Here is a 72,089-nt window from a genome sequence, read left to right as displayed (position 1 = left end):
CTAAATTTTTCCGCTTTATGTTGTGTACTAGCTTTGTACGTGTGTAACAACTACTGATCCAGGGATTGGTACAGGAATACACATAAGATTTCCGGTATTCAAAACCGGGGGCCGATAGCTGTTTGCATTGGTAGATTAGGGCATCGCTTTAGATGTTCTAATCTATCTTCTACAGCCGCTGGTTATCATATATTTTAGTTAATCTAGCTTAGAATTTTAATTTGATCATATCTGCTAAGATTCATTTTAGGGTTTATGCGGGCATCGACTAAATTATCTTGCTAGATTAGATTAACTAAGGTATCCACCACCTTGAAAATCAGTCAAAGGCTTGATTGTCTACATATTATGTTTCTTTTCATACTTTGCGTTGCATCAGCCCTAGTCATGTTTAGAACCATAATCTCTAGCCTGCTTTTTGATTGCCAATAAGGGTTTCATCGGGGTTTCAGCCGATGACTTATCTGGATGTTGCATCGGCTTACGAGGAGTACATACAAGTTGGATTTAGCTGATCGCAAGGTTTTATTGTTTATCTAATCGTTTGGATTTATTAACATCGGACCTTCAGCCAATATATGCTTTAACCATCGGATTACTTATTCTATCATAATTATTATTAGCCGATTGGTTTTTACTGGATTATATTATCATTTATTCAAGTATCAGAATACATATTGGATATATAGTCAATTGTTGAAAACCCTATCAGCATTGGCTTAAATTACTTCATCGGCTTGTCAGCCGATGGGCTATTTGATCTTTATTTTATATATATTGTCAGTTGCAAGATCAAACTGACAGACACGCTCGCGTCTCATCAATTTTTGGACCTGCACTGGAGTTAAGCAAATCTCCCAGATCGTTCTGTTGTCGATTTAGTTCACGCCAACACAGATGTGGCACTATCGGCTGAGCACGGCTTTTTCGTGAACGATATTCCTTTTGTTCCCTCTAAGTTTCCACCTTCCGCATAACTTCTTTTAGCTTCCTCTCCAAGCCAAATCCAAGATATCACAGAGAAAAGTTCCCAAAACCATCAGAAGAGCTTGGGTTTATTTTAAGTTATCTCGGAGTCACCGTGCAAATATTCTAAAATCCCCAATCCCATCGATTCCTATTCAAAAATATCCTACCAAAATTCTATAGAAAAATCACTTCAAAAATTCAAATAGATCACTGTGTTTTTTCTCGGCCGAATTCCTTGCAACCCAGCCCAGCCCCTCACCGTTCTGTGTACGCGTATTCAAACTTTGTGTCCCGTTCGTATACAAACTTTATATATGTGTATAAACTTTGTATACGTGATGTATTTTCTTTACACGTATACAAACTTTATATTCTGTACGTATACAAACTTTGTATATATGTATAAAATTTGTATACGTGATGCATTTTCTAGTTTTTTTTAATATGTACATATATAAAATTTGTATACGTCGTGTATAAACTTTGGATATGTATACAGACTTTGTATACGTTGTATATAAACTTTGCATACGTGCATATTTTTTTATGTAAATATATATAAAAATATATTTTTATAGTAGTAGTATATTACTAGTAGTACTAGGCTGCGCCGCGCGTGGGGCTGGATGCGCGCCCAGCCGCCCATTAGCGCCTTGCTCCTGCCTGCTCTGCTCCTCACACCGCCACGCGCACGAAGGAACTTGATCAGACGGTGCAGTCTTTGTTGCGCCAATCTTGAAACCGAGCAAGCAGTACTGCCACCGTCAATCTCCATCTTCACTGCCCAACCATTTAGGGTGTGTTTGGTTCACGGTCATGCATGGATGAGATATGGCCATCCATATTTTATTGGATATGGTGATCCATTTTTGTTTGGTTTGTATAGATATGGTAATCTAATTTTTTGTTTGGTTCGAGGGATATAGTATGGATGGGAAAAATCAAGAGTTAGTGGGACCCATTTGTCATATATATATATATTTTATCAAATATAATCATCAGAGATCATGTTTTAAAGATTTAATTGTAACAAATATAATGGTGTAATCAAATTATAAATTAGATAAATGGTTTATAAGAAAAAATCAGTTGGAGCTTGCTTAACAGAAAATCAAACCAACCACAGCCAATAAGAATATGACACATCACCCAGACCAAAACTAGATGGCTTCATCCAGCATGCACTCATCCAACATATTAAGGGAATATTCCCTATTCTGCGCCGTCCCATCCACCCTGTCCTCCAACCAAACACTACAAAGATGGAGTGGCATCTCCCATTGAGACCCATTCATCCAACCAAACACACCCCTATCTCCATAGCACCCCTATCTCCAATTTGTTCAAGCCACGCTGCTGTGGACGTGTGCTGATCCGCTGCCGCTAGCCACCAGCCTCTTCCAGAGCCGGTGAGGCCATCTCCTCATTTTTTTTCCCCTCTTCTCCATGCTTGTACTGAGCTCCTCGCATGCTCCTGTCCGCCACCATGGCCGCCACCGTGGTCGGCATGGCCAGCGCCTCATCTCTATCAACTAACCATAAAAATGAAATCTCCTCGTCCGTGAACGCGTTTTGACTCGCTCACCCATCTGCATTCGCTTCCATGCCCAAGGTCAACATAGCTCCAGATCTGGAACTCGTGTTCCGGCTATCTCTGTTGTCTTCCAGCCCAGCGTCCACGTCCTGCGGGGGGTATCAGGCTGTGGAACACGTCATTCTACCATCTCTGTCGCTGTTTCCTCACTGGAGTTCCGGCGTCCTTCCCTCCTCCTCTGTTGCTCACGTGAGAGCTAGGGGAAGAAGACGAACCGGCACTGTTTCCTATTGAACACAACCAACTTCATCAAAACCCACTTAAATAGTACCTAAGCACAATTAAACCAGTCCAAACTATTATATTAGAGTTTTTGTTCGGTTTACCTCCGATTCGAGCCTAAAAAACCAAATCAATTTCGGTTTTCACCTCTGTTATCTATAGCTTTAATCCCAAAGTGCAACCACTACTTCACAGACCATGAATCATAACCCTAGGATAAATCTTTTGCCATCCAAATCAAGTCAACTCTCGATTATCGTTTTCTTTTGTTCAGGCTCCAATTCACAATATTTATTTTATAGTATATTTGTAGTATTTTTATTATAGGATTATTTGGTCGTTTATTCGTATGTGTATGTTAGATCGCGCTGAAGATCCCACCCGACTTTGCAGGAACTGAAGTGGACCTAGAAGGCTACGTTGAAGCTTCAGAAGGCCACATTCCACAAGGCAAGCCACAGTTCCAATCTTTGATCATATTGAAACCTAGTAGAGAACCACTTAGTTATTTTTTGCATTGAGTATTTATAAAATTATTTTGCGTATGATTTATTTTTGAATAAATTTGTTAGTATAGTTATTACCCATTATTACGTTGTTATTATTGGCCAAATCCACGAATTGCTGTATCGTGTCCTTTGATAACGTGTAGATTTATATACTTCACAATAACATTGTAGTGGATAAGACCACCAAATATTTATAATCATATACTTATTTTACCCGTCGTCGCATGGTGGCATGCCGAGTGACATAAAATTGGTTATTTGATATAAGTCACTTCCCTGGAGTGATATGGAAGATTAATACCGTGTGAAGATGGATGTTGTGGTTTGTGAGGCTGTGTATATTGTTATAATTATTTTGTGGAATGTGTATATTTACACTTGGAGTATGCATGGGCCTGTGCTAGCTTTGGTGGCTTTCCACGAATATAAGGACTACCCTCTTATGTCATGGAAAATGATGTAATTTTGCGCCCATCCACAGGACTGAGTAATCAGACTTAGCCTAGTACATTGTCCCACTGTGTGAAAGACTGCAGGGTTACTCTATGAGCAGGTTTGGGGTGGACTTGTGGAAGGGGCTTCCGCCAGGTTGACATAATCCATAACCGTACGAACCCGTGAAAGCAACTACCATCTAGCATTGCTTAGGCCCAGCAAATGCCCGACTACTAGGACAGATCAATATTCCGCTGGGCAGTAACTAGTAGTAAGTGGGACTCTCAAATAGCTATGTTGTCCTCAGACTTGCGAACTATTGACATCATGCGGGTAAAGCTAGGCAGTCTCTATAGAGATGAGTCTTGAATCATTCGTATGTGTCGTGCTTCCGGTTAAGAAGCTATGTCATTGGGTGATTCCTATTTATCATGGTATGAGTAGCTTTTAAATTAAAACATATGAAATATGCAGAAGATAAGGATGAATGGTGATTAATATTGCTACCATTTTTTAAATGACGTTTTACAACTATTTGCAAATGAAATGTTTTATAAGGTAGGGAAATACTATTTTATGATAGGCTTGTTATGAAACCTCCTTGATAAACTATATTCCTTGTAAGCCCAGTGTATGTCTCTGTGTGTGTGTATAAGGATGCGCTAAACCGCACCTGGGATGCGTTATAACTAGAACGCTCCCCTGACATACACCCCTACCCCCACCCAATCCCCCCCCCCCCAATCCCCCACCACCTTTTCTAGCCCAGCCGCCCCCACTGGCACCCTCACCCCGGACCTTTTGAAAATAACGTACAGTAACGTAATTACTGAAGCAATATTTGTGGCACAATATAATATAAGTAACATATTTCCTATGCGTAGATATAGTAACTGTGTTACTAACACTTCCACACTAACACACTTCCACACTCCCAATTGATTCCTTTTCTCAGTAAATGGATTACTCACAGGTTATTTCAGGCCCTTCTCAATTAGTTCTCTCTCAGTAAATAAATTACACTCAAAATTGTTCTTACTCCTCTTAGTAAATAAATTACTCCCAATTGGTTCTCATACCTTTGCAGTAAATAAGTTACTTACAATTAACGTATTGGCATCGTAACACGATTTGTCTTAGTAAATAAATTACTATCACACATATGGTTCTCACATGGCATATTAATCTTGCCACAAAATTTGGTTCTCAACATCACATATTGAGCTTGCTGCAAAATTTCTCTTAGTAACCAACTTACTATTACATCGATAGTTCTCACCATATACTCTTAATAACTAAATTACTATTACATGGATGGTTGTCAACATATTGATCTTGCCTGTATCATCATCACTGGACAAATTTACATAAGCCAAGAGAAGTCCTTATATTGGCCTAAGATGGACACACATGTATTGGCACAAAAACAATCTTCTCATCGAGAAAAAACTGTAGAGAATGTGTGAAATAATCTTGCTCCAATCTTCTCACGTTAAAATAAATTACTCCCTGAGTATAGAGAATCCTATCTACTAACAAATCCATCATCCGCCAAGATTCTTCCCATGCTTTGCCACCGGAGCTGGTTGTCAGACGCGGCGTGCTTGTCGCGAGTCGACATCTCTGCGTCTCCCTTGCCTTTCATGTTGGCCCAGCATCGATGAGTTGACACCAAGCAGCATTAGCACTGCAATCAGCCATGGTAGCCAGCTGAGGTGCAGAAAACTACACAAATTCAGAGCATTCCTGCAGACTACAGATGGAAAATTGAGTAGAGCAAAATTGAGAACTCTGTTGAACAAAAAAAACAATTTAGAACATGAACTACATCTACAGCAGAAAAAAAACTCATAGGGGACTCCAACTACTTTGTTCAACCAAAAAATTCAGAACTTTTAGTCTGAATTTTGTTGTTTTAAAATATTCATAGAAAAACTATGTTCGAAATGATCAATTTAGTGAGTAGTTCAGAGAAAATCAATCGATATGCTCTGTTGAACCACAAAATTTCAGAGAACTGCTATTGAATTGAGCTTCTTGAGTTTTCATCTATCAGAAATATCAGAGAAACTAACGATCATGCATGGCGGTTTCCGAATATTGCACACACATATATATCACTGAACAAATGAAATTCACATGGGAGCAGTTTTCTGAATATATTGCAGAAACAATTCATGACTGAACACATGAATATTCAGATGAGAGCATGAAAATTAGGTTCTTCATGCGTTGCAAAAACAAAACTATGGTAACAGGACTATTCACTCATGATGCTTGATCCGGCAAAAGCAGCAATCAAGAAAAAATCAATTAGAAAGGCTTGTTAACCTATCAATTACAGAAACCTGTGGATGTATAGAAGCCTGAAAAATTCAGAATCTCAGTGGATGTTAATGCTACACACACCAAATACAGATCACATAGAAAAAAAAATGGAAGCAGCAAGAAGTTTGATAGAATTATAGATGGAAGTCTCATTAATTCTCTGAGATCTAAATGCTCCCCTGTAGTGTTTCATGACATCAACAGGAAAAAAAACCGCAGTCATACATTCAGATTCACTACATACTAGTACAAAATCAACATCTCTCGGTCTACTTCTACTCTATCATCGACACCATGGAAAACACATCCCAGATCACTGCACACAGCCTTCAAGAAAAAACATAATCGAGAACAGAAAGAATATGAGAGAGAGGATGCCAAGTGATAGAGCAGGTATGTACTGACCTGCATCTTCCTCTGTTGTGCTGCGCTGCCGCTCCTTCTGCTGCGACGCCGCCGCCGGCCTCCTCCCCTCCGGACAGATCTAGGAGGGGAGAGGAGGGGATGGGAGGGCTGGGGCGGCGCCGCCGCTTACTCTGCTTTCTCCGACCATCGCCGCCGGTCACTGCCGCCGCCGTCGCCGGCGGGGAGGGTGGAGAGGGGTGTGTCGTCGGTGGGTGAGGAAGATGGATGCATCGCGGCGGGCGGCGTGCGGATGCGCTGCGCGAGGAGGGAGGAGCATTGGTCTGACCCCACGACGGCTAGCGGCAGTGCGCCTCCACTGTCGGCCGCAACTACGCGTATGCCGCCGCCATCAGCCCCCGGCATGTGGACCCCCGTTTTTATATAAATTGTAGTATGGTACACACGAGTTCATAGCTGAAATACCAAGTGCACATACATGAGAGTTTAGTGCGTATTATTACATCATAGGCCCACAGGCATAGTCTTAGAACATAGGACCGAATGGTCCGGAATACATTCCAAAAGCAGAAGTAGACAAGGCAGCGGAGTTAAGGCAGCGGCACGCCATTGCCACAGGCAACGACCGTAGCTAAGACCTACTAAGCGCCATCGTCTTCATCACCCTCCTGGTAGTAAGCGTAGGGATCCTCCGAAGCTTCATCTCCGACCTCTGATTAAGTTTGTATATTGCAAGGGTGAGTACCAACCGTACTCAGCAAGCCACCACAGCAACAATGCACATGATAGGGGGTATACAAGGGATGGCTATGGTTCCTTTTGCACAAAGCAAGTTTTGTAATTCTTTTCACAAGCCTATACCTAGCATAGACTGATCAAATTTTAGTACCAGTGTTCACATTTAACAACGACGGTTCTATCCACCATCCATTGTGATCCCAAGGATAGCTTCTCGCCATTGAGTCGTCATGGTTTTCTGAGGACGTCCACCTTCCCTCCTCTCGGGAAGTGGCTCCATCAGCATAAAAATCATCATGCAATATTCCATCCCATACAAAGTTAAGAATTTAGAGTCTAGCCAAGTGTAATACATGTCCCGGTGCTCAATAACCGCGAGCACGACTATTCGAATAGATTTGGTTTACTCACACTGCAGTGGATGTACACTTTACCCGCACTCCGCGACTGCCCAACACATGAGCATCGTCCCAACACATGAGACGCGTCACGGCAACGCTTTTCGATAACCTCGTATTGGCAGTACCCGCTCCATGAACTTAAATCCTCATGCACTCTAGGCTTCCAAGTTTCTAGCAGTGAGAGGAGTTCTGGCGCTCCCGGGAAAGAGAAGCCTCACACACAAATTAAATTATGGTTTAAGTTAAGTTCTCTCTCACACACACTCGTGGAAGTCCTACCAATGGCGACATCGATGTAGGAGCACGCCATGCGGCCCTACCTCAACGGCTGCCCCACGGTAGCGCACCTGCCTCACTCAGGGGTGAACCATTTATGCAGAGATACTACCTCCGCTCGGCTATCTAATCCGATAGGTCTATACCCATTCGAGAAGTACGGTTGTACGAGGGTCGTTTCATGCTTAACTTCATGGCTCGGTCCTTAATTGACCGGGGACGGTACTAGCCTTTTCTAGATACCACCCAAATCCTCCGTCCACCCCAGTCGAAAACAATTGTTTAGTTTTATTTCTCCTTTCACAAATCATGTCATCAACATCATGGCAATGTGGCGCTCATGTCTCCACATGCCGCATCTCAATTACCTTCCCAAAGGTAATTGCCCAAGCATATAGCATTTGATAAATATGAGTATGCATGAATCTAGAGTAGCATTTCTAAGTAATTGTCATAGTTGACTAGGGACTCATACGTAATCATGGTTACAAAGATTTAAGGGTAAACAATAATCAAGGCATGGCATAATCACAAGTAGGATGTTCATCATTGCATGCAATTTTATTTGTAAACAAAATAATTTCGCAATTGAGATCAACATGTTCAAGGAATAGTGATGACTTGCCTTGCACGTAGTCCTGCGGGTCTTGATCCTCGCTCGGATCCGCAACTCCCTCGGGGTCTAAAAGTACATGCGAAGAATAGATTTGAATTCCATTAGAATTCAAATAAAATCTAATAAAGACCAAATCAAAAAGTGAGCACGAGAGGCGAATTCTATATCAACTACATTATTCACGAAATAGGACTATCCCTATTTTAATTTACTCAACCTAAGATATTTTGTGTTTTATAAGTACATTCCTAAGAATTCAACACAATTATCTAGCTCTTAAATAAATCTAAATTTCTACCGCGAATTGATTACTTACAGAGATTACCAAAATATTCTATAATTTTCTATAAAATTTTGCAATTCTATAACTACAAATAATATACAATTAAATTCTAATTATTTTAAATTTCTAAACCTCCTTAACTTCTCCCCTAATTTCTTTTTAGTTTTCCTTTTCTTCTTTTCTATTTTCTTTTCTTTCTTTTTCTCTCTTTCTTTTCGCTCATCTGTTCTGTTCTTTCTTTCTTTCTCTCTCTCTCTTTCTCTCTCTGCTCTCTTCCTTCCCAGGCGGCGACGGCGACCGAAACGAGGGGAGGGGTGGCAGCTTACCGACGGCGACGCGGCAACGGCGCGAGGCGGCGGCGCTCCGGCGCGGCACACACCATGGCGCGGCGGCACAGCAGCGACGGCGCGGCGGCACGAAGGCGGCGGCGCGGTGGAGAGGAAGAGGGGAGGAAGAGGGGAATGGGGTGGGATGCTTGGGCCGGAAAGGCGACCGGGGGGGAGGAATTTATAGGGCGCGGGGAGGGGTGGCCGGCCCTAATGGCGACGTGACGGCGGGGCGCGTGGGGCTCGAGGCGACGGCGACAGGCGCGCGGCGTGCGGCGTGACAGGCGGGACGACACGACGCGCACAGCGGCACGGGGCTCGGCGCGATGGGACAGGCGGCGCGGCAGCGGCGCAGGGCGACGGCGACGGGACGGCCGCATGGCGAGGCACAGGTGCGAGGGCGACGGGCGGTGATGCGACGGCGCACGGCGCGCGGGGCTTGGGGCGGCGAGCGCGTGGCAAGGGCGCGGGGCGCGAGGCGGTGGGTGCGGGGCGCGAGGCGGTGACGGCGACGGGCGCGCGGCAATGGGACGTCGACGGTGATGGACGGCGATGGCGGCTCGGGGCGCGAGGCCGGCTAGGGTGGCGCGGCAGCGGCGACGGGACGCGATGGCGATGGTGGCGCGGGGCTCGGGGCGGCTAGGCGCGCACGGCAGAGGAGGGGGCAGGGCTTGGGGACCTCGTCGAGCACCTACTGCGCAATGAACCGTGCTAGCTCCTATTTAACCCTAATTTAGCCTATTCCCTATATAAATTTTATTCTATAAATCCTAATTTTTGCACAAATGAAGTTTACTCAATATTTGTGTTATTTCAACCAACGGATTCACCCTAGATTAATATTACCCATATTTTATTTTTATATAATTTATTTGAATTTTAATTAGGGCTAGTTCTTATTCCATCGCACTTAAATTTAGTTATTACCAATACGGTCGCGATAATATTTTATTTATTTCTATCCTCACCTAATCTTTATTTTAAATTATGTTTCAATTATTTATTTTGCCAATTTATTTTTAGGGTTTATTCCTAATTGATTATTCTTTACTCACGATCAATGAACTCCGAAATCAAATCCAAATAAAATAGGCGAATAAAATCGGCATGATGCAATTTATTTAAAAAGTTTTTTGAAGGTCCGTATTTTAAGGTTTCGATTTTGTCAGTCGAATTTTCAGTGTGTTACACAGCACTATCGGCGCCGGTGGAACTACTAGGCTACTAGCACGCCCCTGCCACTTGAGATCCTTAAAAACCGGAGAAAAAAAATAAAAAGGAAAAGGAATGGAAAACGCTCCTATCCGGACGCCCAATGGTAAGAAAAAAATCGGATGCCCGCGCGCCTCTTCTCAAACCATGTGATGTATGTTTTTTATCCTGCCCGTTGCAACTTGCAACCCCTCCCCTCTCACTTTAACTTCTGCATGCAGCATGCACTGCTCTGACATAAAGTAGTCCACCCGCTCCTTTTTTTAATTTCCTTTCATATGCTTGCTTGTACTCCTTAATGTATAACTTCAAATAATCTTATTTCATAAAGTATTTATCTAATCCGTAATTTGAGTATACCATTGTATTCACCGCAATTAAATCTTCACAACAAGATCTTACTTGACTATATATTTTTTTTATTTTTTAATGGATTTTTTAATTGTAGCAATGGGTATTTAATGATGTTTTCGCTAGGTCATTTTGAAATGTTGCACAGGGTGTTTTTTAATGTTTGAGGAGGTATTTTGTGATTTCTTCGGTTGATGTTTCATGGTATCATTTTTTTAATGTTACACATGGTGTTCTTTGAATGTTTCAGGAGGTATTTTGTGATATTGTAGCTAATGTTTCACTAGGTCATTTTGAAGTGTTGCATTGTATAATTTTGATGTTTTTCTAGGTATTTTGTGATGTTTAACTAGGTACTTTGTGATGTTTCACTATTGCATTTGGAATGTTCCATGTCGTGTTCTTTGGATGTTTCAGAAGGTATTTTTGTGATGTTTCAGAACGTATATTTCACTAGCTCATTCAAAATGTTGCACATGGTGTTATTTGAATGCCTCAGAAGGTATTGTACTAGTTCATTTGAAATGTTGCATATTGTATTATTTGGATGTTTTAGCAGATGTTTCACTAGGTCATTTAGGTTGTTGCACGTGTTGTTCTTTCGATAATTCACGTGTATTTTGTAATGTTTCAGCGATTACAAATCAATGTTCTATTTATAATATAGAAATATTTCAATTAGTAATATAAATATATATGCTTTATTTATACAAAATATAATCATATGAGATCTCTTTGTAAAGATTTAACTGCAACAAATTCAACGGTGCAATCGGATCACAACTTGTATCTAAAATAATTATTCGTTCTTTAATCCGATTACACCATTGTATTCATTACAATTATATCTTTATAACAAGATATCACACGATTATATTTTGATAAAAAAATGTTGTTTCACCCCTTAAAAAAATTTGTTTCAGTTGTATAAAATGTTCTAGAGAAATGTAACATTAAAAAAATATCGACTGCAACACCATTAACCACCTATATATATGAAACATTGTCTCAGAGAGCGAAACAAGAAAAGTCATATAAGATTTACAAAATATTTTAAAAACTTGATATTGTTCAAATATTTTATATGAATAATGAGTATTAAACTGTAACTATGGAAACATTATTAAATACTTAGAGAAACATTTAAGGAAAACAACGTACAAAATTTGAAAATTAACTAATGAAACAACATATGTATACTAGCTTAAACATTTAAATATAACATGTGCAACATTTCAAAGAAAACCATTAAAAAAGTTAAAATATTTTTTTCATAGAAATATATGCATGTGTGGTCTTGTTTTAAAGATTTAATTGCAATGAATTAAATGATATAATCGGATCGTAAATTGGATAAATAATTTAAAAGATAAACTAGTTTAAAAATTGGCAAAAAAGTCTTATACCTACCCTACTAGCTTGTACTACCCTACTAAGCATGCATGTAGCTACTAGTAACTGGCTATGCCATATCTCTTCTACCGGTATAATCGCGCATGTGACAGAGGCTGAGATGGACGCTCTTGCGTGTGACAGATGCTGAGCTGGGCGCGACGTCCGATTATTTGTATTTTGTCGGACGTCCGACACGTAATCGTCTCCAAAAGGAATGGTTGGATGGATGGATGGGGTATATATATTGGATAAGGCCTATAGTAAGATGTTTACTAGGTGGTTGTGCTCGTTTGCAGGGGAAGCTAGAGGTACACCCGTGGGTGGGGGTCGGGGGGTTGGGTGGGTGGGTGGTGCGGCTGGCTGGAGGCCAGGGGTGTGGTTGTGTTTGTAGGGAAAGTCAAACATGAACCAAGGTTCATCTGCACCTAGAATCTTGACCGTTAATTTATTTCAAGATGTGTGCTAGCTAAATGGACTTACTATAGGGACAAAGAAGAGGGATGGTACATGATGGAACTGTGCTTCTGCTCTCTTTTTCAGCCTTCCAACTTTACCCTTAAGCTATAAACATACAGTCAACATTTATTTCTCAGTGTTCGTTTCATGGTCGGCAACCGTGCAGACATTCTTATACACATTCACTAAACTTTTGCCTCTGAAATGAAATTTACAAAATTTATCAAGTTCCACAATCAATGAAGATATAGAGAAACCACGCAAGATATGATAGTCATCCCAGCCCAAAATGACATTCAGATCCAGCTTGATGTACCTGGAAATGACAAGTTTACAAATTAATCTCTAAAATGAAATGTACTAGTGATATATGTCTAAATGACATTTGTAGAATGATTTATTTGTTTTTGATATATACATGGATTTTTGCGAGCGATATAGTCAATGAATTTTATTCAGTTGAATTTGAAAACCAAAAGAACTGGAACTGGCAACCAAATAAAATATCTGAACTGAGATTTTTAATATTCACAACAAATTTGTGCATGAACAGGGGGGAAAACAAATGCACATGAACTGGGATTTTACACATAATCCAACATTTCAACATTTAACAATAAGATCTAGAACCAACGAAAAGTTTCATATGTTCAAAGACAAAAAAAAATGCACATATGGTTGTCATCTCAATCGAAAAGGCAGAGAAACAATTGGATATACAACTCGATCTCTCTCCCAAAAACATCTCTAATTGATTTTTTTTAATGATATATCTCTAAAATCAAAATTGCCATTGACATGTCTCTAAATGACAATCACAAAAAAAAAATGCACATATGATTGTCATATCAATCGAAAAGTCAGAGAAACAATTGGATATACAACTCGATCTCTCTTCCCAAAAACATTTCTAATTGATTTTTTTAGATGATATATCTCTAAAATCAAATTTGCCACTGACATGTCTCTAAATGAAAATCACTGAGATTTTTTTTATTTATAAATTTTTTTATTAAAATATTTACAAAAATAATTTTATGTTTCAAAAATTTACAAATCTAATCGCTTGCTGCCCTTTGGGAGGGCGATTTTTAAAAATCGCCCTTCCAGAGGGCGGCAAGGGACCTAAATGTAAAATTTTTATTTGTGTTCAAACCCTTTCCACTGGTTTTAATTGCTTAAAAACTAATAATGCTTATTCCATACTCCAAATGATTTTAAATGGAAAAGTGATAAACTGCAAAGTTATAGATCTCATCAAGATCTAGAACTTTTATATAAAGTTTTATCTCCATCCAATGTCGTTTGAAATGTAGATCTGAGATTTTTTAAAATGTGTTTTATATTTTGTAACGAATATTTGGATATCTAAAACATCTTAAATGAAAAAGTTGTTAACTACAATGTTGTAGATCTCCTTGAGCTCTACAATTTTGATATAAAGTTTTATTTTATCTAACTTTATATAATATAATTTTAAATTGTAAAATCATATAGCTAACAAGTTGTGCTGGAAAATTTGCATTTAGGTCCCTTGCTGCCCTCTGGAAGGGCGATTTTTAAATATCGCCCTCCCAAAGGGCGGCAGGCGATTAGATTTGTAAATTTTTGAAACAAAATTTTTTTTTGTAAATATTTTAATAAAAAAATGTATAAATAAAAAAATTCCACTGAGGTAGGGAGCTGGCCAAGCTGTATGGATAAAGTGGGAAGACTGATGCTTGAGCTCAGTGGGAGGAAGAGTACTAGTTGGAGGGTATATTAGGAATGGGACACTGCAAAATGTACCTTGCCATCCAAAGTCCATAGGGGTGAAAGCAGGGTAGGTACAAATTGTTACTATCCACCCCAAATAATCACAAGAGCACGAGTAGCTCATAGAATTTGGGTGCATATGAACTCAGGTGCATATTATCTAACTCCTATATACATATATATGTATATATACATATACACACATATATATATATACACACATATATATATATATACATGTATATGTACATATATATATATACACATATATACACACACGCACATATATATATATATATATTGAGTAAATTTGTTTTGTGCTCATATACACACATATACATACACACATATACAAATATATGTATATGTATACATACATACATACATATATGTATATGTATATATATATATATACATATATATGAGAGAGAGACATGGTGGCGCTACGTGAAGCGACACAAACGGTGCGTGCTACGTTACTTTGGTGGCGCGACTCGCAGGAGCGCCCCGTCCGTGTTTTTCGTTTTTCCCATGATCGCTCCCCCTGACCCGGTTTCCTGATTCCAAGCGTATTTCCCCTTTCTATTCTAACGAGTAAAAAAGAAATCATCTGGGTCCTGTTTGGTTCATGTAGTAAAAAGAAAAGTATTCCTTAAGTTAAAAAGTTACTAGGCTATGGCCGCTAGGTCAAACATTTAGTAGTTAAGTTAAAAAATTACTAGGCTATGACCACTAGTTTCTCCACCAGACTTGTGACTTGAGTAAAAAAATTACTATGTCTCTCTGTTCAGTTAATTAGGTTCACCAGATTTGTTTAGTAAAAAATTGACTATCAACCAACTTCTCAAAGTAAAAAAGTTTACTACGTGTCATATCCATTTTTATCTGCTAAGAAAATTTGTCCTCTAAGTAATTACATCGTTTTATTAATCTTTTGTATTTTTTTTCTCCCACATTCATCCGGTAGTAGTTCAGTTAAAAGATTCTTGAGCGAAATCAGGCGTATATCTACACTTAGTAAAAATTATACTCCATGCAAGTTAGAGGTCGATAATACTTGTCAAGGTCAGAAAAAATTCACTCCCTTATACTTTTCACATCACATTCGGTGTGTTTAATAGTAACTTTTTTACTAACTGAAAATATGACATTGTGAAGGGAATAATTTATTTACTGAAATATTCAGGTTGAAAATCTAATTAGTAATATATTTACTCCGTTCTTCGAGACAATATTCAGGGTTAAACTTTTGCACTTAGAAGAATAAAACGATCAGTAGCTTTTTTACAAAATATATTATTACATCGAATTATATGATTGCAAAAAGTTTTAAAAAATAATACAAATGGAACAAGCTATAGCACCGCCTGTCTTGTTGACGGCTGCCGTGGCAATCCAAACCGTCACCATTCTCACATTCTAGAGGACACAGCAAAGCAGCATATATACAAGTACATACATAGCACTGTCGCCAACACAACGAGAACACACGAACCACCATAGAATTAACATGAAAAATAACGCATAGCACTACGCCAAGAAAACATGAAGCTAGCATCGGGAGTTTGGGACGGAGCAGGTCGCCTGGATTATTAGTAGTGCCTGAGAAGGATTGATTTAGAAATCACCATCTGAAATGCATTATTAGTTATTCATTTAGTCCAGCTTTAGATCTTTAGATGGAATGAGAGAGACTGGAGGCATTGGGCGACGCCGGCTCACTTTGGCTCCAGCTTGGACGGCGTTTTCTTCGAAGAAACCTTCCTCCGGTCGTTCTCCGGTTGCGGCCGAGGGATCTACTGAAGAGCGAGACAAGAAAGGTCGTTTTCGGCTACGCCATGTGGCTGAGGTCGCGGCGGCCTTGGCGTTGAGGCCGAAGCCTGTGCATGTCTCAGCTGCTGCTGTTGATCATCAGGAAAATGGAATCGGTGAGTCTTCTGGTTCTCGTTTTTCAGTTTTGCAGGCTTTGCATGGTGAGGAGTCTTGGCCGTTGGTGTCATCTTCTCTGGAGTGCGCATCAAAGCCATAGAGTGGGCCGCTGCCGTCGCCGAGGAAGTCTCCGCCGAGAACTGTTGGTGAGGCTATCTATTCAGCGCTGCAAGGGAAGGTATCATCCGTTTTCCCGGCGACCGTTTCTGGTTCTACCCCGGCGAGATTTCAATCTCCTCCGGTGGGGAAGATGCGGTTTCAAAAGTCCGATTTTTCTCCGGTGAAGTCTTCCGATTCGGTGAGGTTTCCACTTCATCCGACGGTGACGAATTTGGAATTTCCCAAACTTCCGGAGGTTACAAAATCTGAATCAATTAACGTAAGTCCACAATGTACCCCTTATCCAAAGCCCGCTATCCCCTATAGGCCCATACCCGGGTTAGTTGCTCTTTTTGCGAAAACTGGTACCGTGAGGCGCAGGTGTTTGGTGGGAGATCGATCTGCTTCTCGCGCTCGCTCCTACGCCGCTGTCGCTAGTTCTTCGCCAATGGAGAGAAACAATCGCCAGGGTTTCGGTGCTGGCGGCATGGCGGTGGCTTTGCTCGGGGTTTTCATCCGGGTTCCGGAGGTGGTTTTCCACAGCAAGGCAGAGATGGTAGAGGAGGAAGGGGACGGGGTCGTGGAAAGTTTGGCGGTCACAACAATCGCTATGACTTCTCTCATGGCAACAGTGGTAGATGGCATGGCAACTTTGGAGGAGGACAAGGTTGGAACGGTGGGTTTGGACAGAATGCTGGGCCAACTGGCTTCAATTCCGGTTTAGGGTTCCCTTTGGGCTCTTTTGGCCGGCCGGCAAGTGATGCATCTGGGTCACAGTTCTTCGGTGTGCTGTCGTCTGGTGGTCAATTTGCAGCGACGGGTGGATCTAGTGGTGTGCCGGCAGGTGGCATGGCGCCGCCGGCAGGTGCTTTTGGGCCGCCGGGTGGTTTATACCCGGGTGGAGTTCCTGCAGCTGGTCTTCCGCTGGGTGGTGGTGGTCAGGGAGCCGCTGCTACCTCTGTGTCAGCATCGCTAGTGCTACCTGCAGGTTTGGCGCCGAGTGGACATGTGGGTAAGATTGTTGGGACTTCTGCAGTTAATTCAGTTGGTGTGATACCGAGTTTTGGAAGAACTTCGGCTAGTGGTTCTGCAGGTTTAGCTGCAAATACCTCTGGGTCAGTTAGTGGATCGGTTGCTGTGGGTGGTACTCTTGTTGCTGCTGCTAAAACGGGTGATGTCATCACATCTGTTACCCCGGCGGTGGGTGCTGAACCCGCACAACAAGGGTTGCTTGTTTGCGCCACTGATTCAGAGAAAGGTAAATCAAAGGCAGACACTAAGGGCATTAGCAATGCGTCACAAAAAATGCTGAACCTCAGGTGCCATGTAGACTTAGGACACATATTCCACAATGCAATAGAGCCTAAAAACCTAAGTTTATAAAATGGAAGACACAACTTGAGACTTTTCAGCCCACAGTGCGTGACCCAGGCGAATCTATGGCCTCGTAGCCCAAATTTGTGCAGAGGCGTGAAATTCCCGTCATACCCCCGCATGATGCCCCTTCTGGACGGATCGTCTTCTCCAATCCTCCCAATGGAGGCGCAGGAGGTGGTCGTGGTGCCAGATTCGGCTCCACCGCCGGCTCCAGCAACCCCACCGGCAGCAGGACCACGGGCGGCGGCAGCGCTGTCGCCGGCAGCAGCTCTACTGGCGGAGCCAGCGCCAGCTGCTCCAGCGCCTCCGCCAGCAGCAGCAGTACTGGCGGATCCACGGCCGGCTGCTCCAGCGCCTTCGCCGGCGTGCAGCAACACTGGCAGCGGTAGCGCCTCCACTGGCAGCTGCAGCAAGGGCGACTGAGGTGGGTTCTTAGTGAATAATAGTGCTAGTTTTGGCTGCAAGTTCTTGGTGAATCTAGCTGTTGATTTCTGAGATGGTTGGCAATATTGTGAATTTTTGATGTGCCAATGAATTCTGAGGAGTCTTATCATGTCTTGCTCTGTTCATTAGAATGTATGTGTTTTTTAGCGTGGAGGATGATGGCTTGGCAGTATAGTTTCAGTTCTCTGAAAATCAATTCGCTGTACAGAATGCAGGGTACTCCAACTTCAGCCTTGACTTTTTATATTCAGATTTATAATTTCAAATACTAGTATATTTATACATTGAAAGTTAAATAATGATGTTCCTCTGATGTTTGATGGTTCAGAGTTTCTATGATTCTTGGACAGTTCAGTGTGAAGTCTGATTCTTTTTCAGCTCAGTGTGAGAACATGGTATATATCCCTGATTCTTGGACACATGATTTCTGGGTTTAGGATTTGACATCAACCTACCTCGGTCTACAGCGACGGCGACGGCCGCGGCTGTGCCTGCTGCTGTTTCCAGCGTCGTTCCCCCGGTGGCCCGGTGCCACCGCAGGCGAGAAGAGGCAAAGCGCGGGAAGAGGAGAATCACGCGCGCGCGAGGGCGATTTGGGGATAGAGGGAGAGAAATCGCTGCGGGAAGAACGGCGCGGCGAAGCCACAGCTCCACAATGCGCCCGCGCGGCATATCCCCACGCCAACCCGTCTCGATTCGGCCGAAGAACGGGTGCCCAACTTGGGTCACGCGCGCCTGATTTTTGTGGGCCCGTTGTGTAACGTGGCAGCGAATTTGGGCTGCTCACCTACGTGGACTGCTCGGGCTGAATGCCAGCGAACCGCATTGTGAATGGCCTAAGGGATTGGGTAAACCTTACTGCTATAGGTGTTTGACTAAGGGGCATACTCTTCAGGAGTGTTCATCAAAATTTTATTGTGAAATTTGTGAAAGTGTAGATCACATTGCTACCCGGTGTCCTGTTTTTAGATCAGCTGTGAAACCTACTGCTCAGTTATGTGGTTATGAGGGTGATGGTTTGGGTTTTTTTCATATCCCCCTCCCAGCTGGACAAAGGATTAGGCATGACTCCAGGGCGGCCTTGGTTAAAATATCTAATGGTCAGATGACAGTTAAAGCTGTTGTATCTGAATTGGAGAGGTTAATTCCTGGTAAATGGAGGTGGGTGGTACATGATAATGGTGATAAAACTTTTCATACCATCTTTCCTTCTGCTGCTGAGCTGAATCGCATGGTGGAATGGGGAAAGGTGCACACTAAAGTTGGTGAGGCTCAGATGAAGATCATAGAAAGAGGTGTTGGGAATGAGGTGAAATATGTCATTCCAAAAGTTTGGGTTCAGTGTAAGGGGCTTCCTTCTGAGTTGAGGGAATATTTAATTATTTGGGCAGTTGGTTCTATTCTTGGGATTACTAAAGCTGTTGATATGTTATTTACTAGAAGGTATGAGATAGCTCGTTTACAAGTTTTGGTCCTTGACCCATCTCTAATCCCTGATGTTGTTGATGTGGCCATTGGTGATCATTTGTATGAGCTGTCTTTTAAAGTGGAGTCAGATATTGGTGCTGGGGATCCTGTTCCTTTGGATATGGATAATTTTGGGGATGGTGATGGGAAGAGAAATGACGATGGGGAAAATGACAAGGACATGGGAAAGAAGTCTGGACCTGGTGTCTCTGATGTGAGTATGGCTACTGATAGTAATCTTACTGAGAGGGGTGGTCCTTCTTTTACCTCTTCTCAGTTGAGTTTGATACCGGAGTCAGAAGGTTTGACTGCGTCTGACGAAGATTTTGACGGGTTGGATGAGGAGACCGTGTTGGTTGAGCAAGAAAAACTGGTTGGAAAAATCTCTGCTATTCCCGAGGCGTTAATTTCTCCATCCAGGAAAAGCAAAAGGAGAGCTTCTAATAGTGATCAGCTTGTCCTTGAAAGAGCTGAAAGGTTGAAAGCGGAAAAGAACTTGGAGAAACCCCATGCTAAAGGTAATATGGATGTTAATGTTTCTTTTTTACAATTTATAAATGATCAAATTTCTGCTTCCCTTAATAATCTAGGTGTGATTCCTTCAAATAAAAATGTTATTCTCAATAATGTTATAGAAGATTTAAAGTGTGTAGAGAAAAATAGGTTGAGTGAACATATTAGTTCCTCTGTTAACCAAATTCCTGATGTAATTGTTGAAGGTGAGTTAGACGATCAGTTCGATGATAATACTCTACTACAACATTTATGTGGTGAAATTATGGAGGAGGTGATGGATTTAAGTGGGAATAGTGATAATATTCAGTCCACTTTGGATTCCATGGTACCTTCTACTAATAGTATTTCTAATGGTAAGAAGGGTAAAAAAAAGAAGAAGAATAATAAAATTAGTTTTAAATGAAAGGAATCTTTTGGAATTGTGATGGGTTCAAGGACCCGAAAAAACATAAGTTTGTTTCTGATTTAACCAAAGAACATCAACTTGATTTTATTGCTTTATCTGAGACTGTTAAGAAAGAATTTTCTACAGCTGCTCTTAATAATCTTTGTGCTGGTAAAGATTTTTTGTGGCATTGTAAACCTCCTAGAGGCAGATCTGGTGGTCTTCTGTTGGGTATTAATTTATTAAATTCTGACATTGGTTTGATTGATGAGGGGGATTTTTATATTAAGTTTCATTTGCGAAATAAAGCTAATAATTTTAAGTGGGCCTTAGTGTTGGTGTATGGACCTGCACAAAATGAGTTTAAGGACCAATTTCTTGCAGAATTAGTTAACATGTGCAGTCATGAGACCTTACCAATTCTTATTGGTGGTGATTTTAATATTATTCGTAGTCCTAATGAAAAAAATAATGATAATAATGATGATAGATGGCCCTTCTTATTTAATGCTATTATTGATGGGTTGTGCCTTAGGGAGATACAAATGACTGGTAGGAATTTTACTTAGGCAAATAATCTGGCACACCCAACCTATGAGAAACTGGATAGAGTTTTAGTGTCGACGGAATGGGAGCAAAAATACCCTTTATCCTCTGTTGTTGCTCTCAGTAGAGATATTTCAGACCATACTCCTTTGCTCCTAAATACAAAATCTTCCTCTTTTAGTAACGCTCAACATAGTTTTAAGTTTGAACTTGGTTGGTTGTTACGTGATGGATTTGTTGATATGGTAAAAGAAGTTTGGTCTGGGGTGGATGAGGGCAATACTCCTATGGAGCGTTGGCAAGCAAAAATTCGCCGCCTAAGACAGCATCTTAGGGGATGGGCTAAACATACCAGTGGTTTATACAAAAAAGAGAAAAAGCATATTTTAGATAAGTTGGAGGCGCTGGATAAAAAGGCAGAGACTGTTCTCCTGTCTCAAGAGGAAGTTGATATTAGATGGTTTTCCAGGAGTAGGTTATCTGTCATTCTAAGGGAAGAAGAAATTAAATGGTATCAGCGGGCTAAGACTAAGGATATTTTAGAGGGTGACTCTAATACAAAGTATTTTCATTTAGTGGCAAATGGAAAACATAGGAAAACTAGAATTTATCAACTACAGGAGGGTGATCATTTAATAAGTGATGATGCCAATTTAAAGTCGCATATTACCACTTATTATAAAGGTCTTTTTGGCCCTCCTAATGAGTCTGACCTTCAGTTTGATGAGAATTATGTTGCTGACATTCCTCAAGTTTCATATTTAGAGAATGAAGCCTTAACTAAGGAATTTTCTGAAAATGAGGTTAAGGATGCTATTGTCCAAATGGAACATAACAAAGCTCCGGGCCCAGATGGATTTCCTGCCATTCTGGGAGTTTGCCTTTATATTCGCTAACTTTGGTACTATCATTCTTTTGCCTAAGTGTGCTGAGGCTTTAAAGATTCAATAGTATAGACCTATATGCCTACTTAATGTTAGCTTTAAGATTTTTACCAAAGTTGCTACAAATAGAATAATGGATGTCGCTCAAAAGGTAATTAGTCCTACTCAAACTGCGTTTATTCCTGGGAGAAATATTATGTAAGGGGTGGTTATTTTACATGAGACTTTACATGAATTACATCGCAAAGATAAAAGTGGTGTAATTTTTAAGATTGATTTTGAGAAAGCTTATGGTAAAGTTAAATGGCCTTGTGTACAACAAACTTTGAGAATGAAAGGCTTTTCTCCTAGATGGTGTGAATGGATAGCTTCTTTTGTTCAAGGTGGTCATGTTGGTATAAAAGTTAACGATCAAATTGGTAATTGTTTTCAAACTTACAAAGGACTTAGGCAAGGGGATCCTTTATCCCCTATTCTTTTTAATATAGTAGCTGACATGCTTACTCTATTGATTAAGAGGGCTAAAGAGGCGGGACTCTTGAATGGGGTTATTCCTCATCTTGTTGATGATGGTGTGTCTATCTTGCAATACGCAGATGATACTATTATCTTTTTGGAGCATGACTTGCAACAGGCAAAGAATTTGAAACTGATTTTATCGGTATTTGAAAAGTTATCTGGCCTAAAAATAAATTTTCACAAGAGTGAATTATTTTGCTTTGGTCAGGCAAAGGAATGTTATGAACAATATTATGATATTTTTGGTTGTAAGTTAGGTACCTTTCCTTTTAAATACCTTGGAATTCCGATGCATTTTAGGAAGCTTTCTAATAAAGATTGGAAACTTATTGAAGAGAGAATTGAGAAAAAGCTTAGTAGTTGGAAAGGCAAGCATTTATCTGTTGGTGGTAGACTGGTGTTGATTAATTCTGTTCTTTCAAGTTTAGCCATGTTTATGATATCTTTTTTTGAGGTGCCGAAAGGGGTTCTTCGTAAAATTGATTATTATAGATCGCGGTTTTTTTGGCAAGGGGATGACCATAAGAAAAAATACAGGCTCACTAGGTGGGATGTTGTTTGTCAACCCAAGGACCATGGGGGGTCTTGGGATTCATAATTTGGAGATACAAAATAAATGTCTTTTAAGTAAATGGTTGTTTAAGTTAATTAATGAGGATGGGGTTTGGCATGATTTATTGAAGAGGAAATATCTTTATAATAAATCTATAACCCAAGTTGACAGGAAACAAGGTGATTCCCATTTTTGGTCTGGTCTTATAAATGTCAAAAGTACTTTCTTAAATATGGGTTCTTGGATTGTCAATAATAGGGAACAAATCATATTTTGGGAAGATAGATGGATTGGTAACTTGGCTTTTAAGGATAAATATCCATCTTTGTACGCAATTGTTCGGAGGAAAACATCTTCTATTGCCACTGTTATGGGATCTGTTCCGCTTAATGTTTCTTTCAGGAGAGCTTTAGTTGGTCAGAATCTTGTTTGTTGGCATCAGTTGTGTGCCTCTATAGTACATATTCAGTTGAATGATTTGTCTGATAGTTTTAGATGGAATTTCCATCAGAATGGCTTGTTCTCGGTGAGGTCTATGTACCTAGCTTTAATTAATAATGGCTATATCGAGAGAAACAAGTGTATTTGGAAGCTTAAGTTGCCACTTAAGATTAAAATTTTCATGTGGTACCTGCTTAAAGGGGTTGTGTTAACTAAGGATAATTTGGCAAGGCGTAACTGGAATGGCAGCTTGAGGTGTTCTTTTTGTTTGAAGAATGAGTCTATTCAACATCTCTTTATGGATTGTCATTTTGCGAAATTTCTATGGAGAGTAGTTCAGTTCTCTTTTGGTTTTAATCTTTCAGTTAGCATATCTCATATTTTTAATGGGTGGCTTTTGGGAGTTGATAAGAAAATGAGTAAACTGATACTTGTTGGAGCTTCTGCCATTTGTTGGGCAATATGGCTGAGTAGGAACGATATGGTTTTTGACAAATCACCATCATTTTCCTATATGCAGGTTATTTTCAGGGCAACTCATTGGCTCCGGTTTTGAGCACAACTACAAAGGTGTGATGAAGATGAAGAGTTTCTGAAGGTTGTATGCCGAAAGTTGGAGACCACGGTTATGCAACTATTTGCCAATTATGGTTGGAGATTTACAAATAGACTTCAATAATTGTGATCTCCTTACGTTAGGCTGGTTTCAATAATAGTGATCTTCGGTGTGTTCTATTCATTTAGATTTACACTATGTTCATGAAAACTACTATGTAATAATTGGCTGTAGCTCTTTTGAGTAAAGGCCGGGATATTATATTCCATTATCTAAAAAAAATTCATTTAGTCCAGCATTGGTGACAATATTTTTTCAGATCACTTGTATGAGTGCACTTCATCTTCTGATGCACCTGCATGTGTCATTGTTTGGGTTAAAATATGCTCCTACAAGATGAAATTTTGCTCTACACTATGAGTAGGCAGGCTTAGTGGATTGAACAAATATTATGAGGCTATGAGCATTGCATAGGATAGGCGACGCTTACAGGTTGAAAAAACAAAAAAATAATGAAAACTCATAGAAAACCTAGATGGGGATTTCATGGTGTATATTAGGGTGAAATGACAAATGTTGATCGTATGAATCAAGCATAATCTAGTTCAGTGGACAATCAAAATTGTAGCAATGCAAGATCATAACTTGCAAGATCATAGTTCTTCTATTGTTTTCAGAAGCTTAGAACAACGCTGCATGCACACACCAGAATAGTCAGATGATTACACATATATAGCACCAATGAAACGACCAGGCAACAACTCGTGATGTGTATTATTTTAGGTACGATGTATCTAATCTACTCACTGAATCATGCATGAATATATGGATACACTTCAATAGATCAAACAACCATAATGCAGAAGGCATGAATCTGTCGGGAATCAAAGCAACTCACGTGAACACAGTGGACACAAATCACACTTACACGTGAAGAGTACAAGGAAGAAGAAGAACACAACACACAGAGTATTTGTGGCACCACGCACAACTTGTGCCTTTTCTCTTTCTTTTCTTTACTCCACACACTAAACGATTACAATGAGCAGCTATATATAAGCTACTAATGCACACATACACTGGATGAGCTACTTGATCCACTTTCTTCGCACACGATGCCCCACATCCTTGGCCGCATCTCCACAAGGCTTGGCGATATGCTAGCTGCATGCATCAAGGAGAATTAACCCACCACGTGCAGGCCTAACTAACTAATCCATGCAAGACTCGGCTAATCACTTGCCCACAATTATGCATGGCTAACTAACTAAGCTACGTATATGTGCTCTCATCTCCTGGCTCTTTATTGGCTCACTACTCACTGCCAACCACTACTCACTGAGCCATGCAGCACCCACGTACATATAGCTAGCTCTCCAGGCCATGCAACACACACATGCATATAGATAAACATGCTGAAATTAAGAAACAACAAGATTAATTTCTAACAGAATCGACGATCAGTCATAGCATCAAATTGATTTGATAGTTGCCAAGATATTGATGATCTATTGGATCAGTTGAGAGGTGCCAAGATATTTTCTAAGATTGAGCTGAGATCAGGATATCATCAATAGATGGTTAAGAAAGAAGATACGCGAAAGACAACATTTACAACAAGGTATGGACTGTACCAATTCACAGTTATGCTATTTGGAGTTACCAATGCTCCAGCTGTGTTTATGACATTGATGAATCCCACACTGTTGGATTATCTTGATAAGTTTGTCATTGTCTTTCTTGATGACATCCTTATCCACTCAAAAAGTAAAGAAGAACATATGCTGATGGTCGTTATAGACAAATTTCGACCATCAGTATATCCAAAATAAAGAGGAACTAGCTATGCTTGCATGCATATTTTATTTAAGAATAATCTATCTCCACTAGTACTTGAAATTTTATTTGTTTGAAGAGAACATTACGTAATTCGAGGAGAATCGACGGAAATCAACCGAACAATCAATTGAACTCCATTAAGAGGTAGACTTATAGGTTGATGGGCTTATAAATCCAGTGAAATAACATCAAATGGGTACAACCACCACACCACAGGACCGAGGAATCAACAGGAGGCACACCTTCCAAATTGTGGTCCATTTAGGCCAGGCTAGGGTTCTTCGCATGGAAAGCGGTAGAGGCTGCTCCGTAGCTTTGGTCGTCGCACTCTAATCTGTTTTAGAAGAAGCAGCCAAGTTGTTTCTTCTCCATGCTGGTCCTATTTTTAACTATACATTGGTTACGCACCAAGGTTATACTAAAACGTCGAGCTCACGGGAGTTGGTTACTGTTCCGTGTCTACACTTGCAGGAGATAGTGAATGAGAGTCTTACCTAGGTAAATTGGTGGCGATTTACTCTTGGTACTGATGGTCCTTAATGCTTCTTGGACCTCCCTTCTTTTAAATTGGTTCGCGTGTGTTTTCGCTAGGCGCATCCTTGTTATAGAGACGTCGGGAGTGTTCTTAGCGTAGTTGTATGACTTTGATGTAATAGAACAATAATAGAAGCTTCCATTATCTAAAACTAGTAACCTGTTACCATGGCCATCCACCAAACACCTGGCTGCTCGCTAACGACATGTGCGGTGACCCACAGACATGGCACATATGCATGCAACCAACCAATTTATGACCACAAAGCTCCCGCGCCTTACAGACTATTTAAAGCAATCACGTCCCACTTTCATAATAGCAAGCAACTCGTCGATCTAGGTTAGCTAGTTGCTTGCGTCACGACTATTTAGAGCCCATTCTAATAACGATTTCTATGTTACTTTCGTCACGCGACACTTGTGATCCTGAAACTCTGCATTCCAATTTGCAAACCTAAGTACTATGTTGAGAATGGATTATAACAACCTGTTACCAATAGTAAACATAGGAAATAAAATTGTTATATTGCGAACTTGTACAATCACCCAAGTCTTATATTACCAGCTTCTACAAGCAACTTTTAGTCAACCTGAGGACTCTCATTTTACAGTGGATGAATAAAGAACAGAGGATTATCCTAGGTTACGAAGTTGAAAAATGAGTTCCTTATGACACCTTTTTAGAAGAAGATGTCCGGGTAGCTGCGTTTGGGATAGAACATAATAAGGCCCCTAGACCGGATGGTTTTTCAGCGTAGTTCTATCAAAACTTTTGGAATATCATTAAAGAGGATTTGATGAATATATTAAACGAATTTTATGCGGAAGTCCTCCCACTGTCCAGCCTCAATTTTAGGGTAATAATGCCCCTTCCGAAAGTTCAAGATGCATAAATAATACACCAATATATAGACCAATATTTCTGTTGAATGTCGGTCTTGAAATTTTCGCCGAGGTTGCAACTAATACAGTTAATTCTCTGACTGGTCATGTCGTGAGCTCCACATAAACTGGCGTCATGCGAGGATGCAACATCCAAGGTGGTATTGTTAATCTACGCGAGACAGTACATGAATTGCATCACAAAAAATTGAATTGTGTGATATAAAAGGTGGAACAAAACGCAACTGGTAAGGCGATCAAAACTGTTATTTCTCTAACAATAAGGAGGCAATTAGACAACTTTTCTTTTAATGCTGCTCAGACTAATTAGTTTGTTCCATCATTTATATGCCATCTAGAATTACTCCACCTGATAATACTTCACACGTGTTCACACTAGTTGGCTGTCGGGTATTTAAAAAGATATGCAACCATATGTGGCGGCTAACATGTGTAGGTTGGCTTGCTTATGCAGGAACTATATGGTTTCAAGACCAAAGATACTCGGCTTCCTCTTCATCAAGTCACGAAAATCGACCCTTAGTTAGCTGCACCAAAACTAGAGCAGGCCTGTCACGCCCAGAAATTCACTAGTAATTTCCGAACTTATTTGTGCATAAAATCCTCGTCTAGGAATCAGCCGAGGTATACAAACTGACAATTTAATATACAGATTCATCAAATTAACTAAAACGATAAATACTTACTTAAGAGGCACTTAGTCCTCACCATGAAGAAAACTACAGCGGAAAATAAAATCTAGCGAAGCTCCGGCTCCACTCCCACGGGCAGCTCAACTGGGGTATAAGCCAAAAGTCTTCTCCTTCGCAACTTGTCTTCAACTGAGGTTTGATTGATTATTGCAAGGTGAGCATATGACATACTCAGCAAGCCACACAGCAAATATGCAAGTGCACAAGGATACCAAAGGATGGCATAATATAGGGCTCATTTGCAAAAGCAGCACTTAGCAAACAATTGAGAATTGTAAAACAGTAGAGTAATTAATCATCAATATTAATCAACACTGAACAGCACACCCATGCTGCACAGGCCCAATCATTCTGAACAACCATACCCGGCTGCACAGATCTATCTCCAAACCAGGAATATACCATTCCAAACCAGGAGCTAATCAAATTATTACCAGTTATAGCATCATTTATTATGGTGAGAAGGGTGAGACTAATCACGAAAGACATTGTTAGACCCGCCATGACCGCGGGCACGGCTATTCGAATAGTTTTACTCTGGCCAGAGGTGTACCACTGTACTCACAAGACACAACCCACCAGCATGTTACCGTGTCCGCGCAGACACGTCACCATGTTGAGTGATTGTGACAAGACCCCTCGCATAACTCAACTCAAAGCAGTGCACCGTTCCTGGATCATAATCACCCCCTTATAAACAAGGCATGGACTCCCCAGCGACCCCCATGGACTTATCTCCGCCACTTCTCAGTCTGGTGCTCCGCAATGAGCCTTGTTATACAAAATGTCCAGCCGTTGCCCATTCTGGCTTGTGGTTGGCACGGTTAATGTTTCACAACCGAAAATCGTGAACCGGTCCTTAATTGTCATGAGCACTTCCATCAAAACCATGTGCTCACAACCCACCATTATCAAGTTTTAGTGGGCACATTAATTAATTAACCAATCACGATTGACCATCGTGAGCTATCATTAAATATCCATCATTAAGTAATAGTGAAACATTAGTTATCCTAATCGTGTGCCAAGGTTTCTAAGCATGGCTAAGCAATTATGTCTAACATGTAGCTGAACCGATATATAAAGCTCAACTAGTCAAATTATAATAACCCAAGGTATCAAGGAACAGAGTAATCAATGCAAACAGGCCATAACAAAGGAACAGGTTCACACCATCCGGTGACATTCGAAAATAAATGCACAGTTGAAATAAATAGAGAATTCAAATATAGGATCAACATGCTCAACGGAACTGTGTTTGGGATCTGTATGACTTGCCTTGCAATATTCAGTCTTCAATTAATCTTCTTGAACACTTCCGACGCACTCGCGGACCTTTGAAACGACGGAAACGACAAACTAAAACGCAAAACGAGGAAAACGAATAAGAAACTCCAAATAAACAATACATATAAAGTAAACAAACATGTAGATCATAATTTTAGATGAATTATGAGACTTGAACGGCCTCACTCTGACTTCATATGAATTTATTACGAATTTTACAAGATTAAATCTAATTAAAGCCTATTTAAAAAAGGATTAAATAAATTTAATTCAATTTATGGATAATTTTAATATGTAGATCTTTATTTTATACAACTTTTGCAACTGGAACCACATTAAACTGAGTTACAATGAATTAGTTATGAATTTTTAAAGATTAAACCGGATTAAAGCATTTATATGGATTTTAATTGAATTATGACGCAATAATGAATTATTTTTGAAAAGGAAAAGGGAATTATTGCGTCATCGGCTCAGGTTTATGGTGGACCAGGTGCAAGACGGCGGCTCACGGAAACGAACGGCCGAGATCGATCCATCCAAAACGAACGGCCGAGATCTATTGGCCCACGACCGGTCCACGGGACAAGGCGACTATGACGTCGGCGATGACGTCATCACCGGCGGCGGCTCGGGCGCGCAAGCTCGACGGCGAACGACGGCGAGGCGGCGCAAACGGAAGACACCAACGCGTAGAGGACGATGCGGCGAACTCACCGGTGACCAAAACAACGGCGGAAGATCAACGGACGGCGACGGCGTCGAGGAAGAAGCGGCGGCGACCTTCGGCTTGACGACGACGGCAGTGCTCCGGCGACCTACGGCGATGACGGAGGGGTGGACGAGGTCAGCGACGGCTTGGCGATCACGACGGCGGCCTTCACGAACGACGACGACGACCGGAGCGGCGGCGGCGCACTGTTGGACGAACGGCGGCGACGGCGGCGCTAGGCTACACGGGGCTAGGGCGCTACGGGCGGCGGCGGACGAAGGCGAGGGTGGCGATGGATAGCGGAGACACCGGGGGTCCTTTTATAGGGGTTGGAAGGTGGCAGCGAGGGCCCACGGTGACCGGCGACGAGAAGGAAGGTCTAGGTATCGGGGAGAGAGACGAATCCGATTCGAGATCGAATCCACGGATTTCCAAACGATTTTAAACGACGATTCCAAAAGAGAAAAGGTAGAGGAGATCCCGGAGATCCTTTCCCCTCAATTGATTTCACCGAAAACGGAAAGGAGCGGCCGAATTTGGAAGGAGACGGCGGCGCACGGCTCGGCTAGGGTTCGGGCACGGCAGCGGCGCGAGGAAGACGAAGACTGACAGGTGGGCCCCACCTGTCAGCGGAACCGAGAGAGAGAGGAGGGTGGGGCGGCGGACTGGGCCGGCTTGGGCTGAGCATGCGCAGGCCGGGGAGAGGGAGAGAGAGACTTGGGCCGACTTTCGGCCCAAAGCCAAAAGAGAGATTTTAAAACCTTTTACAATTTAAATTATTCATGAAATGCAATTTCATTGATTAAAAATACTTCCTTGGCTCAAATAAATCCCAGAAAAATCTAGGAACTATAAAAACAAGAGAAGTATTTAACAAAATTTTATCTAGCCCACTTTTATATTGAGATTTAACAAATTAAAAATTAGATCTTCTCTTTTAGGCTTTTAAGATCATTTCTAATAATTCCTTTTAGACAACAATTTATAATTTAAGGATTTCTAAACAAGAAAAGCACTTAACATAATTATAACTAGATCATTAATTGATTAACTAATTACTGAATTGTTCTTTGTATCATTTATGAATTGAGCTCTGAAAAATCCGAGAAAATCTCAGAGAGTATAATTAATCATGGAGAATTTAATAAAAATTAAATCCATCCATGCTTTAAATTTAGGAAATTTTATTTCCCACATTTAACTTCACTTGTAAATTAATGAATATTTAATATAAATTCTATTAATAATTTATTAGATAATTTATAAATCCTAAAACGAAAATTTCAGGCTGTGACAAGGCCCAAGACAAGCAAGAGCAGTCAGTCAGCACCGCTTAGGCAGGAAGCAGATTGTAAGCTAAGAATACTCGAAGAAGGAGCTCGCTCAGCCGAAGCCCTAGTTCAACCAGAACAGTAGGGAAAGCGATAGAGGCTGCTCCGTAGCTTTGGCCGTTGCACCCAAATCCGCTTTAGAAGAAGCAGCCAAGTTGTTTCTTCTCCCATGCTGGAGCTATTTTTAACTATACATTGGTTACGCACCTAGGTTATACTAAAAAGTCGAGCTCGCGGGAGTTTGTTATTGCAGTGAGTCTACACTTGCAGGAGATGGCGAATGAGTATCTTACCTAGGTAAATTGGTGGCGATTTACTCTTGGTAGTGATGGTCCTTAATGCTTCTTGGACCTCCTTTCTTTTAAACTGGTTCGCGTGTGTTTTTGCTAGGCGCATTCTTGTTAAAGAGAGGTCGAGAGTGTTCTTAGCATAGTTGTATCACCTCGACGTATATGAACGAGTTTAATAAAAGCTTCCATTATCTAAAACAAGTAGCCTGTTACCATGGCCATCCACCGGACACCTGGCTGCTCGCTAACGACATGTTATTGGGAGAAATGCGCGGTGACCCACAGACATAGCACATATGCATGCAACCAACCAATTTATGTGCACAAAGCTCCCGCGCCATACAGACTATTTAAAACAATCACGTCCCACTTTCATAATAGCAAGCAACTCGTCATTCTAGGTTAGCTAGTTCTTGTTGCATTGAATCATCCCTCATCAAATCATTAGGATATATACTTCATGATGGCCAAGGTCTTCGCACTTATGCTTGTGGTTATTACAGTGTCAACCATGTTAGCCTCACCCGTGGAATGCGCCAACAAGATTGCTGGTACCGTCCCTATTTCAGCATCGGCTTACAACTTTACGACAATGATTGATATCTTTAAAGTGGCCATGTTAGTGCCAACGGAAGATTGCACGGCCAATGTTGACACATGCATAAGTAATACATGCTCCTACATCCGAAAGGCCCTCGATGGTGTTGTTGCTGTTGCACTACCAGCAAATAAGGCGGAAACTTTGGAGGCCACTTCCAAGCAGGCTACGGTTGCTGCCTCTACTCTCAACATGGCCAAGGCTACAGGAGAAAAGAAACAAGTTGCCGCGGTTTCCATCGTCTACATGATTGCTGCTGATGCGGTTGACGCAGCCGCGCCCGCTGACAAGCTTAGGGTAATGGATGAAACATTTAAAGCAGCCGCTGCTCCAATCGCTTGAGCGAGCAACACCTTATCTGATCCATCCATCAACGAAGATGGAGCATGCTTCCGCAACTGCCACCAGATGCACCAAGTAGCATCACGATATATCCCTCATATAATGCTTTTGTTATTTAAACTAATGTAATTGCCGGGTTTTTTCATACAGTCTTACTCATGCTAATGACTTGGTCACATTCGATCAGAGCATCGTTGGTCGAGCCATAAGGCTAGATAAGACCTACTGATTTGTTTAATTGTCTCTATTATTTTGTATTGCAATTTACAAATCGGATATTTATATATAGTTGGTCTGATTAAAGGGCTTTGCATATGTATATTCGTACATACCCGCACATATATATACATTATGAATGTTGTTCAATATGAATTTAACATTTGACAACTATACATTGTATTTGTATGCAACATTAACAAAACTCACAAACCCATCATGCAAGTCAAAAGAAAAAGGTTAATCATGAGAAAATGTTTGTGTGATCCCGAACCACACAAATTTACTTTAGGAGGTTACCTTCATGACAAATAATTTATGATTTTTTTTACGATTAACGGTTTCGGACACATATAGCTGTTTCTAACAAAGCATGTGGACTTCATATGCGTCATTTCTACCGGAGCTTTGCTCATCTCCATTTCCGTGTCATTGGAACAGTAAAACGGTCATATGACCTCTTGTTCATGCCGTTGGCACAAGAACATGATAGCTGGGACCCAACTTGGCTTCAACCATATGTATCAACAGCTATAACAAAAGACAATTTTGCGCTTGCACCCAAAGGAAAAAAATGGAAAATTGGAAGCAACAGATTGCTCTAGATTATCCCTAGAGTTGGTATCGGTGGTGGTGCGCGAGTAAATAACTAGAAGTTTTTCCTTTGGGGTTAAGCCATGGCAGAAATCAAGTTGTTTGTGGTGACGTTGTTGCTAATTGAAAGCAGGAGCAATAGTGACGTACTCTAGGTGAGGATGGTCATGCATCCATGAGAGAATAAGAATACTCCTTGCATAATTAATTATCAGAAGGTAGGTGTGCAAGAGTCTCACACTAACAAGACCATATACTATAAAAAACAGTAAGTCAAACATGTAACCATCTATATACGTTTAGAGCCCATTCTAATAACGATTTCTATGTTACTTGCGTCACGGGACACTTGTGATCCTGAAACTCTGCATTCCAATTTGCAAACCTAAGTACTATGTTTAGAATGGATTATAACAACCTGTTACCAATAGTAAACATAGGAAAAAAAATTCTTATATTGCGAACTTGTACAATCACCCAAGTCTTATATTACCAGCTTCTACAAGCAACTTTTTAGTCAACCTGAGGACTCTTATTTTACAGTGGATGAATAAAGAACAGAGGATTATCCTAGGTTACGAAGTTGAAAAATGAGTTCCTTATGACACCTTTTCAGAAGAAGATGTCCGGGTCGCTGCGTTTCGGATAGAACATAATCAGGCCCCTAGACCGGATGGTTTTTCAGCGTAGTTCTATCAAAACTTTTGGAATATCATTAAAGAGGATTTGATGAATATATTAAACAAATTTTATGCGGAAGTCCTCCCACTGTCCAACCTCAATTTTAGGGTAATAATGCCCCTTCCGAAAGTTCAAGATGCATAAATAATACACCAATATATAGACCAATATTTCTGTTGAATATCGGTCTTGACATTTTCACCGAGGTTGCAACTAATACAGTTAATTCTCTGACTGGTCATGTCGTGAGCTCCACACAAACTGTCGTCATGCGAGGATGCAACATCCAAGGTTGTATTGTTAATCTACGCGAGACAGTACATGAATTGCATCACAAAAAATTGAATTGTGTGATGTTAAAGGTGGAACAAAACGAGACTGGCAAGGCGATCAAAACTGTTATTTCTCTAAAAATAAGGAGGCAATTAGACAACTTTTCTTTTAATGTTGCTCAGCCTAATTTGTTTGTTCCATCATTTATATGCCATCTAGAATTACTCCACCTGATAATGTTTCACACGTGTTCACACTAGTTGGCTGTCGGGTATTTAAAAGGATATGCAACCATATGGGGCGGCTAACACGTGTAGGTTGGATTGCTTATGCAGGAACTATATGGTTTCAAGACCAAAGATACTTGGCTTCCTCTTCATCAAGTCACGAAAATCGACCCTTAGTTAGATGCACCAAAACTAGAGCAGGCCCAAGACAAGCAAGAGCAGTCAGTCAGCACCTTAGGCTGGAAGCAGACAGTAAGCTAAGAATACTCGAAGAAGGAGGTCGCTCAGCCGAAGCCCTAGTTCAACCAGAACAGTAGGGAAAGCGATAGAGGTTGCTCCGTAGCTTTGGTCGTCGCACTCTAATCCTCTTTAGAAGAAGCAGCCAAGTTGTTTCTTCTCCCTTGCTGGAGCTATTTTTAACTATACATTGGTTACGCACCTAGGTTATACTAAAAAGTCGAGCTCGCGGGAGTTGGTTATTGCGGTGTGTCTACACTTGCAGGAGATGACGAATGAGTGTCTTACCTAGGTAAATTGGTGGCGATTTACTCTTGGTATTGATGGTCCTTAATGCTTCTTGGACCTCCTTTCTTTTAAATTGGTTCGCGTGTGTTTTAGCTAGGCGCATCCTTGTTATAGAGAGGTGGAGAGTGTTCTTAGCGTAGTTGTACCACTTTGACATAATGGAACGAGTTTAATAAAAGCTTCCATTTTCTAAAACAAGTAACCTGTTACCATGTCCATCCACAAGACACCTAGCTGCTCGCTAACGACATGTTATTGGGAGAAATGCGCGGTGACCCACAGACATGGAACATATGCATGCAACCAACCAATTTATGACCACAAAGCTCCCGCGCCATACAGACTATATAAAGCAATCACGTCCCACTTTCATAATAGCAAGCAACTCGTCGATCTAGGTTAGCTAGTACTTGTTGCATTGAATCATCGCTCATCAAATCATTAGGATATATACTTCATGATGGCCAAGGTCATCGCACTTATGCTTGTGGTTATCACAGTGTCAACCATGTTAGCCTCACCCGTGGAATGCGCCAACAAGATTGCTGGTACCGTCCCTATTTCAGCATCCGCTTACAACTTTACGACAATGATTGATATCTTTAAAGTGGCCATGTTAGTGCCAACGGAAGATTGCACGGCCAATGTTGACACATGCATAAGTAATACATGCTCCTACATCCGAAAGGCCCTCGATGGTGTTGTTGCTGTTGCACTACCAGCAAATAAGGCGGAAACTTTGGAGGCCACTTCCAAGCAGGCTACGGTTGCTGCCTCTACTCTCAACATGGCCAAGGCTACAGGAGAAAAGAAACAAGTTGCCGCGGTTTCCATCGTCTACATGATTGCTGCTGATGCGGTTGACGCAGCCGCGCCCGCTGACAAGCTTAGGGTAATGGATGAAACATTTAAAGCAGCTGCTGCTCCAATCGCTTGAGCGAGCAACACCTCATCTGATCCATCCATCAACGAAGATGGACCATGCTTCCGCAACTGCCACCAGATGCACCAAGTTGCATCACGATATATGCCTCATGTAATGCTTTTATTATTTAAACTAATGTAATGACTTGGTCAGATTGGATCAAAGCGTTGTTGGTCGATCCATATGGCTAGATAAGACCTACTGATATGTTCAATTGTCTCTTTTGCTTTGTATTGCAATTTACAAATTGGATATTTATATATAGTTGCTCTGATTAAAGGGCTTTGCATATGTATATTCGTACATATCCGCACACAAATATACATTATGAATGTTGTACAATATGAATTTAACATTTCACAACTATACATTGTATTTGTATGCAACATTAACAAAACTCACAAACCCATCATGCAAGTCAAAAGAAAAATGTTAATCATGAGAAAATATTTGTTTGATCCTGAACCACATAATTTTACTTTAGGAGGTTACCTTTGTGACAAATAATTTATGATTTTTTTACGATTAACGTTTTCGGACACATATAGCTGTTTCTACCAGAACATGTGGACTTCATATGCGTCATTTCTACCGGAGCTTTGGTCATCTCCATTTCCATGTCATTGGAACAGTAAAACGGTCATGTGACCTCTTGTTCATGCCGTTGGCACAAGAATATGATAGCTGGGACCCAACTCGGCTTTAGCCATAGGTATCAATAGCTATAACAAAAGACAATGATGCGCTTGCACCCAAAGGAAAAAACTGGAAAATTGGAAGCAGCAGATTGCTCTAGAATGTCCCTAGAGCTGGTATCGGTGGTGGTTGCTGGCGGCTGTTAAATGTCGATTCTATACCACCAACATCTGCATAAAGTTCAAACAATAAAACATCCAACATAGTGATATTTGTTTAATCTCACATATTCCACATGTGTTGGTGTATATTTGTATGCAGGTGTTAAACCTCGAAGTTGGGAGGAAATCTAGACTAAAGTGAGGAGAAACATGTATCCATACAAGGTTGGGTTTTGAACTTCATCAAAATATCAGAAACTCAGCCCAAAACTCCGAGAAATGGGCAGAGGAGAGTCAGGGGAGTCCACAGGCCGAAGTCTAGGCTGGGAGGGCCCAGCCTAGGTTCGGCCAAACCCCCCTGATCACCGTTGATCCTGGGGTTTGGAGTGGATGCTCCAGATGCTCTCCTCATGACGGTTGCGGGGTAGTTCGGACATTTCCCCTTCTCACAACCGTCATAACTGCCCTATAAAAGGAGCTTTACTCCTTCACTCTCACACACACTTCTAAGCTTGAGCTAAATTATAAGAGGCTCTGTTATACTATATTGTATACTAGAATAGGAAGAGAGTAGAATAGAAGAAGTCGGAAAAATTCCGGAGTTGACGGTAATCTTGAAAAAAATTCCGGAGTTGACGGTAATCTTCTCTCATTTCTTTTATTCTGTTTATTACTCTGATTTTAATATAATATTCTTCCTGAGTAATTTAGATTTATCTTGTGAGAATTATCTCTTGGTTAGTTCCTAAATAGCATATGAGATTATTGTTCACTATAATCAACTAAAATATAGTGATTGCTTTGGTGAGTTATAAACACTAAAATAGATATTTATTGCTTAGACGTGGTGTTTAGGTAATTGTTATCCAGTAATTGCTATGTATCCCACAGTACGTTTGAGGTAGGTGTAGAGGTGGTGGCAGCCCTCGAGATCACTTAAATCCTCCTTGTCCGAGTACGTAGTAGAGCGACATCCAGGAACAGCGGGTTACCAGTGCCTGATGTATTGCGTTAGGATTAAACTTAAGCTTTTCCTAGACACGGTTTCTCACCAGTAAATCCTCTCTATCCTCACCTATCCTTTGTTTGGTGTCCTTCGATGAACCGGAGAAAGATCGGACCACACACGTTCCCTTGGATTTGTCACGCCCGTTTTTCGTGTCTTCTAATTTGCTTAATTTTGAAAATTTACATTCGCGTTTATTCGCCTAAAATAGCTTAATAAAATTTTCATAAATGCAAAAGGTTTTAATTTGACTAAATAAATTAATTACGCCACCCTTTTATTTTATCGTTCGTAATTGGAGTTATTTGATTTTTATTTGGCTTTTGGATGTGGAGCTCGTTCTCATGAATTCTGTCAAATCCTAAAAAAAAATAAATCCCAAATCCAGAAAATGTCAAAACTCCAAATCCTTCATGTTCATACTTTTCCATAAAAGCATCCCAGTCGTTATCTTTTTCCTTGCTTTCTATTATTCTCTTTTTTTCGCCTATTCCTTTCTTTTTCCATTTTCCTCCTTAAGTCCTGGTTGATACATCCCTTGTGTGTTCTAATCACTCGTTCAATCTAATCTCTCCCGCGATCTCTCTTTCTCTGTCTGCACCAGGGTCCGACCAGGAGGAGCCAGCCCAAGCGCCGCTCAGATGTGTTCTGCCTCGCACGCGTTTCTGCTTCGTCTTCATCCATGGGCGTTTCTGCCTCCATCAAAACAGCAGCGCCTCTTTCAATTCCTCACAGATCTCTTCCTCTCCTTCATCAATTTTCTCCACTAACACTAAAAATTGAACCAACTTGTCGATCTGAATCCGTCGGAGAAACAACCATCGGAAGCATACTCGAACTCTAAGGGTTGGGAGATAGAGCAAAATTGAGTACTACCCACTGTACTAAGCAAGTCATACCGGAACGGAGGGTATGATACAAGATATAACCAAAGGAGGCTAAAAGGGGTTCATTTGCATAAAGCTAGCATTTATAAACAGCAGTTGAAAGCAGAAAAACAATTGTAGTAATTAACCAATATTAAACCAGTCACTGCTCAATGCTACACCACGTTGAGACAGGCCCAAACCACTGTTGACGGCTGTTAAGTGCCAAAATAACGCCGTCAATACCTGCATAAAACCATAAATGTGAAACATCCAACATAGTGGTAGGATTTATTTCTAACAATTTCCACGAGTGTTGGTGTATATTTGTATGCAGGTGATCAATCACCAAAGTTGGGAGAGAATGAGCATAAAGAATGGAAATATATTCTGCGCTGATGGACTCACATGATTTTTGAGCTACAACATATAAAATGTGCAATCATTTGGAGCCAAAACATGGAGGATCATGAAGTGGGGGCCATATGTCAGCATCCTGAAGAAGGATGTGGGCCAGGGGAGCCAACCAGGGTTCGGCCGAACCCCAAGCTGGCCCAGTCCAGCCTATATTTGGTATGACGGTTGTACTCCTCATCCCAATGATGGTTGTGGCCGTTTCTACCGGTGGAAACCATCTTAGAGAGGACACATGGTAAGAGGAGAAGGAAGATGCTCTTTGGATTCTATGGAGTATATTCCTAGCATCTCCACACTTGGTTAGTCTTACCTTGCTGAAAAATAAAAAGAGAAAAAAAAGAAAAAAAAGTAAAGAGAGACGGAAGAAAAAAAAAGGAAATGAAAGATGGGAGAAGAGGAAGAGAGCAAGAGGGCTGACAGGCTACATCTAGATGAAAGACCGCATTATTTGCGAGTCTTCAAAATATGGCCATACACCTCGCTAGTAGCGATCATGCTGCCTCGCTACACCCAGCCCTCTCTGGGGCTCATGTGCCGCGTTGGCTTAGCCTTCATCCACTCCTAGCTGTGCACAACTTCTTGCTCCTGCAACACCTACATGCATATAAGCAAGAGGAAATGCCCTCTTCTTTTTTATGTGTTTGCTGCTCCACTCCAGTTGGCACTTGCATACTTGCCCAAAATGAGATGCATCCTATGTCTCTTCAGCATTGCGCCGACGGAGCACGCCTTCAAGGCATAAGGTTCTTGCACCCGAGATGTGTGCATAACCGAACCACTCGCTTAAGTTGGTTTGGTCAAAGTGCCTTCCTTCACCACAACTCGCATCAAGACGGAGGAGAGATCGACAATCACATGCGACCATGCCACCGCTCTAGAAGTTTCAACATATACATCATGCGGGCGGTAAGTACACTCAAGTATACAACAAAAGATTCATCATTACTTTTACTCATACTTATCTCTAGTTGAGTTTGGCTTGATCATAAATGGTTATGCGTCCTCAGTCCATTTTCGTATGATATGGTTTGGGTGGTCGTCGACATTCATAGGCTTTTTAAATTAAGCATGATGCTTAGGATAAATAGCCTGCTTTAATCAAAGTTGACGTGGTGTCAAGTTTGCTTAAATGAACCATAGAGCCAGTACTTTCATGGATTTTGGATGTATATTCTTCATGGACTAACCCCTGTAGGAAAACTTTTCAATTTGACGGGTGAGTTCTCAAGCACGAGTCACACTGGAGGTAAGTCAAGGGCCAGGAACAAATCAATTGCCAAAACTGGCAAAGGAGAAACATATCACCTCTCAAGGTGAACGGTACGTATATTGCCAAATACTCCTTTGCTATGATTGCCTTGTATGAGTCTTGCTTAAATAAAAGTTTGGTGAACAAAAAGAAATTGTTTTTAAGAATAAAAGAAATGTCTCTCGAAAAAAAATGAAATAAAAAAGAAATTTTGTCTCTCGAGTGAAAAAATAACAAAAATAATTATTATGGCAAATTTGTGGGATCCGTGCTTCTTTAAGTTTTGAATCCAATTCCTTTTTAGCATGGATGTGAATAACTAATCTTGAGGCTATGATAAAATCTTTTCAAATCTTTGTAGTCCCTCGGGTATTTGCTGTCCACTAACCTTTTGCAGGAAATAAAAAAGGACAACTAAGTAGCAGTGTACAATAACTCCAAAACCCAAACCATGCTTCTTGGTTTATCAGAGAGATGCACAGGGAACCAAGCAAATAGAACACTTTGTTACAGTAGATTTGGTTCAAAGCTTGGTAAGTCTGATCTGGTAAGAATCTCAAACACTCTGTGTATCGTTGCGTCCACCCTGCTAAGTTACCCATCACCTCTATTGCTGCCATAAAATATATAAAAATATATGAAAAAAATAAAAGTAAAAATAAAAGTGAAACAAGATAAAAGTAAATTTAGGCACTTCATGCGCCTAGAGTTACTTGAATAAAATTTCACTCACCGGTATTTTTCCCCAGTAGAAGCCCATTTTGCTTTCCATCTTTTTGTTGAATAACGACAAGGTACAAAACAAGTGTGGGGGAGTCTTTTCGGAACTCCCGACGCGCAACGGCATCGACTGACCATAACAATGTGATGAACACTAGCCCACGGCCACGCACAAAATTCAGCAGTCAGAACCAAGTCCTGGCTGGGTTGGTCGAACCAAGTGTTCGCTCTACTCTTGCCTAGCTCGGCTCTGTCACCCTTCTACCGTGTGATTAGGTTTGCAGGCAAATTGGTTCGCCTGCAAAAATCATATTTTTCCAGGCGCCGCTTAAGTTGTCCGCCTGCGAAAACAGGCGTACAACGAACTTCACCCCGATTTATATTTTTGTAGGCGATTATTTGGCTTCAAGGGTCATGTCTGTCTGCGAAAAAAAGACCTCCATGTCGAGAAAAATGCTTTTTCTAGTAGCGAGGGTTGTCATCATTGGGAATGTTGGAACCTACATATCAAAACCTATGATCCCCTGCTGGCTAAAAAAAACCTATGATCCCCATAATGCAGCTGCATGCTGTTTCAGCTCTCAATTATGTTTCATATGCTTTTGTGAATAAGTGCAGCACATGTATATAAAACAGCCGTACACCACGAGTATGCACTACGCAGTGCACAAATAACCGCAGGACCAGAGGTACTACGGCACATGCATGATGCCTCACCATTATTAAAGGTTTCATGGACTTTTTATCAAATGTCTGATTCTGTTTTATCTATCAACATTTTTTTTCAAGCTAGACCAGTACTATGTTACAATTCATACTTACTCTTACTGATATCAACAAGACATTCCTGATTAAAAATAGATCTGGAATTCTGGATTACATCAGGAAATAAAAAACGAAGTAAATGAAAATTGCAACTGAAGCTGATCCGTACTCCTTTTGTCCCAAAAAATATCAACCTATTATTGGAGGGGACATAATATAGTCTAACAAATCTGGATAAAAACTTGTCCAGATTTATGGTACCAAATGATGTATTCTTCAATTATAGATTTTTTTTATGGGACGGAAGGAGTAGTTTTATAGTAATTCGCTAACTTCTGTTTCTTTTATAGTAATTCGCTAACTTCTGTTTCATATGCATTTCTGATCTCAAACAGGCGACCCGTGAGTGAGCACAGCACAAACAACAGTGCTGGCAGGCATGCCTTCTGCCTCTATTATTAATTTGTCAGAGAATTATTGGCCAAGGTTGTTCGAGCTCATTCAAGCGACGATCTTATACTGGCCGAGATTCTCGTTCTCTCAGTAGTAATATATGTTAGCGATATTATCGCATGTGGGGTTTATCTCTTTCTATTGAATCCGATCTCTCCTTCTAATCCTCCCGATTCTGTTGCTATAAGTCGGTTGAGCGGTTATGATATGGATGAGGTCTATATGTACACATGTTCCGTGATTAATCCATCCATCGCGTTGAGCTATACTCGCCTTCAATATACATTTTAGGAAGATTTGCAGGATCAAATGAAACCCATGGATCTGCTGTTCATAGAAGGTTTGAGTACTTGCCCGCTCTTCAAAATGGAGGAGCTAGCACTGCCAATGCATTGATATATACTCCCTCCATTTCACAATGTAAAACTTTCTAGCGTTGCCCATATTTATATAGATGCTAATGAATCTAGACTAGTAGATAAGAATGTTGTAGAGTTTGCTCTTCTTGAACAAATTGATATCAGTTTGTCTCTACCAATAATGTACCACTAAGTTTATCCTACAACCGTATCAATCCGTAAGAAAGGATTAAGTATCTGTGCTGCTGATATAATGTCTTCCACTTCTCTCTCTCTCTCACCCTACATTGCTGACAATTTATCTTGGTACAATGGAAGTCATCAGCAATGCCAAATTATTAGGCCATCTATGTCTTGAAGCTGGGCATCCTTCGAACTTTGGTAGCTTGCTCAAAAGCATAAGCCATTTCAATCAGCCTCGGTTCATAGCCCTTCAACCCACCGAAGCAGATACCAAATGGTACTCCATGACCATCGTACCCAGCCGGCACGGTGATCGCGGGCATGCCGCCGATGGCAAAAAAGCTAGATGCATCAGAGTTGGGGGTGACAATCGCATCTAGCTGGTGCATCCTCATCAGATTCTCCAACCCATCAGCTGACAGCTCGTTGAGACGCTGGATTGCCGCTTTTTCCACTGGACCAATGCCATTGGTTTTTTGAGCTGCAATCAGGTCGGGCTGGCCAAAATCTTGAAGCCTCTCCTGCAACAAAGTTTATTTTTTCATGGCTTCTTGCGTTTCATATGAAAGGTATTAAATACTTTTTAGAAAATGCAAGTGCTGATTTAATTTTTGCACTCGACCGTGCATTGTGCATAAAGTAAATTCGCTATTCTTGTTAATCAGTAACCTGATATACTCTTCTTTGCCAATAACCTAAACCTACACTATTATTGTATAACTTTCGAACGTTGAAGGATAAATTATTTGACATTCCTTGCAACTAGCTAGTTTTATAATTTTGAAGGCATTAGAACTCGTGATGAATGATTAATTAATTCAACTAGCTTTAACACTTACCTCCACAGGATGTGCATTATTGAATGCTACCACATCGGCGAGGGAATGAACTGGGGAATACAGCAAGTCTGACAAATAAGCGTTCAGGCTTAACTTGAACTCTGCTTGCAATGCGATATTCTCGTTGGAATAAAGAACATCCTGTGCGGCAGACAAATTTGTTGTGATGTTGATATTCTCTATCACCAGGGCTCCGTGTTTCCTTTATTGGAGAATAGGAGTTATTAAATGATGGCATAATTTACTATATACTAGATGGAGTCTTTCATTGCGAGTTCTAATATATTATTATTGCACAATATATTAGGTGAAATATTTTGTTGATCTATACTTAAAAAAAGAGATTTTAGCTATCATTTTAATGGTTCAATGCTTGATTAGTTTCTTTTACTAATATTTTTAACACAATAAATCAGTCTACAGTTTTTGTAACTAAATTATTTGTTCACTACTGAACTTTTATAGGGAGATGAATGGATTATCTTAAGACAAGGAGTTTCTTTTCAATCATGGATGGATAAAATAAACCGGACTGGGTACTTATAAGATAAATTTTATTCATATGAAACAAATTAAGAATTTTACTTAGGAAATGAGAAAAAAAAAAGAAAAGGAAACTGGCCTTTGTGCATCCAAAAGGTGGTTGAGGCATGGGCCAACGTGCTCATGCCTAGTAGTCAGTGATCTATTTTCATTCTATATGTAAAACAGTATATATGGACCATTCCAATTATACATTCGAACACAACAGAAAAATAACAGTATTTACAAACTTTTTTTTTTGTTCTAATCATTCTTATCTTCATACTTTTTTATACGCATAATTTTTCAGGAGGGCTTTATAATTTCAAATACCTCATAGTGGAAAGATGTTTTTGGTACACCCTCAGTTGTGTCTTCCCATAGGCTCCTTCAGTGAAAAAGCCATTGGGTATGCCAACCCTCTTGCCTTTCAGTCCATCCATCCTTAAGAATCGTCCATATCCACCACTAGGGATGTATTTGGATGCTACTCTAGTCGCTTCAGCATCAAGTTCATCAAACCCAACAATGACATCCAACACATGGACAGCGTCCGACACCGTACGACATATTGGCCTGCATTTTGTTAAAATTAAAAAAATTAAATATGTTCAAAACAGTGTCATAAACATTCACAGATAATTAATCAAAAGAAATGGAACATTCTTTTTTACGAAAACAGTGGAAATCACATGCTCACCATAAAATTGTTACTTACCCAACAGTGTCTTGTCTGGGGGAGATGGGGATGACACCAGCCCGGCTGGTGAGCCCAACCGTCGGCTTAATTCCGACCACCGAATTCAGCGACGCCGGGCAGAGTATCGACCCGTCGGTCTCCGTTCCCAGCGTCACCGCCGCCATGTTCGCTGCTGCCGCCACTGCCGGACCGCTGCTCGACCCGCACGGGTCAGCCGAGAGCACGTAGGGATTCTCCATGGGCAATTTCACAAACACCTTGTGAGCATACACGACCAAACAGAGAAGAGAAGCAGAGCATGTGTGGTGGCAGTGGTGGTTACCACCGTCTGGCCGCCGCGGGCGCTCCAGCCGGATTTGACAGGGCGGAAGTTGGACCACTCGGAGAGGCTGGCCTTGCCGAGGATGACGGCGCCGGCGGCGCGGAGGCGGGCCGCCACGCCGGCGTCGCGGCGCACGACGGAGCCGAGCAGCGCCAGCGACCCGGCCGTCGTGTTGAGCCGGTCGCGCGTCGCCATGTTGTCCTTGAGCAGGACGGGCACGCCGTGCAGCGGCCCGCAGCGGCGACCGGTGGCGCGCTCAGCGTCGGCGCGCGCCGCCTGGGCGAGCGCGTCGGGGTTGACCTCGATGACGGCGTGCAGCAGCGGGTTGAGGCGGGCGATGCGGTCGAGGTAGAAGCGGACGAGCGTCGTGGAGGTGAGGCTGCCGTTGCTGAAGCCGAGCTGGATGGCGTCGACGGTGGCCTCGTTGAACTCGAAGCCAGTGGCGGCGGAGCAGCAGCAGCAGAAGGCAGCGGCGGCGGCGGCGGCGAGAGCCATGGTGGCCGCGGCCAGTGGCAGCCGGAGCTGAGCCATAGCGCAGCGCAGGTTGTTTCACCTAATAACTTTGTTTTATGTCTTTGTTAATTCGGATTGAGCACATGCGTGACGAGTGACGACAGATGAGTGATGCCATTATTAATTGTCGCACAATGTCTTTTTATGAAAAGAAAGCGCACATGATGCTCTTCTACCTGGATTTTTGATCTCTCCATCAGTATGCTCGTTCAATTATAGTCATAAATATTTATGCCTTTATTTTGTTGTGACATATTTTATTATTAAAGATATTTTAAACGTGAAAATAAGATATATGATTAAACTTTTGTGCTCAAAGTCAATTGCAGTAAATAGGGATACAAGTGGGCAATCTCACTATTCACGTAAAAATCCGTTTCATAGTTTATTTTTCAGTTCATAGTATAAAATTTAAAAGAAAAAGTAACTACAATTGTGACTATCAGGAAAAAAACCACTTATCCACCCCACTTACATCACTAACCTTAAAAAATTAAATTATATATATATATATATATATATATATATATATATATAGCTACCTCTTACAAGTCTTACCTACTCCTACTCTCCTACATCGCAATCAATCATTAGTTCATAACCATTTATTGTTCAATTTTTCTATCCCGATATTCTCATCTTAACCAGATTCAATTATATTTCACTTTCACATTAATCCATACCAAGAAAGTATCTAATATAATTTTAGTTTAATTGATATGTTAGATCCGATATAAGTCATGAATCTAATGTTATTTTAAATTCCTATACCAGTGTTCATTTTATATTCATGTGCCAGTGTTCATGATAATTAATAGTGTGGCATGTCTTTCAGAGATACATGTACACCTCCCTGTTACCTTGCGCTGCTAAGTGGGACTCACACATATGTCACACTAACACACAAACCCACCGGCGTCATGTATGCCACACCCATCCGTCCCAATCCCCAGTACGGTCGTCCCTGATGCGACCCCGGTAGGGGTGACATCCCGATCTTCACGGCGTAGGATCACAAACAGATAACTAGCCTAAAAGAGACCAAGATAACTAGCTGCAAGCAGCCAAGATAACAGTGCAACCTGACGATCGTACTCGAAGCCAACCACCGTCTCTATTACCGTAACCTGAATCGAGGGTTCACCCAACCACACTCTAAGTTTACCAACCAACACAACCTGGAACCAATCAAGGAAAAACCTCGAAGGGACCAGGAGCACCAATTGGGGGGCGTCGAACGCCGCTTCTATAATCTCACAAGGAAATCACAAGAGCAAACGGGTAGAGATCTCTCCCTGAATTTGTTAGCACACAGCTGAACAAAAGAGGTTCATATTTTCATTGTCAAAAGTCCTCCAAATGATAAAACATAGGGAATATTTAAAGCTATTGTTTCTATTCAACTATTGCATTTATTTTCGAATGTCATTGGGTGGAATTAACCTATTATCTGTTATGGCCCTTTTGTTCTTAATTACTTTCTTCCTTGATACCTTGGGTAATTATAACATGACTAGTTGAACTTTATATAATGGTTCAGCTAGATGTTAGGTATAATTGCTTAGCCATGCTTAGAGACACTAGCTCACATAAATGGGATAAATATGATTCACTATTATTTAATGATGGCTTAATGATAGCTCACGATGGTCAATCGTGATTGGTTAATTAATTAAATTGCCAACTAAAACTTGATAATGGTGGGTTGTGAGCACATGGTTTTGATGGTCGTGCTCATGACGATTAAGGACCGGTTCACGAGTTTCGGTTGTGAAACATTAACCGTGCCAACCACAAGCCAGCGTGGGCAACGGCTTTACCTTTTGTATAGCATGGTTTATTGCGGGGCACCAGACTGAGAAGTGGCGGAGATAAGCCCACGGGGGTCGCTGGGGAGTCCTTGCCTTGTTTATAAGGGGGTGATTATGATCTAGGAACGGTGCGCTGTGGTGGATTGTGTTGTGCGAGGGGTACTGTCACAGCTCCTTTCCGAGGTACCGTGGTGGTATTGAGGCGCATGGTGACATGTCGTGGGGCTGTGTCTTGTGGGTACAGTGGTACATCTCTGGCCAGAGCAAAACTATTCGAATAGCGTGCCCGCGGTAATGGGCGGGTCTAACAATGTCTTTCGTGATTAGTCTCACACTTCTCATCATAATAAAAGATGTTATACCTGGTAATAATTTGATTAGCTCCTGGTTTGGAATGGTTAATTCCTGGTTTGGAGATAGAACTGTGCAGCCGGGGTTGGTTGTTCAGAATGGTTGGGCCTATGCAACAGGGTATGTTGTATAGCGTTGGATTAATATTGTTTAATTATTACTTAATTGTTTTATTAAATTCTGAAATATTTATTAAATGATGTTTATGCAAATGAAACCATACTATGCCATCCTTTGTTATCCTGTACACTTGTATATTTGCTGCGTGGCTTGCCGAGTATGTCATATACTCACCTTGCAATCATTCATCAAAGGAGGAGTTCCACAGTGATGCTGATGGAGTGGATGATTAGGCGTAGCCCTGGTCAAGCTGCCTGTGGAGAGGGGTCGCCTACGCTGTTTCTTTTAGTTTCCACTGCTTAGAACTTTATTGATTGAGAGGAACTATCTACCTCTGTAATGATATTTTATTCGCTTAATTAATTAGAGTAATAATTGTACTCTATTATCAATTTGTTATTGTGTGCCTCGGCTGATTCCTAGAAGAGGGTTTACACACATGTAAGCGTTTGGAATTTTGGATAGAAATTCCGAGCGTGACAAGTTGGTATCAGAGCCTCCTTGACCCTAGGTTATGCCAAATGGTTACCCATAGAAGCCCTCTAAAAATATTGGAAAAGTAGAGGAAAAGTAGAACTGTTCTCCTCCCTTTCTCTTTTAATTAAACCAAACTAATGGCACATGCACTTCATAATCTCTTTTAGTGGTTCTCATTCAAAGTTTATTAATCATTCCAGTGTTGTTAGTACTGTATATCTATTACTGTACTAATGGCCCATTTACCAGCAAAGGTTTTACAACATTGTTTTATTTAATCTTGCTGTAATGAAATAAATTTAGCATGTTGAATTTTATAACTTTCTTTTAGTTTATTTCTTTTGAAACCTGTTGTTCAAAAGTGCAAAATTTGTTTCCAACTATTTCAACTTATCTTGCAAGTTTGGTTTACGTTATTTATTTACTTACCTTTTACTTTGATTTTCTAACTTTATTCAAATTAATCCAAAAACTTGTGCTATTAGTTGGATAAATGTCTTAACTCCCTCCTTTCACTTGTATTTAGATGCCGCGCTACAAGCCTGAGTACTTGTTTGGTGTTGAGGGATTCGTCCAGGAGTTGCGTACGATGTCCTTTGCCATAGGATTTGGGACTGCCCCTTTGTATGCCCAGATTCCTTATGATCGTGATGAAGAGAAGTGCCGTGTCAAAGTCACCTTGAACAGTAATCGTGAAGATATCCCATCGGTGATGTTCGAGGCTAGAGGGGAAAACTATATCCATGCATGTCAGGAGGTGGCAAGGATTGCCATAGGAGAGCTCCGCGATCGCTACAGTGATCAGTTGGCCGACACTGAGTATCGCTACCATCCTCGCCAACCCCAGGGAAGTGACCGTGGCAGCTACCTTGAGACTGAGGGGATTGAGAATGATGCTACCACAAGGCATTTGGTTGAGATACTGTGGGCTATGGATGAGACCTGCGCGGAGGTTGTGTTAGCAGCTCAAGATCGTGAAGACCGGAATCGTGGTAAGATTTGCAAGCTAGAGGACAAGGTGGATCGTTTGGAGAAGGAACTAGCCGCATTGAAGGGAGAAGCACCACCACAAAAGGCCAGGGTTCGTCTTACCGCAAGGAAGAGAGCTCTATTTGTCCCTCGCTACCAGTTGGCGCCAAAGGTTCGTGTGGTGGAGAAAGCAGCTACCCCAGCCCCAGCGGATCCTCCGGTCGTCAACGTAAGTGATGATGAAGGAGAAGAATCGAAGCGCACCCACTCAAAGGTCGAATGGGGAGCTACTCAAGATGATGGAGACGAGCCAAACGAGCCTTCAATCAACTCCGATGCCTAGAAGACCTAGACCGTTTTGTTAAGTCGTTGTGTTAGTTTGCTTGTTTTAAGTTTGGTTGTGTGTGTGGGTCTTGCATGTGGTTTACATCAGTGCTAGGATGTAAGTGCATGCGTTTGTTTGCTTTCGAGTGTTAGGTAGTTGGTGAGTTTAGTGGTGTGAGACTCTTCAGTTTTTTGTAATAATGAAACTCAGTTAAGATCAATAAAAGTTAAGTTAGTAAAATTAATTCCCTATCCTAAGTAGTTTTTCCCTGTTTCTCTTCTTGTGCTCCTATCTACGCTAGATGGTGCTTACTTGCAGCAACGGGAATGGCCCCAACCCCAACAACAATAACAACAATGCAGAGAATCCCACGCTTGCTCAAGTCCTGGCCCAACAGGCACAGCTAATGAATTTGATGATGCAGCAACTCCAAAACCAGCAGAACCAAGGAAACAACCATGCACCTCCCCAGAACAAGCTGGCAGAGTTTCTTCGCGTGAGGCCGCCTACTTTCTCTAGCACCACTAATCCTGTTGAAGCTGGTGATTGGCTGCACGCCATAGAGAAGAAGTTGGACTTGCTTCAATGCACTGATCAGAAGAAGGTCTCATTTGCATCACACCAACTGCATGGCCCTACCTCTGAGTGGTGGGATCACTTCCGCCTTAACAGGACTACTGCTGAACCTATCTCTTGGCTTGAGTTCACCGCTGCTTTCCGGAAGACGCATATACCATCGGGAGTGGTGTCTCTCAAGAAGAAGGAATTCAGGTCGCTCACCCAGGGATCTCGCACGGTCACCGAGTATCTGCACGAGTTCAATCGTCTGGCTCGTTATGCTCCGGAAGATGTGCGCACTGATGAAGAGCGCTAGAAGAAGTTCTTGGAAGGACTTAATAATGAGCTTTCTTACCCACTCATGACTGGGGATTATCATGATTTCCAGAAGCTAGTGGATAAGGCTATTCGTCAGGAGGACAAGTACAACCGCATGGAGCAGAAGAAACGCCGGATTGCTCACTTCAAGGCACAGCAGGGGAATAGTCAGAGGTCGCGTCTTACTTTGGGACCCCAGTCAATGTCACATGGAGGTTCTTCATAGGTTGTTCGACCACAGCGTCAGTTCTTCAACAACGCGGGCAACAACATCCGCAATCAAGCTCCACGCCCTGTCGCAGCCCCGACACAGCAACAGCCTGCCAAGAGGGAGCAAGGCAGCAAGCCCGGTGTGTGCTTCAACTGTGGAGACCCAGGACATTATGCTGACAAGTGTCCGAAGCCCCGCCGCACGAAGGTTATCCCTGCTCAGAACAACTCCTCCGCACCAGCGACAAAGGCTCGTGTTAATCATGTTGCTGCTGCAGAAGCTCAAGGTGCTCCAGATGTGATTTTGGGTACGTTCCCTGTTAACTCAGTTCCTGCAACAATGCTTTTTGATTTTGGTGCTACGCATTCGTTTTTATCTATGAGTTTTGCGGGAAATCATGGGATGGAGGTAGAGGAGCTTAGACGTCCTTTGATGGTTAGTACCCCGAGTAAGCAAGCACTCTCATTGCAACATAGCCCCTCTATCAGAATAGAAATTCAAGGAGTACCATTTCTGGCCAATCTTATCCTGTTAGAATCCAAAGACCTTGATGTCATCCTAGGGATGGACTAGTTAGCTAGATATAAAGGAGTGATAGATTGTGCCAATAGAAAAGTAACTCTCACCAGCAATGATGGTCAAGTTGTAACTATTCATGCATTGCCCTCTGAACCTTTAAGGTCAAGTCTAAACCAAATAACTTTGGAGGAGATTCCTATAGTACGGGAATATCCCGATGTGTTCCCTGATGATTTACCTGGTATGCCGCCCAAGAGAGATATAGAATTCAGAATAGATCTGGTACTAGGAACAACTCCGATCCATAAGAGACCTTATAGAATGGCAGCCAATGAATTAGCAGAAGTCAAGAGGCAAGTAGATGATTTGCTTCAGAAAGGATACATCAGACCAAGTTCGTCTCCATGGGGAGCTCCTGTTATCTTTGTGGAAAAGAAAGACCATACCCAGAGGATGTGTGTAGACTATCGTGCACTAAATGATGTGACTATCAAGAATAAGTACCCGCTGCCTAGAATTGATGATTTGTTTGATCAGCTTAAAGGTGCCACCGTTTTCTCCAAGATAGATCTCTGATCAGGGTATCACCAGTTGAGGATCAAAGAGGAAGATATACCTAAGACGGCTTTTACCACTAGGTATGGATTGTTCAAATGTACTGTTATGTCTTTTGGACTTACCAATGCCCCCGCTTTCTTCATGAACTTGATGAATAAGGTGTTTATGGAATACCTAGACAAGTTCGTGGTGGTCTTTATTGATGACATTCTTATCTACTCCCGAACCAAAGAAAAGCATGAAGAACACCTTCGCCTTGCACTAGAGAAGCTACGAGAACATCAACTATATGCCAAGTTTAGCAAGTGTGAATTTTGGTTATCTGCAGTGAAGTTCCTTGGTCACGTCATCTCAGCCGGAGGAGTTGCCGTTGATCCTAGTAATGTGGAATCCGTAACCAACTGGAAACAACCCAAGACAGTTTCAGAGATTCGCAGTTTCCTGGGTCTTGCAGGTTATTACCGGAGGTTTATAGAGAATTTCTCCAAGATTGCTAAGCCCATGACACGACTGCTTCAGAAAGATGTGAAGTACAAGTGGTCAGAAGAATGTGAGCAGAGTTTTCAAGAGTTGAAATGTCGCTTAATATCAGCACCCATTTTGATTTTGCCTGATCCAAAGAAGGGTTTCCAAGTGTATTGCGATGCATCTAAGCTTGGGTTAGGTTGTGTTCTGATGCAAGATGGGAAGGTGGTTGCCTATGCATCTCGTTAGTTACGTCCGCATGAGAAGAACTACTCTACTCATGATCTTAAGTTAGCTGCAGTGGTTCATGCATTGAAGATTTGGCGTCATTATCTTTTCGGTACTCGTACAGAGGTGTACACCGATCACAAGTTTAAAGTATATCTTTACTCAGCCAGATCTGAACATGAGACAATGCAGATGGTTGGAATTAATTAAGGATTATGACATGGGAATTCATTATCTCTCGGGAAAGGCTAATGTTGTAGCAGATGCTCTTAGCAGGAAAGGCTATTGCAATGCTACAGAAGGACGACAGTTGCCATTGGAGTTATGCAAGGAATTTGAAAGATTAAATTTGGGAATTGTCAGAAGAGGTTTCATTGCAGCCTTAGAAGTGAAGCCCACTCTCATTGATCAAATTAGAGAAGCCCAACTTAATGATCCTGATATTCATGAGATCAAGAAGAATATGAGGAGAGGAAAAGCTATCGGTTTCTTGGAAGATGAGCAAGGAACTGTATGGTTGGGCGAGAGAATCTGTGTCCCAGATAACAAAGATTTGAAAGATGCAATTCTAAAGGAAGCCCATGAAACTTTATACTCCATTCACCCTGGTAGTACTAAGATGTACCAGGATCTCAAGGAAAGATTTTGGTGGGCAAGTATGAAGCGTGAGATAGCGGAATATGTAGCAGTATGTGATGTATGTCAGCGAGTCAAGGCAGAACAGCAGAAACCCGCAGGTTTGTTGCAGCCTTTGAAAATACCAGAATGGAAGTGGGAGGAAATCGGTATGGATTTCATCACTAGTCTACCCAGAATGTCATCGGGCCATGACTCTATTTGGGTGATAGTCGACAGACTTACCAAAGTGGCTCATTTCATCCTAGTGAAGACAACCTATTCCGGAAGTCATTTGGCGGAATTGTATATGGCAAGGATCGTGTGTTTGCATGGTGTTCCTAAGAAGATAGTATCCGATCGAGGAAGCCAGTTTACTTCAATGTTTTGGAAGAAACTTCAGGAGGAGATGGGTTCCAAGCTGAATTTTAGTACCGCTTATCATCTGCAGACAGACGGGCAAACCGAAAGGGTAAACCAGATTTTGGAGGACATGTTGAGAGCTGTTGGGATAAGAATCTGCCTTATGCGGAATTCTCGTACAACAACAGTTATCAAGCTAGTCTTCAAATGGCTCCTTACGAAGCACTATATGGTCGGAAGTGCCGCACTCCGCTTTTGTGGGATCAAACGGGAGAACGTCAGGTTTTCGGGACTGATATCCTAAGGGAAGCAGAAGAGAAGGTAAAGATCATTCAAGAAAGATTGCGTGTGGCTCAGTCTCGTCAAAAGAGTTATGCCAACAATCGCCGCAGAGATTTGAGCTTTGAAGAAAGAGATCATGTGTACCTTCGTGTCATGCCTCTTCGAGGAGTTCATCGTTTTCACACCAAAGGAAAATTGGCACCGCGTTTCGTGGGACCTTATAAGGTTGTCAATCGAAGAGGTGAGGTCGCTTATCAGTTGGAGTTACCTCAATCGTTGGCAGGAGTCCATAATGTGTTCCATGTGTCACAGTTGAAAAAGTGTTTAAGAGTACCCACTGAGGAAGCTAATCTTCAACAGATAGAAATCCAAGAGGATCTGACATATGTTGAGAAACCAATCCGTATCTTGGAAACAGATGAGAGAAGAACCAAAAATAGAGTTATCCGTTTTTGCAAGGTTCAATGGAGTAATCACTCAGAGGAAGAATCAACTTGGGAACGAGAAGATGAATTAAAGTCAGCTCATCCGCATCTGTTCGCCAGTTCTTTCGAATCTCGAGGACGAGATTCTGTTTAAGGGGGGTAGGTTTGTCACACCCTAAAAATCCTAAATATATAAATTGTTGCTTAATTGGAATTATTAGAATTGATTTTAAAAGCCTAGAAGAAAAGATCTAATTTTAAATAATAAATTCCAATATAAAAGTGGGCCAGGTAAAATTTTATTAAATACTTTACTTGATTCTATAGTTCCTAGATTTTTCTGGGATTTATTTGAGCCAAGGAAGTATTTTTAATAAATGGAATTGCATTTCATGAATAATTTAAATGGAAAAAGGTTTTTAAAATCCTCTTTTGGCTTTGGGCCGAAAGATCTCTCCCTCTCTCCCTCGGCCCAAGTCGGCCCAAGCCGGCCGCAGCCGCCCGCGCGCACGCCCTCGGTCGCTGACAGGTGGGTCCCACCCGTCAGTCGTCGTCTTCCTCTCGCCGAAACCCTAGCCGCGCCGCCGCCGCCTTTCCAATTCGGCCGCCCCTTACCGTTTCCGGTGAAATTGATTGAGGGGAAAGGATCCCCGGGATCCCCTCTACCTTTTTCCTTTTGGAATCGATCGCTAAATCGGTTTGGAAACCGTCGGATTCGAGCTCGAATCGGATTCGTTTCTTTCCCTCTAACCCTAATCTTTCCATCGCGTCGCCGGTTCGCCGTGGGCCTTCGCCGCCGCCTCCTAGCCCCTATAAAAGGACCCCCGGTGTCTCCGCTATCCGTCGCCACCCTCGCCTTCGCCTCTCGTCGCCGGTAGAGCCCTTGCGCCGTGTAGCCCAGCGCTGCCGTCGCCGCCGCTTGTCCAGCCGTGCGTCGCCGCCGCTCTGGTTGTCGTCGTAGCTCGGGAAGGCCACCGTCGGGTTCGCCAAGTCGTCGCCGTCCTCGTCCCGTCCTCCGTTTTTACCGAAGACTGCCGGAGCACCGCTGTCGTCGTCAAGCCGAAGGTCGTTGCCGCTTCTTCCTCGTCGCCGTCGCCGTCCGTTGATCTTCCGCTGCTGTTTTGGTCACCGGTGAGTTTGCCGCGTCGCCCGCATCGTTTTGGTGCTCTTCGTTAGCGCCGTCGTGTCATCGTTCGCCGGCGAGCTTGCGCGCCTGAGGCGCCGCCGGTGATGACGTCATCGCCGACGTCATCGTCGTCATGTCCCGTGGACCGGTTGTGGGCCGATAGATCTCGGCTGTTCGTTTTGGATGGATCGATCTCGGCCGTTCGTTTCCGTGAGCCGCCGCCGTGCACCCGGTCTACCGCGAACCCCAGCCGATGACGCAATAATACCCTTTTCCTTTTCAAAAATAATTCATTATTGCGTCATAATTCAATTAAAATCCATATAAGTGTTTTAATCTGATTTAATCTTTAAAAATTCATAACTAATTCATCTTAGCTTGGATTTAGTTGGTTCAAGTCTCTAAATTTTTCTAAAATTGATATCTACATGTTAAAAATATCCACATGTACTGTTCATTCTTGTTTATGTGTTGTTTTGGTGAATTTTGCTCCTTTCTGTTTAGATTCCGACGTTCCGGCAGAGTACGATTTTGTAGGAGAAGATTTTGAAGAATTCCAAGGCCAGCAAGGCAAGTCACACAGATCCCGAACAACCCTTTGAGCATGTTGATCCCGTTTAAAGCTATTGTTTCTATTCAACTATTGCATTTATTTTCGAATGTCATTGGGTGGAATTAACCTATTATTTGTTATGGCCCTTTTGTTCTTGATTACTTTATTCCTTGATACCTTGGGTAATTATAACTTGACTAGTTGAACTTTTATATAATGGTTCAGCTAGATGTTAGGTATAATTGCTTAGCCATGCTTAGAGACACTAGCTCACATAAATGGGATAAATATGATTCACTATTATTTAATGATGGCTTAATGATAGCTCACGATGGTCAATCGTGATTGGTTAATTAATTAAATTGCCAACTAAAACTTGATAATGGTGGGTTGTGAGCACATGGTTTTGATGGTCGTGCTCATGACGATTAAGGACCGGTTCACGAGTTTCGGTTGTGAAACATTAACCGTGCCAACCACAAGCCAGCGTGGGCAATGGCTTTTTACCTTTTGTATAGCATGGTTCATTGCGGGGCACCAGACTGAGAAGTGGCGGAGATAAGCCCACGGGGGTCGCTGGGGAGTCCATGCCTTGTTTATAAGGGGGTGATTATGATCCAGGAACGGTGCGCTGTGGTGGATTGTGTTGTGCGAGGGGTACTGTCACAGCTCCTTTCCGAGGTACCGTGGTGGTATTGAGGCGCATGGTGACATGTCGTGGGGCTGTATCTTGTGGGTACAGTGGTACATCTCTGGCCAGAGCAAAACTATTCGAATAGCCGTGCCCGCGGTAATGGGCGGGTCTAACAATGTCTTTCGTGATTAGTCTCACACTTCTCATCATAATAAAAGATGCTATACCTGGTAATAATTTGATTAGCTCCTGGTTTGGAATGGTTAATTCCTGGTTTAGAGATAGAACTGTGCAGCCGGGGTTGGTTGTTTAGAATGGTTGGGCCTATGCAACAGGGTATGTTGTATAGCGTTGGATTAATATTATTTAATTATTACTTAACTGTTTTATTAAATTCTGAAATATTTATTAAATGCTCTTTATGCAAATGAAACCATACTATGCCATCCTTTGTAATCCTGTGCACTTGCATATTTGCTGCGTGGCTTGCCGAGTATGTCATATACTCACCTTGCAATCATTCATCAGAGGAGGAGTTCCACAGTGATGCTGATGGAGTGGATGATTAGGCGTAGCCCTGGTCAAGCTGCCTGTGGAGAGGAGTCGCCTGCGCTGTTTCTTTTAGTTTCCGCTGCTTAGAACTTTATTGATTGAGAGGAACTATCTACCTCTGTAATGATATTTTATTCGCTTAATTAATTAGAGTAATAATTGTACTGTATTATCAATTTGTTATTGTGTGCCTCGGCTGATTCCTGGACGAGGGTTTACACACATGTAAGCGTTTGGAATTTTGGATAGAAATTCCGGGCGTGACACTTGTCCAGGCAACTGCCATCTATCATCCACCACGCTATCGCCATAGATCCCAGGGGCATATCCCGCTGCTCCTCCACCTTGATGTTGCTCGTCCACCGCTCCACCACAGCCACTCCTCCATCATGCAATCGCCAGTGATCCACGCTGCCATAGATCAACTGAGTGGTACTGCTCTCCATCTTGACATCGCCACCACTTGTCCAGCTGACATCCGTGAGGAATTGGTGAGGATGTGTCCTGATTCAGAAGCTATCATGGTTGATTAGTTTGTATTTTACAGTTCATGATCTGTTGCTAGTTGCCTTCTCTTAATTATGATCTACATACATCGGTGCCTTATTGTTAGACGAGGAATAGGATTGTTGACAATCAGTTGTAAAATCGGCTCCTATATATACATCGGGAACCAAACGCATAAAATGAACATATATACGATATTTGTTAAAATGAACATAAACATACGATATTCATAGAATACCAAACATGACACCGAGGTACGATATTTGTTAAAAAGGTTCAGCCATAGCCTACATGCTACATTTCCAAGCCACAAATTACATGTGCTCCTCCTTGATCCAGTATGTTACAATGTATCCGGATATCACAATCCTGACAAATTTCCATATATCCCATCAAACTAACCCGTAGATCTTGGATATGTCATGTACAGCCAGATGGTCCTGTTGACGCCATCAACAAATTCGGTCAGCTATTACCTCAGCCTGACAAGTCAAGCCGCCATTGTTGACGGAAAACACGGCAACCTGGGAGATTTGCTTCACTCCAATGCAGGTCCAAGGCGTGCCTCGAGTGTCAAGAGCGTGCTAGCTGGTTTGATCCTGCAACCAGCAATGAAAAACATAAACCGTAATTAGATGAAAGGTAGTTTATTGGCCGATAGAGCCAATGACGTATCGTCAGGACCCAACCGATACAGTTAGACCAAATCGGCTGTGGTTTTCTGATGGACAAGTAAAACAAAACCCTTAATATGTCCTATCGGTTGTAATATCATCGCTTTTGTTTATATCAATCACTTTAAGGCAGTATTATGGAAATAGCTGATAGATCATTGTTTAGAGCAAACATAGATAACATATTGGCTAGTACTCCAATACAAATTATATTAACAAATCAATTTATATATATAAAATAACAACCGATCACCAAAAAGGAAATTTAATCGAGATCGATCTAACTTAATATATAAAATAACAACCGATCACCAAATATGAAATTTAATCGAGATCGATCTAACTTGATGTATTTATATATCGTGATCTACCTATATAAGTGGCAAATATACATAAAACGGATCATGAAACAAACCCCCGATGCTATCCATCGTTGGAGGGAAGATGCCTTATAAGTTGGTTCCATCCTCGCTAAATTAGCACGGTGGTACTAAATATGCGCACATAGCTCTCATGGGCCACACAGGCCTTATCCTAGTTAGTCCAAGATGTCACATAGGTGTTATTTGGCTTTGAATAAGTATATTGTTGCCCAAACCTAGCAGCAAACATAGGAGAGAATGGAGGGGTTTAAAAACTCGGGCCCAAAAACAAGCCGTTACTCAAGAAACAGCAGCCCGGAACTTTCTGGCCTGAGGCTCAGGACTTCCTAGCAGTTTCATAGGCTGAACAGATAGTTCTGTTAGAAACTTCCGGGCTAAGGGCCCAGAAATTCTGACTTTCCTTGATAGCACAAAAAAAAAGGTCATAACTTGTTGCTCCGGAGTTCATTTTTGATAAATTTTGGCTCTTTGGAAAGTTTATTCAGAAGGCTACACAACCTTATTGCAGTACTAGTAAAGAATAGAATACATGATATTAACATGTCTAATTTAACCAAACGATTGTATTTCATCACCTACCCGAAGTTATTCACCAAAGGTTGCAATAATTCAAAAGGAGACATTACTATACATTTTCGAGGTTTACACAGATAATCTTTTGAGTAAACCAAACTCTCTAACAATACATGTGTAAATGAGCTCCGAGTATGCACAAGAATTTTACGAGCAGAGCTAAAATGCAAATTTAGATGGCACTATACTAAGTGGTACTACAAGAAAATCCCTGGCTATGAGTGACAATATAGGGTATTTTCTACATTGTGCTTCCATCACAGTAAAACATCATCAATTTAATTATTTAGATAATAATAGTATCATCGATGCACCAACTTTGAACCTTAACTTTAATAACCATTTATTATTGTTGAACTCTATTGTTAAAATTCATCTTTAAGTTTCTTTTTTCTACTAACTGGTGAACCCTTTTATGAGATGCTTAAGTAGCACTATAAGGTTCTGTGTCATTTGTGTTAACAGGTTTTTTCATATTTATCATAGTATGTCTTCATCTAAGCTTTGATAGTATCAAGCCTGTTTACCTCACACATAATGAAACAAATTTTCTTAAGTACTCCAAATAAAACAATCTTTAAAAAGATACAGCACAGTGGAAACTAGGAGCACCACATTATAGTCCTTCTTCCAGTTGTTTTGGCATTTCATGACGTAATACTTGCAAACAGATTTTATATAGAATCTCTGGTCCTAGATTTATGGTCATACTCATAAAAATAGAACTCTAATCACTTTAAAAAACATTAACAAGTTAATTTACAAACTATATATTATATTCTATAGAAATAATATTTATTTTGATATAAAATTAACAACTCGGACACTAATCATTAGTTTAAACTATCAGTCGCAACACATATGCATTTCTAGATAAAAATTGACATCAACAATTTTTATAGTGCATCACAACATTAGATCAACACAATTGGCATTCTTTTCATTAAGTTTCTAGATATTTGTAGTACTTTATATCATTAAATAATATCTACATTTTTAGGATAAAACAACTCCCTCTTTTTTTATGAAAAAACTATGCAAGCAACATGGATGGATCATTTTTTATGGTGTGTATGGTGATTACAATTGACGAAGTAGATAAGCTTATGTGAAAAGAAACTATAAATAGTAAAGTACACCACCGGTCCTTAAAGTTGACGTGTGGTGTCACTTAGGTCCACGATCTTGTAAATCTAACATTTGGGTCCATAATCATATTTTACTATACCATCCAAGTCCAAAGCTTGTTTGACTAGGTTTGACCACCGACGTGGCAGTCCGGCGTGGTTGCATCTGTGCGTTTACCCCCTTCATGACCCCATCGACCCCCTGTCTTTGAGCCGACAAGAACGACAACCAGACTCTACAAGAATGGAACCAAGCAATTCGCGTCTGTTCATACATCTTCTCCCCAGCAATGTACGTTTGCTCTCGGCTCACCGCGAAGTCCAACCGGAACCTCTTCGGCGCAATCTCTTTCATCCGTTTAATGTCTAGAGCAGCGTGCTGCTCATCGTGGGCCCCGGCAAAGCCAGCAAGTCCACCCTACTCAAGATCCTCACTACCCGCCTCCATCCCTTATTGCCTCCCGACCAGCTTGTCAGTGGCGCCCCACCACCAGCGCATCTTCGGCTACCCAGCACGACGTCCTCTTCGAGCTGCTCATCGTGTGCAAGATGCTACACTTCAACAGCCACCTCTGCCTTGGCACATGTGTCTCTCCCAATGGCCTTGCACAATGCCTATGTCTTACCCTTGCCGATGTCGCCACCAGCGGTGACCGGGGGAGACGGACTCACGAAGGGGGTAAATGCAAAAATACGGCCACGCTGTACTGCCATATTTGCACTCAAACCTAGTCAGGTGAGCTTTTCGACTTGGATGGTGCATTTACGGACCCAAATATTGGATTTACAAGATCGTGGACCTAAGTGACACCATACCTCAAGTTTAAGTACCGACGGTGTACTTTACTCAAATATAAAAAACTATATATTGTTGGCCACAATGTATTGACGCTGGACTCATTGCTGGGGCATGCCTTTGTGAATTGTTGACCTTGCCCATGACTTCATCGACCTTCATCCTTCTTGTGTTGGTGCTTCTTCTTATTGTTGTTGTTCCTCTTCTTATTGTGGTTCGTGTATATGCTTCTTTTGTGCTTTTGGGCACACCATGAAGGTAGGGACCCACTGCAGCGTCGGAAGATGATGTCAGCTTGCTTTAGCAGGATGCTAATGGTGAGGAGAAATAATGAGCAAATAAATTTTCAAGAGATTAGTATTGAATTGATACTTCCACACACCACTCACGTGGGTGAAGAAGTGGACAGCAATTTTAATTTTAGTTAATGCCAACCATGATTTTATTTTTGGCACATCGTGCATGCTCAATAATGATAGTCCATTATGTCCTAGATGTCCTAGTCAAGATACATGAAGCCAATGTCATAAGTAGTCATGGTTAGTGCAACCATGTATAAGGTAATAATAGTCGATCTAGCGGACTGAATAGGGTGTTGATGATGAAGATATGATGATGGAAGAAAGGCAAATAATGCCGTGGGCAGATGTAAGGAACCATGGAGTTGTCACCAAAATACGAAATGGCGTCGTGAAACTGCAGTGGATAAAGACATGCCATCGATGAAGATAGTGACATGATCAACAAAACATCCAAAGCAACCAGGCCCAATAGACAATAATAGACCAAGACAAAATCTAGCACTTCACCCTAGCCAAGTGTCAACTGAGTTACACCGTCATAGATGTAGCACGCACCGGAGCTGTGGAAACATCTGATCGTTATATTATGTTGTATTACATCGATCCTCTCATGGGTATATATAAGAGTACATAGGGGATAGAGACTTGGAGTACAATACAACTAAGAGTAGATTTATCTCTAGGATTCTATCTCTAGGACTCTATCTTATCTCTAGGATTATATCTTATCTCTATAATTTGTATCTGACTCTTATCTCTAACCGACATATCTATACTTCTAACATTCCCCCTCAGTTGTAACGGGAGCGAAGCGAACGATTGCGACTGGATTCGAAATCTTCTATTCCTTCATCTTCTTCCACTCACCATCATCGATTGCATCTCTGATAAACGGTCCTCCACCTGGTGCCTCCGTCCCCTTCAGTGTCATCCCTTGACTGTCCTTTATTCCCTCCCGTAGTCATAGCGGGGGAGTGTCATGGACGATAGCGATGACACGGACGCTTTGACTAGAGTTGCCGTAGATGATTATTGCTGTAGACGTTCGTTGATGTAGCCGATCATTTAATAGTCGTGGTCGTAGTGGTCATGGTAGGTGGTGTAGCCACATAGAGCCGAAGGCGAAAAAAAATAATCACGCCATAGTGTGAAGACAAAACTGCAATTAGCATCTTGCACCTGGTAGATGTCAGAGGATGCCATAGAAGACATCTTGCAAATGTCATAGGACGTTGTTGGCTATGAGGCCACCACTTTGGTTGGTCATTCTGTGCGGTGTAGTAGTCATCACAATGGTGATGCCTTGTTGATGCAGTCGTTTTTGTTGTAGATGATGTGATCGATGACGTCGTCGGTGACGCTGTCGTTGCCGTCGTAGAGGACGCGGTCGATGTCGTCGAGGAAGCTTCTTGCAGATGTATCTATCAGAGGACGCGAGGTGTTCATCTATGTGGACGAGTCGGCGATAGCAAGTTGATGAAAACCATTGGTGATGTAGGATCGGCGAAGACGGTTGTGTCGTTGCTGATGAGGTTGCTGATGCAGGCGTGCATGTGGGTCGACGTAGACTTAGACCAATCAGCGCGGTGGCAATTGTCTTCGAAGCGGTCACCACATCGGCTGGCATGCATGGCCACCGCCTTGTGCTGTTTCAGGTTTAGTCGGTGTGCATGCGGCCGGATGCTCTGGAACATAGATGCATCATGCACGTGGCCTTTTGTAGATTGGTTGGTGATTGATGACTGTGCTTGGTGTAGATTGAATCTCCTGGTGGCTTGTTGTTCAATCTCCTGATGGCTTGCACGTATGTGGCTGTGGGCGAATGTCTCCCGTGAGCTCTTGGCGGTGGTGACAGGGTTGGGCGCGGTCGTGCCGCCCCGTCGCTATTGATGCTGCTGATCTGATCGGGAGGATTGGTAAGTTCTATGTAGCTAATGAAAAATTGATCTAATGATAGTATCGGTAATATCTAATCTATAGATATTAGCATAGGCTAGCTAGTTAATGTGTTGCATGCGGTGTCCCAGTGAGAGCATACGAATTGATCTCATTTCTCTGGGGCCGCGCGGAGGGATGATGGGTGGAACCAAAGATCTATAGCTCTGATGCCATGTAGAAAAATCTAATTGTTGTATTCTATTGTATTACATCGATTCTCTCATGGGGTATATATAGGAATACATAGGGGATAGAGACTTGGAGTATAATACAACTAAGAGTAGATTTATCTCTAGGATTCTATCTCTAGGACTCTATCTTATCTCTAGGATTATATCTTATCTCTATAATTTGTATCTGACTCTTATCTCTAACCGACATATCTATACTTCTAACATTCCCCTTCAGTTGTAACAGAGCGAAGCGAACGATTGCGACTGGATTCGAAATCTTCTATTCCTTCATCTTCTTCCACTCACCATCATCGATTGCATCTCTGATGAACGGTCCTCCACCTGGTGGAACTGCGATAGCTGTTGAGGAGGTGCGGGGAAGGAGGGAGGATGTCTGGCAGGGAGCACGGCACACTTTGCGATGCCTAGTTTTCAAATTTCCTCCACTGTACTCTGGCCGAGTTTAATTCCAAACTTTTTCTTCAAACTTCCAACTTTTCCATCACATCAAAACTTTCCTACACATACAAACTTCCAACTTTTCTATCACATTGTTTCAATTTCAACCAAACTTCTAATTTTAGCGTGAACTAAACACACCCAGAACTACAAGGTTTGCCAGAGCAGCAGAGGACTTGAGTAGGGCCAATACTGTTTCGGCAAGGTAGAAGCAGGTTTCACACTGTTGAAAACCACGTAACTTTTTGTGAATTTTGGGATTTTTGGTACTTTTTTGCACGAAACTATTTAAAATTTTAATAAATTTTGACTAAATTTGAATATATTTTGGCCAAATTCACAAAATTTTGGAAAATTCCAAAAATTTTGGCTGAGATAGTTGATTGCTGTGGAGAGGGGGACCGAAATTTCAATCCTTGGTAGGAGACTACTGTAGAACTTGTGCTACTATTGGAGAGGATGGACAATTGCATTGAAGGAATGACATAAAGGGTGAGGTGCATGGATTGCATGTGGTTGGTGAAGATTTCATATGACATATGATGGAAATATTGTGTGTGCATGGGCACGGAGTCAAATTTGGAGGGAGTCTAAATTTGGTATAATTGGAGTTTGTAAAAAAATTGTTTCTTGTACGGGAAGGTTTTCTAGGGGATTAGCACTACTGGAGAAGTGATTTTTGCTGGGATTGAAAAAATCACATTAGTCCCGGTTTAAATAGGAACCGGAACTAAAGAAGTTCTTTAGCCCCGGTTTAAAAGCCCAACGACACTTTATGATCTTTAGTCCCGGTTGGTAACACCAACCGGGACCAAAGATCAATTTTAGTCCCAATTCAAAAAGTGTCAGGCCTCTATCTGTTAGCAACCGGGACTAAAGAACAATGCGTCGTATATAATCCCTCACACTTATCCTCTCCTCCTCCTCGTAAACCCTGTCCTCATCTTTTCCTCCTCCCTTTCCTCCTCTCTCCTCTCTCTCTTTCTCTCCCCTCTTGCTGTATCCATCCATCCATCCATCTGAAAGCATTTCTCTCTCTCCTCTATCCTGACCCTCGGCCACATCCATCCATCTATCTCACCGCGCGAGCGGGCAGCGGAGCGAGGAAGCTGGCGAGTAGGCGGAGTGAGCAAGGAAGCCGGCGAGCGGCGCACGAGGAGGTGGCGGGCGACGGCAGCGCACGAGGAGACGGCGGGATGGGATTCGGCAGGCAGCGGCGCCCTCTCCTCCGCTGGATCTGGCGGGAGGGGAGGAGATAGGAGGCGGTAGGTGGCGGTGGGTGGGCGGCAGCGGGCTTGGTCCCGAATCGCCGCCAAGTTTGAGCAGGGGCTGAATCACTTGTGGTGAATTACACTGGATTTGCGTGAGATGGTGAATTGAGAGGTCTCGGATTTAGAGCTTGCTGCTTACTCAAACCATAATGGTACCAAAGTTTGTATTTGCGCATTTGTTTAGCTACAGTTCATACTAAGCATAAACTTGTTCCTTAGCCGTGAGCCTATGATTTTTTTTTTGGTGTCAATTTGTGATGTACATTCGATCTGTAAATTTGTGATGTCAATTTGATTTGTGATGTTCATTCGATTTATTAATTTGTGATCGATGTTAGTGAGTTTGGCTCAAAATCAATATGCAAACAGCAAAAAACAATGAAAAAAAAGGAAAAAAAACTTTTGTCCCTGTTGGTTACAACAACAAGGACTAAATATTGAAATAACCGGGATCCCGGATTGGGCATCCCGGTTGCATACCGGGATCAAATAGGGTTGCGAACCATGACTAAAAACAGATTCCCTAGCAGTGGGACTTTTTACTAGTTTGGTTCGTGGCTTTAGGCTGCCTACCTCAGGTATATATAGGTATATATAGAGAGGGAGGTCGTGGTCTCCCGATATTGATTTTGTGAGAGCCAAGTTTATAGAAAAGTTAGGGTTTGAATCTACATCGATAGATCTTCGATTTGTGTTTGCTCAGGTTCGGCGGTCTAACCGACTAGACACCGGCGGTCAAACCGGCGGGAATATCACGGTCAAACCTACGGCGGCGACAGGCGACAACGGCGTATTGAGCGATCAGACCAGAGCTACTACGTCAGTCAGACTAGAGGTCATTGTGTGGTCAGACCGGCGCATTTACTCCAGTCGTCATCGAATTCATAACTTTCAATTCCACTAAAAGTTTTAGGTTTTGGGTACTACAACCATTCAATCTTCTCTGGTTGGCTTGGTTCTTGCTTTTTGATCCTACAAATTTGTACAGAGGATATGCTCTAAACCTCTAGAAGTCTGCTTCAGGTTTCCTCTCTGTGAGCAAGCATATGCTCAGTTCCAAACTCTTCAAGTCAAAATTAATTTTTGTCAGCTTCTGGATTCAAAAGGGGACAAATGGAGTTATATGTGGAACTCTGCGAGTTATCCTTCATAGAAAATTTACAAGATCATTTTTTTTTAGGAATCACCTCTCCCAGGCCATATATGTGGCTATGGAAAACAAAAGGTATCATGAAAATCAAGGTTTATGCATATAAAGATTTGGCTTTCCATATAAAGATCATAATCACTTGATAGTACAGTGGCAATAGGTGTGTGGTTTCAACCCTGAGTCCGGAGACAATGTTTGGAGGGATACCTCTCCCTCCAATATTTTTTTCACAATCCACTAAGTTTTCACTGCAACAGTGTTTTAAATTGCATTCCCAAGCTCAACAATAGTAGTTGCGATAAACGATCAGCCCAATGAATTACTTTTTACTAGTTAAAAACATGTCTGCCATGTTGCTAAAATGTTCCATGCAAGAACTTAGGGGCCTTTCTGACCTTGGTAGCTTGCTCAAATGCATAAGCCATCTCAATTAGCCTCGGCTCATAGCCCTTCAATCCACCAAAGCAAATTCCGAAGGGGACTCCCATCTTACCGTATCCAGCTGGTACGGTGATTGCCGGCATGCCGCCAATGGCGAGAACAGTGGAAACTAGGTCATTGGGAGTGATAATTGCATCAAGCTGCTCATCCTGCATCAGCTTCTCCAGTCCGTCAGCTGAAAGCTCGTTTAGTTGACGGATCACAGCTCCCTCGAGTGCACCGATGCCAGTAGTATTCTCAGCTACCAGGAAGATGAGCTGCCCAAAATTCTTTAGCCTCTCCTGTTATACACATTTTTGGCAATATCATTTAGCTAGCTGTTCTGACTGTTTTTTTAATTTTAAGCTGATTACATTACATACAAAGATTCATAATCTTCAACAAAATAAGATGTGCAATATACTATGGTGATATTAACTTCATAATCTGCAACAACATGAATATACCTTGATGCACAAAGAGTTTGGTATACAAGAGTAGTGGTGCTAATTATCAGTTTTATGTATTCGGGATATTTGATTTTTTATTTTTGTATTTTTCATCTTAGACCTCATTGATAATTGATAGTGTCAATCCAAAAGAGAATTTTCTAATCATGTGTCATCTGAAAATACTATGAAATTGGATGTGATAATTCTGTTGAAAATTCTATGCATGGTTTAGGTATGCCCCTAGAAAATGCCTCTAGAAAAATGTATACATGATTTTATATACGTTACTAAAGGTTGAACAAGTTGATTAAGTGTATCCTGAGATATCATTTTTTTTCCGAAGTCTCGTTATATAATATATAAGGTAGTAAAGTAAATATGTACATTTTCTTCAGATTTGCAGAAAACAAAAAAAAATTCTAGTAAGATATGTGCAATGTGGAACTGTGAGAGAATCAACACCAGAAGGTTAATTAGGAGCTACACAGCTGACCTCAATCGGATGTGCGTTGTTGAAAGCAATTATATCTGCAAGTGAACGAACTGGGGAGTAGGATAAGTCTGACAGATAAGTGTTAAGGCTTGACTTGAACTCTGCTGCTAACACAATCTGTTCCCCATTGTTAAGGACATCTTGTATGACAGCCAAGTTTGCTATGTCTAGGTTCTCAATCACAACCGCTCCTTGTTTCCTTCAAAGAATGATGTAAAAGTCAAATATCTAGGAAACTGACTTTTCTCTATCGCCATATATATATTTATAAATTGGAAGGCATATGACCTAAACTGGTTGATAATGCACATCATGCCACACCATATCTGTTGGCCTATACGTGCGATAATATAGAATACGGATGTTCCATAAAGTCCAATATATATTCATTACAGTAAATTTCACAAAAATTACACCTTCTTTGCATGCAATAAAAAAAATACACATTTCAATTTACTTCCAAATAAAGCACATTTGTTTCTGACATTTGCAGTAACTAAATATTATTTGATTGCAGATATATAAGTTTGATGGAATACACAGCAACCGGCTAGTGGAAAATTGTGGTTTCCAGATGCTTTAATCACAACTTCGTAAATTTAATTAATATAAAAACAGCTGAAAGGGGACATTCCAACTGTAACTAAATATATGCCAAAATTTCCTCATATTGAAATCAGGGAGGCACATATCCGAATTATTGTGCAAGTTATAATTGTTTATTTATATGTTTACATGAGAATAACTTGGAATATGGAATAGTAATTGGGAACGTAGTCTATAATTTAGCTTATGTACCAACTTTTTTTCAGTGATTTCTCTAAAGGAACTTTATAAACTATGGTAAATAAATTCGTGCCAAGTATATAATGTAAGCGGAAACAGAAAATAAAAACTTAGCTATGTACTATGTTTTGCATGCAGGTAAATCATGCCTAAATTTTGGCATTTTAAATCATATTTCATATTGATGAGGGCAAGTCATGCATACGTTTTGATTTACAGGAAACAAAAGGAAGCACCTTGTAAAATGATTGCATGTTCATAGTATAAACTTGCAACATATATATAATTTGATGGGAATTAATAATAAATGCGTAATTTTTATTTCTCTAAAATGCAATTTGAAATGTCAATTTTTCTTCTATTCTGCCAACGTATATAATTTTGTGAAAATTCCTGTAATTGCATACCTCACTGTGTCGAGAAGTTGCTGGTAAACAATCTGTTGCACTGTCCCATTTGGGAAGTTGAAAAATCCATTTGGGATGCCTATTCTCTTGCCTTTTAATCCATCAGGCTTCAAAAACTGCCTATATCCACCCGGTGGGATGTAATTTGATGCTGCCCGTGTGGCTTTTGCATCACGGCTGTCGTAGCCAACAATCGCATCCAGCACGTGGACGGCATCTGTTACTGTCCGACAAATTGGCCTGCATTTGAATTGACGGGATTCATCCAAGGAATTTCATCACTTTACAGTATGATCATTTTCATCCATTCGTTATGTCCGATTGACATATTTTAGAACAGTAGATTCAGTATTCCCCGGACTATATATTTAATGACATTAAAAATATTTTCTAATTAAATTTGTTTGCCGGACCCATCGTTTTCGCTTATTGGGGGAATAAGCGAAACGGTATATTTGCAAACGAAAAATAATTTGTAAATAAAACTTTTATATACGTGTTCTTAGTGATCTAAGAACAAAGGCTGAAAAATAAACTTCGATGAAAAACCTCAAAATCAACTCCAAATTTAAGGTCGAAATTTAATTTTTAGCTGATAAGCATAAGCATAAGCGAAAAGATGAGGCCCGCATCTTTGAATTTTCAGAATTGAAAACATCCTCATCTTCCATACTATCATGATTCTTCATACAAGGACATTGTTGTGATGAAGTTTAGCATCAACTATGCAAGTTAGGTTGTAAATAAAGGTCTCTAGCCATTCCTAAAATGGATGATATTATTTGGCAATTGGCAAACTGAGGTTGTGTTTAGTTCCATGCCAAAATTGGAAGTTTGAAGAAATTGCAATAATGTGATGGAAAAGTTAGAAGTTTGTGTGTGTAGGAAAGTTCGATGTGACGGAAAAGTTGAAAGTTTGAAGAAAAAAGTTGAAATCTAAACAGGGCCTGAACTACATGACCAGTTGGAGACTTAGCGAGCCATGTAGACCATAAACAATTTGAAAAAAAAGAGTAATAACATAATAACAAAGAGAAAAAACCTTGATTATAAAGGTATGTTATTATGAAAGTTAAGTCATGGTTATAAATTTGACAACTAGTGTCAATCAAAGAACTACAGTCTACGGGCAGCAAAATAGGACAATGCCATCACAAAGATCCATTATATTATATTATAGAGTAAAGTCTATTACCGGTCCCTAAACTTGTACCGCTGTGTCATTCCGGTCCTTAAACTCGCAAATCGACCGTTCAGATCCTCAAACTTATTCGACTGTGTCATCCCGGTCCCTAAACTTGCAGATCACTCATTTAGGTCCTCCAACTTGTTCAGTTGTGTCACCCCGGTCCCTAAACAGGACGGTCTAAAAACTTTATATCAAAAAATAATTCATAATTTTTTCATGTGAACTCTAATGAAGACAAACTTTATATCAAAATTGTAGCCCTCGATGCGACCTACAACTTTGTAGTTGAAAAGTTTTTGAATTAAAACTGTTTAGGGTCTCAAAATATTGTTGCATGTTTATAGATTTTGAAATTTTAATTTTAAAATTACATTTTGGGACAAAAAATGACTTAAAATAAAAAAAATCAACTACAAAGTTGTAGATCACGTCGAGGGCTACAAGTTTGATATAAAGTTTGTCTTCATTAGAGTTCACAGGAAAAAGTTATGAATTATTTTTAAATATAAAGTCTTTAGACCGTCCTATTTGACCCAGATGATATTCAAATACAAGTTTAGGGACCGAGGTAACACAACTGAACAAGTTGGAGGACCTAAACGAGTGATCTGCAGGTTTAGGGACCGGAATGACACAATCAAACAAGTTTGAGGACCTGAACGGTCGATTTGCGAGTTTAGGGACCAGGATGACACAGCGGTACAAGTTTAGGGACTGGTGATGGACTTTACTCTATATTATATTATAGAAAATGTGACACTGCCTACATACTAGGGGAAATAAGGATTCATGCGAAAAATTTTTGTGTTAACAACGAATCATCCAATTTCTATTGCCATCACATTTTCCATCGGAAGATTATAAAAGTTTCATATTAATCATGCCCTTCTTTTTTCTTCTTTTCTTAATTTTTTTAACCTTAGCAGGCCTTTACGGTATAAGTATAGCATCCAAAAATCTGGCGACTTATTTAGATCAGCTTCCCAGATTTTTTTTTGTATTTTGAAAAATAAAATAACAAGTAGGAAAAAAATCACAATATCAAGCAAATTAATAAAAATGACCATAGAAACTAATTCAATATAATACATATAAAATTGTTTCGAAGTAAATATTTGAAGTCCATCTCTGAATTTTTATGAAATGTTTGGACTTCATTTGATTTATGTCGTGTGCCATTTAGTTGGGGAAGAAATAACGGGTAAACCGTCATTTTCTATATTTTCTCACTAGATTGATGTGGACCTCAGGATGGGAAACATATTGACATAGCTAGTTGTATTTTCCGTATTTTTCAACATTTCGAATAACATTTTGCTGTACATGATATTTTCTGATGGCATTTGTTAAGTAATTTACTCGAAGTATCTGTTATGTATAAACATCCTTCATTGACTTGTCAGTATCGAGTTTACTAAGCCAATTGTCCAATTGGCACATTAAGGCTAGCGCAAGGTTTGGATTTTGATTGAAATTGGAGATGATGTGACTAAAAAATTGTGTGTGTATGACAGGTTGATGTGATGGAAAAGGACTGAAGTTTGGATTCAAACTTTGGATCTAAACACAGCCTAAGAAAATAAAATAAAGTGTACTTTGGATCTCGTGCAATCACAAGAAAACAACTGGATAGTGACAGTAAAAAAACATCAACCATCGGTATGGGCTAAATAAGTAATGCATGTCTTAGTCTCGGTTCTAATAAGTAGCTGTTATTTTTTATTTACACGTAAAACGAGCTAAGACAGGCACACGATTAATTGATTATCAATAATTATGAACTTAAAAATTAAATCTATTCGATTTCTTTGGAAACATTACTAAATAAAATGTTTTTTTTCCTAAAAAAATACACTATTTAACTGTTTGGTAAATGGGTATACAGAAATGAGAAATTTGTAACT

The 72,089-nt window shown here is 41.2% G+C and overlaps 4 protein-coding genes, 2 long non-coding RNA genes and 1 pseudogene across 6 annotated transcripts in view; 4 read left to right on the top strand and 3 right to left on the bottom strand.

Moving 5' to 3' along the window:
- Positions 1-4,405, top strand: part of LOC127769927 (uncharacterized) — an 8,679-nt gene extending 4,274 nt beyond the window's left edge. Inside the window, exons 2-3 of the long non-coding RNA XR_008016860.1 lie at positions 1-2,378; positions 3,179-4,405. The exon at positions 1-2,378 is cut by the window's left edge and continues 1,519 nt beyond it. This is a non-coding gene — a long non-coding RNA (uncharacterized LOC127769927). The remainder of the gene's footprint in view (positions 2,379-3,178) is intronic.
- Positions 4,406-4,948: 543 nt separating this feature from the next.
- Positions 4,949-7,133, bottom strand: LOC127769821 (uncharacterized). Its single transcript, XR_008016847.1, has 2 exons — positions 6,463-7,133; positions 4,949-5,482 (listed from the first exon to the last, which is right to left on the bottom strand). It is a non-coding gene; the product is annotated as an uncharacterized LOC127769821 (long non-coding RNA).
- A 9,611-nt stretch (positions 7,134-16,744) lies between these two features.
- On the top strand, positions 16,745-24,193 carry LOC127770211 (uncharacterized; annotated as a pseudogene).
- A 7,713-nt stretch (positions 24,194-31,906) lies between these two features.
- LOC127772006 (uncharacterized protein OsI_031781-like) lies at positions 31,907-32,813 on the top strand. Its single transcript, XM_052297973.1, has one exon. The coding sequence runs from the start codon at positions 31,994-31,996 to the stop codon at positions 32,471-32,473; it is 480 nt and encodes a 159-aa protein (XP_052153933.1). The 5' UTR covers positions 31,907-31,993; the 3' UTR covers positions 32,474-32,813.
- A 2,558-nt stretch (positions 32,814-35,371) lies between these two features.
- On the top strand, positions 35,372-36,236 carry LOC127771950 (uncharacterized protein OsI_031781-like). Its single transcript, XM_052297908.1, has one exon. It carries the CDS (start codon positions 35,447-35,449, stop codon positions 35,924-35,926), a length of 480 nt encoding a protein of 159 aa, XP_052153868.1. The 5' UTR covers positions 35,372-35,446; the 3' UTR covers positions 35,927-36,236.
- A 6,070-nt stretch (positions 36,237-42,306) lies between these two features.
- LOC127769571 (probable amidase At4g34880) lies at positions 42,307-45,800 on the bottom strand. Its single transcript, XM_052295166.1, has 5 exons — positions 45,113-45,800; positions 44,809-45,023; positions 44,424-44,666; positions 43,569-43,770; positions 42,307-43,250 (listed from the first exon to the last, which is right to left on the bottom strand). The coding sequence occupies exons 1-5, from the start codon at positions 45,641-45,643 to the stop codon at positions 42,894-42,896; spliced, it is 1,548 nt and encodes a 515-aa protein (XP_052151126.1). The 5' UTR covers positions 45,644-45,800; the 3' UTR covers positions 42,307-42,893.
- Positions 45,801-66,557: 20,757 nt separating this feature from the next.
- Positions 66,558-72,089, bottom strand: part of LOC127771724 (probable amidase At4g34880) — a 6,667-nt gene continuing 1,135 nt past the window's right edge. Inside the window, exons 3-5 of the mRNA XM_052297649.1 lie at positions 68,997-69,236; positions 67,804-68,002; positions 66,558-67,160 (exon numbers count right to left, since the gene is read on the bottom strand). Coding sequence (XP_052153609.1) covers positions 66,795-67,160; positions 67,804-68,002; positions 68,997-69,236 — 805 coding nt within the window. The 3' untranslated portion in view covers positions 66,558-66,794. The remainder of the gene's footprint in view (positions 67,161-67,803; positions 68,003-68,996; positions 69,237-72,089) is intronic.

The sequence above is a fragment of the Oryza glaberrima genome, chromosome 4, assembly GCF_000147395.1.
Source record: "Oryza glaberrima chromosome 4, OglaRS2, whole genome shotgun sequence".
NCBI lineage: Eukaryota > Viridiplantae > Streptophyta > Magnoliopsida > Poales > Poaceae > Oryza > Oryza glaberrima.
Note: the sequence above shows the minus strand (reverse complement) of the source record. Positions and strands in the feature narration are given on the sequence as shown.

What these genes read in the sequence shown, in the direction of transcription:
- LOC127772006 (XM_052297973.1), top strand. Translation starts at nt 31,994, where the DNA reads ATGATGGCCAAGGTCTTCGCACTTATGCTTGTGGTTATTACAGTGTCA.
- LOC127771950 (XM_052297908.1), top strand. Translation starts at nt 35,447, where the DNA reads ATGATGGCCAAGGTCATCGCACTTATGCTTGTGGTTATCACAGTGTCA.
- LOC127769571 (XM_052295166.1), bottom strand. Translation starts at nt 45,643, where the DNA reads ATGGCTCAGCTCCGGCTGCCACTGGCCGCGGCCACCATGGCTCTCGCC. An exon ending in AAACATCTTTCCACTATGAG is followed by an intron (nt 43,771 to 44,423) that starts GTATTTGAAATT and finishes TCTCCAATAAAG; the next exon opens with GAAACACGGAGCCCTGGTGA. An exon ending in ATAATGCACATCCTGTGGAG is followed by an intron (nt 43,251 to 43,568) that starts GTAAGTGTTAAA and finishes ACTTTGTTGCAG; the next exon opens with GAGAGGCTTCAAGATTTTGG.